This window comes from Xenopus laevis, chromosome 1L, assembly GCF_017654675.1.
Source record: "Xenopus laevis strain J_2021 chromosome 1L, Xenopus_laevis_v10.1, whole genome shotgun sequence".
Taxonomy (NCBI): Eukaryota; Metazoa; Chordata; class Amphibia; order Anura; family Pipidae; genus Xenopus; species Xenopus laevis.
Window position 1 is genome coordinate 21,076,497 of NC_054371.1, and position 72,089 is coordinate 21,148,585.

General features: G+C 41.4%; 2 protein-coding genes across 5 annotated transcripts; one reads left to right on the top strand and one right to left on the bottom strand.

Annotated features, from left to right (window-relative positions):
• Positions 1–2,111: 2,111 nt before the first annotated feature.
• On the bottom strand, positions 2,112–8,299 carry tmem129.L (transmembrane protein 129 L homeolog). The gene is made up of 4 exons (XM_041587543.1): positions 7,981–8,299; positions 5,467–5,941; positions 4,573–4,732; positions 2,112–3,067 (listed from the first exon to the last, which is right to left on the bottom strand). The coding sequence occupies exons 1-4, from the start codon at positions 8,183–8,185 to the stop codon at positions 2,819–2,821; spliced, it is 1,089 nt and encodes a 362-aa protein (XP_041443477.1). The 5' UTR covers positions 8,186–8,299; the 3' UTR covers positions 2,112–2,818.
• Positions 8,300–13,651: 5,352 nt separating this feature from the next.
• On the top strand, positions 13,652–42,176 carry tacc3.L (transforming acidic coiled-coil containing protein 3 L homeolog). 4 transcript variants are annotated; one of them, XM_018251007.2, is made up of 16 exons: positions 13,652–13,808; positions 18,565–18,724; positions 18,831–18,976; positions 21,616–22,650; positions 24,104–24,191; positions 25,871–26,075; positions 28,411–28,475; positions 29,227–29,348; positions 29,677–29,785; positions 30,377–30,517; positions 32,869–32,945; positions 35,067–35,110; positions 35,287–35,447; positions 38,835–38,941; positions 41,222–41,342; positions 41,902–42,176. In XM_018251007.2, the coding sequence occupies exons 2-16, from the start codon at positions 18,566–18,568 to the stop codon at positions 41,965–41,967; spliced, it is 2,646 nt and encodes an 881-aa protein (XP_018106496.1). In that variant the 5' UTR covers positions 13,652–13,808; position 18,565; the 3' UTR covers positions 41,968–42,176.
• The last annotated feature ends 29,913 nt before the right edge of the window (positions 42,177–72,089 follow it).

The window sequence follows — 72,089 nt, forward strand, 5'->3', positions numbered from 1 at the left end:
ATTGGAACATATTTTGGTCAATTAACTTTATTACACGCTAGAATTAATTAAGGGGATACCTTTTTTATCTTGATTAACACGGTCACTTTCTCTGACATAAGTCCGTTCCCTTTGGTTAATTAATTCAACTACACCAGGTGATAGATCTATTTGCTACTTGAATTGAAATAAAAAATACAATGCTCTTTTGAGAAATGGATTTCAGTGTAGAATTCTGCTGGAGCAGCACTATTAACTGATGCATTTTGGAAAAAAGCATTTTTTCACATAACAGTATCCCTTTAAATGTTATGTATAGATCATGTATAGGCAGAGTGCTGCTGGACACATAAGGCCATTAAAGATATTTATAGCCCACAGCCTGACTCCTAAAGCATGCAGTAATTGTCCAAATCTGAAGATTTTTTCCGTAAATTATTCTGTTTCCATCTCAATTCGGTGGATGCCTAAAGGTTATCCTTAAAAATTAGATAAAACTGACACAACAGACGTTAGCAACATAAATAAGCGTTTGTTTTTGGTGGTGAATCTGTTGCCTAGTGGGGTTTATGCCGTTAAACAAGTCACAAGACTCTGAAATTACTTCAGTCTCTATTAGTTTTATTTTGAATTTATTATTCTGTATACTGCACTTTAGGTCACAACCCATTCAATGCTGTGACATCATCAGGATCATTTATACCAAAATTAAAACACACCTCCCATAGAATACAATTTGTAGCCCTTTTATGGTTGCGCCATAAAACACAGACATTCTCAAGAAAAACATTTTACTCCTACTGGTGCACTATTACTCTTACCTTACTGTATCATCAGTAAGGGGCATCATAGGGGGCTTTGCAAGGGGTTGTTCATCTGTAAATTCACTCTTAGAGAGAGATATTCTGAGACAATTTGCAATTGGTTTTCATTTTTTATTATTTGTGGTTTTTGAGTTATTTAGCTTTTTATTCAGCAGCTCTCCAGTTTGCAATTTCAGCAGTCTGGTTGCTAGGGTCCAAATTACCTTAGCAACTATGCATTGATTTCCATATTAGATGGAATATGAATAGGAGAGGCCTAAATAGAAAGATGAATAATAAAAAGTACCAATAACAACAAATGTGTAGCCTCGCAGTGCATTTGTTTCTTTAGATGGGGTCAGTGACCCCCATTTGAAATCTGGAAAGTGTCGAAAGAAGAAGGCAAATAATTAAAAAACTATAAGAGGAAAAATGTAAACCAATTGAAAATAGAATGGGCCATTCTATAACATACTAAAAGTTATCTTAAAGGTAACATCCTCCTGATAGGATTTCCAAGTTAAACTCTACAGCCCCAGGGGTAGATATGAACCTAAAATTGACTTATGCTCTATAGCAAATAGATTGAGTCAGTGAGATACATTAGGATTTCTCCTTGGGCTTAAAGTTTTTCCAAATCATTCTTACCCTTTCACCCCATGCACAACCTGCATATATGAATGACTTCAGGTGAAGGGTTCCTCCATGTGGTTCTCATAGACCTAAAGGGGTGGTTCACCTTTAAGTTGACTTTTAGTATGTTATAGAATGGCCCATTCTAAGCAACCTTTCAATTGGTCTTATTTTTTTATTTTTTTTAATTTTTTTAATTATTTGCCTTCTTCTTCTGACTCTTTCCAGATTTCAAATGGGGGTCACTAACCCCAATCTAAAAAACAAATGCTCTGTAAGGCTACAATGTATTGTTATTGTTACTTTTTATTGCTTGTCTTTCAATTCAGGCCTCTCCTATTCATATTCCAGTCTCTTATTCAAATCAGTTCATGGTTGCTAGGGGAATTTGGACCCTAACAAACAGATGGCTGAGACTGGGAACTGGAGAGCTGCAAAATAAATCAAAAACCACAAATAATAAAAAATTAAAAACAATTGCAAATTTTCTCTCTAGGTCATACTAAGGGGGTTATTTACTAAACTCCGAATGTAGAAAATCAGAAAAATTTGTGTTTTTGTACTATAAAATTGGAATTTTAAAAAAAAAAACACAAATTTTATTGGAATTTATTATACCCCGAGGATGGAAAAAGTCAGAATTCAAAAATCTCAGACCTGCCGAGGTCAATGGTCAATGGGAGAAGTCCCAAAGATTGTTTGATCTGCGCTGGGTTTCGTGCAATATTCTGAAGTTTTCAGGGTTTTCGGGAAAAAATCTGAGTTTAGGGTGCAAATTTTTTTCCGCAAACAAAATATTCGGGAAAGTGTATTGATAAATACGGAGAAAAAACCAGTACGGATTTGGTCACAGTTTTTTTCAGATAATATTGAGATAAAATCGAACTTTGATAAATAGGCCTCTAAAATTTAATTGAAAGGTGAACAATCCCCTTTAAGAGAGCTCCTGACAGTACATACTAAGGTTTTTATTCAAACAGTTCTTTACTATAACTCCCCATTGTTGAGGTGCAGCAACATTTACTGGTGCCAGTAGTTCGCAACTGCCCTTTGTTTGGTGATAAAAAAAAAAAAAAAAAAAAAAGATGCACTTGGATACCAGGGCGCTGTATTTACTTTTTGGGACTACATTTAGCCATAAAAATCATCCTCTGATAATATCTATCACCCAAGCACCAAATGTTGGCACATATTCACACCCTGTCATTCTCACAATCACAGCAAGCAATACTTGTGCCGAAATCAACTCGATCCAGAAGAACCTGTTTAAGGAAAACCAGTAAGTAGAAAATGGCATCAAACATTTAGCTGCCCCCCCCCTCGTGTTCTTTTCAGGAAGAGACAAAGTCACTCTGGTAAGATGCCACGTTCTGCCGAAACACTGAAGAAGCGGAAGCGCTCATTCACCGCACTATGCACACGTCGACAATGCAGAATTTTGCGCGGCAAGTGGGGCAAGGCACTTGGCTAGACAACCAGGTCTCTGGGTGCTGCTGGTCCTGGCGGCTGGCAAACCATTTTCCCATACACGTGAGACACCACATGGGCCGACAGTAACACTGCTGGCACTCTCCTTCATTGGCTTCCTGGCAGTACTTCACAAGCTTGATGTTGGCATTGGTCTGCATGCAGCCTATACACGGCTCCAATTCCTGTAGCAAAAAAAAAATTATTAAGCAATTTCCACAATTAAAGGAAAAAGGCCAAGCTTAAAGGAAAACTATACCCTCAAACAACGTAGGTCTCTAGAAAAAGATATTGCATAAAACAGCTCATATGTAAAACCCTGCTTCATGTAAATAAACCATTTGCATAATAATATACTTTCTTAGAAGTATGTGTCATTGGGTAATAATACATTTTAAAATATAAGGGCTGCCCCCTGGGATCCTTGAATTAATGGTGCAGACAAACAAACCATACAAGTTAGGTCACATGAGCCACAGAGTTCTGTCTTTTGCTTTAACACTTCTTCCTGTTACAGTTAGAGCTGCAGTATTTCTGGTCAGGTGATCTCTGAGGCAGCACACAGACCATCACAAAATGGTGGTTCAAGGCAAGAGATGTAAAAGGGCGATATTTACTTAAATATATATTCCAGTTTGGTAAGATTCTTTAATATGCCGCTTAGTTTATATCAAATTATCTATTGCTCAAGTATTCATTTTGGGTGTATAGTTTTCCTTTAAAGGGGTTGTTCACCTTTAAATGAACATTTAGTATGATGTGGAGAGGGATATTCTGAGACAATTTGCAATTGGTTTTCATTTTTTATCAATTGTGGTTATTTAGCTTTTTATTCAGCAACTCTGGGGTCCAAATTCCCCTAGCAACCATGCACTGATTTGAATAAGAGACTGGAATATGAATAGGAGAGGCCTGAATAGAAAGACGAATAATAAAAAAGTAGCAACAGTAAATGTGTGGCCTTACAGAGCATTTGTTTTTAGATGGGGTCAGTGACCCCCATTTGAAAGCTGGAAAGAGTTAGAAGAAAAAAGGCAAAGAATTAAAAAAACTATAAAAAAAAAGAAATAATGAAGACCAATTAAAAAGTTGCTTAGAATTGGCCATTCTATAACAGGCTAAAAATGAACTTAAAGGGGTTGTTCACCCTTGAAAAGACTGGAATATGAATAGGAGAGGCCTGAATAGAAAGATGAGTAATAAAAAGTAGCAATAACAATAAATTTGTGGCCTTACAGAGCATTTGTTTTTAGATTGAGTCAATTGAAAGCTGGACCCATGTGCCCCCCTCAAGTCACTGATTGGTTACTGCCTGATAACCAGTCAGTGAAAACTAAGAGAGCTGCAAAGCTATTATGTTACACATCCAGTCACTCCAGCCTTTATACATTACATTTTTGGCTAACTAACTGTATTAGAAACATTTTTTATTTTGCACAGCCTATTTTTTACAGTTTTAATTTATACACTGAACTGTTCATTTAAATTTACTCATTCATTAGGGTCTCATAGGACCCCTATACCTCCTGGGGGCCACTGAAGCTGCAGGGTCTGCTTTCTCTGTAGTTACGCCCCTGGGGTGGGCTCAGCACTGACACAACTGCATATAAAGGCATTCTGAAAAGTTCCTATAGTACTGTAATAAGTAAAAGCGATAACAATCTCTCCATCCCAGTTCGGTTTGCAGTACCTGATTGCTGGAAATCTCATACGTGTGGTTGGCTTCCACCAGAGATCTGAACGTGTCAAGGAACATGTCGCCAAGGGTCTGGTGAATGACAATGTTCGCAGCGTTGCGTATAGGAGCGTGAAGTTTCTCTCGCAGTTCCCCGTATTCTGTGGAATTCAGCCTGCAATATACAAGCAACTGCTAAAAACAGGGGAGTCGATTCAATAAGAGCTATCTGAATGCCACTTGAGGTATCAAAAAAAAAAGGATTTAAAGGAGAACTAAAGCCTAATTAAAGAAGTAGCTAGAAATGTTGTACATTATGTTTTGTGCTTCTGTATCAGCCCAAGGCAACCACAGCCTTTTAGCAGTAAAGATCTGTGTCTCCAAAGATGCCCCAGTAGCTCCCCATCTTCTTTTCTGCTGTTTCACTGCACATTCTCTGTGCTGCTGTCACTTACTGAGCTTAGGGAGCCACTCACAATATACAGTACACATAGAATAGAAATGTCACAATATAAGGCTGATTAGTAATTAATACAGATAATTACTACATGGCAGCACAGAAACCAGTGCAATTAGCATCAGAATTTAATAATCAGCCCTGTAGCATCAGCTTATATTACAGACCAACCTGATTTTCTGCTGGATAATTAGTGACGAGCCCTAAGCTTAGCTTCTCAACAGCCAATCAGAGCCCACTGAGCATGTGAGTGTCACAGACACTTTCCAAGATGGTGACCCCCTGTGACAAGTTTGAAGTCCTGGATCATTGCTGCTATTGACAAGCTGAAACTTTAGGCTGGTGCAATAAGTTCAGTATATAAAATATGGCATTTTTAGTCGTATTCATTTTTAGGGTACTCGTGTCAGCGGGAAGCAATCCAAGAGGATAGGACTTCCAATTTAATTTACCTGATGTCAAAAGGTTTCACCCTAGGGTTGATGCTGGCTACCCGTATTGTGATGAACTGCACAGGAGTGTTGGAGTCTGGAGACAGTTCGTGTTGCCTGGAGTCGGTTACAGTCAAGTGAATGTCCTGCTGCTGAGCCACGTCCACTTTGTAGGTTGTCACTTTCATAACCCAAGTGTCTGTCACAATCACCCTGGCGCTGGGGGCCCCCGTCGCAAACTTGTCAATTCTCCTGAACTCGGTGTTGATTGAAGAGGCAACGGCCCTCCAGCTGGACTGAGGAAGAGCATGGTGAGCCAATGTCTTGGCTAGGGGGTGGTTACTCCACCTCTTCTGTGACCAATAGAAGGCAAGAATGCTGGTGGCTATTGGCAGGAGGACAGCCATCAACACAAACACCTTCCAGCCATCCGCTGCTTTATGGACATTGTACAGCTCTTTTTCCGGAGCAGCAAAGCACAACCCTATAAAGTATCCTGTTAAGAGATAATGTCAATATCAACAGGGCAAACAAGCCTTCTCCTTATAATATTATTACTGTACATACACCTATGGGAGCAGGGTGTGGTTTTCTGTCTCACATAGAGGCTGCTGCCCTTAAAGGGGTTGTTCACCTTTAAATTAACTTTTACTATGGTGTAGACAATGATCTTCTGAGACAATTTCCAATTGGTCTGCAGTTTATATTAATTGTGTTTTTATACATTATTTAGCTTTTATTCAGCAGCTCTACGGTTAGCGAAACAACATAGCAGAAAACAGCTGGAGAACTGACTGACATCTATCAAGAGCCAGAACCAGAGAAGAGAAAGCGATAACCCAGTTTTCCATTTGCAATAATTGTATTGTATATTGGAAATGTATAGTTTCTGTCATTATAACCACAAAAAAAAAGTTCAGAGTGGAGCGTCCCTTTAATGAAGAAGGAAAGCTACAAAGGCATTTTATTGCCAATAGATTAGCTGCAATAGCGCAAGCTAGAACACCATTTTTATTCCTTAGAATGCTTTACTATACCTGACTAAACAGTTCTAGATACAGACTCTGTTTGTTTAGGATAGCAGCTGCCATATTAGCTTGGTGTGACATAATTTCCTGACTGAGTCTCTCCCTGCTCACTCATAGCTCTGGGCTCAGATTACAGAAGGGAGGGAGGGAGGGTGAGAGGAGCAAACTGAGCATGCTCAAGCCCTAGCCCTGGAGGTTTAAGCTGAAAACAGGAAGTCTGATACAGAAGCCCATGAGTACACAATAGAAGGAAAGAAATGCAGTGTTTCTTTTAACAGAGGACCCAGAGCAGCATTACTTTGAGAGTTTACTGGTGTATTTATATAGACCTTTCTGATAAAGGTTACTTAGTGTTAACCTTTCCTTCTCCTTTAAATCTGAAACCCTCCAGCTGTTGACATTAAACTGGTCTAATGTTGAGGGATGAAGTTGAACAAGTGCTGGGGGATGAAGTTGAACAAGTGCTGAGGAATGAAGTTGAACAAGTGCTGGGGGATGAAGTTGAACAAGTGCTGGGGGATGAAGTTGAACAAGTGCTGGGGGATGAAGTTGAACAAGTGCTGGGGGATGAAGTTGAACAAGTGCTGGGGGATGAAGTTGAACAAGTGCTGGGGGATGAAGTTGAACAAGTGCTGGGGGATGAAGCTGAACAAGTGCTGGGGGACGAAGCTGAACAAGTGCTGGGGGACGAAGCTGAACAAGTGCTGGGGGACGAAGCTGAACAAGTGCTGGGGGACGAAGCTGAACAAGTGCTGGGGGACGAAGTTGAGCAAGTGCTGGGGGACGAAGTTGAGCAAGTGCTGGGGGACGAAGTTGAGCAAGTGCTGGGGGACGAAGTTGAGCAAGTGCTGGGGGACGAAGTTGAACAAGTGCTGGGGGACGAAGTTGAACAAGTGCTGGGGGATGAAGTTGAACAAGTGCTGGGGGATGAAGTTGAACAAGTGCTGGGGGATGAAGTTGAACAAGTGCTGGGGGATGAAGTTGAACAAGTGCTGGGGGATGAAGTTGAGCAAGTGCTGGGGGACGAAGTTGAGCAAGTGCTGGGGGACGAAGTTGAGCAAGTGCTGGGGGACGAAGTTGAACAAGTGCTGGGGACGAAGTTGAACAAGTGCTGGGGGACGAAGTTGAACAAGTGCTGGGGGATGAAGTTGAACAAGTGCTGGGGGATGAAGTTGAACAAGTGCTGGGGGATGAAGTTGAACAAGTGCTGGGGGATGAAGTTGAACAAGTGCTGGGGGATGAAGTTGAACAAGTGCTGGGGGATGAAGTTGAACAAGTGCTGGGGGATGAAGTTGAACAAGTGCTGGGGGATGAAGTTGAACAAGTGCTGGGGGATGAAGTTGAACAAGTGCTGAGGGATGAAGTTGAACAAGTGCTGGGGGATGAAGTTGAACAAGTGCTGGGGGATGAAGTTGAACAAGTGCTGGGGGATGAAGTTGAACAAGTGCTGGGGGATGAAGTTGAACAAGTGCTGGGGGATGAAGTTGAACTGGGGACTGGTACTTACCCATGGGCAGAAGGGAGTGAGCCAATAGGGTGGCAGTGCTCCTCCTGATGTGATAATGAACGAAGGCCACATCCTCACTTCCCAGCCAGCCGGACAGCAGGTTCTGCACAGTGATCCCGGCCGAATGGAACTCATTGGGGGTGAACACGAAGCACACGGAGAACACCACGTAGGCAAGTGTAAAAGTCACCGCCGGACTCTCCATGCCAGCTAAGCGCAGGGCGCCCACTTCCGCTCAGCTGATAGCTGCGCGCTTGGAATGCCGGGACACGTAGTTTTCCCGTAACCTCTGGGCGCTCACGCAGTGAATGAGCGCACTTCCGCTCAACTAATGGCAGCGCGCATGGCATTTTGGTACATGTAATTTTATTTGCGCACATAGGGAAACGCTGCATGCATCAGTTTTGTCGAAGCTTTCGCTGTATTTTTGGAGACACCACCAGCTGCCTATGACTAGTGGAAATGGAATCGTAGTTAGTGGCCCAGTTGTCATTGTATTCTGAGGCTGAAGCACACTTAAAGGGGTAGTTCACCTTTCAGTTAACTCTTAGTATGTTGTAGAATGGTCAATTCTACACAACTTTTGAATCGGACTTCATTATTTTTTTAATAGTCTTTTTTTATTATTTGACTTTTTATTGGACTCTGTACAGCTTTCAAATGGGGGTCACTGACCCCATTTAAAAAGCAAATGCTCTGTAAGGCTACAAATGTATTGTTATTGCTACTTTTTATTACTCATCTTTCTATTCAGACCTCTTCTATTCTTATTCCAATCTCTTATTCAAATCAGTGCATGGTCGCTAGGGTAATTTGGACCCTAGTAACCAGATTGCTGAAATTACAAACTGGAGAGCTGCTGAATAAAAAGTTAAATAACTCAAAAACCTCAAATAATAAAAAATGAAAACCAATTGCAAATTGTCTGAGAATATAACTCTCTACATCATACTAATAGTTAATTTTACAACCCGTTTAAGAATTAGTTCTTTGGACATTGTAGGCAATTGTTGTTGCCATTTGATGTAGTGCACATGCTAGGATGGCCAACTACCACACGAGAAGGTAGTCTGTGGCCAGCTGTTCTGCACAGACCCCGAGTGTAATCTTATGATAGGGCCAAAGCCACAGCGCTCAAGTGATGCTTGATGCCAATATAAAAATATTGAAAGGCCGGTAATTTTTTCCAGAAAATTGCAAATTGTTGGTGGCCAGAATAACCCATGAAATGTGGGGCCCGTAGTCTTTGCTCCTGATGCTGCCATATTAGCCACATGTGTTTTAAAGAAGAACTAAACCCTAAAAATGAATATGCTAAAACGCCATATTTTATATAGTGAATTTATTGCACCAGCCTAAAGTTTGAGCTTGTCAAAAGCAGCAATGATCCAGGACTCCAAACTTGTCACAGGGGGTCACCATCTTGGAAAGTGTCTGTGACACTCACATGCTCAGTGGGCTCTGAGCAGCTGTTGAGAAGCTAAGCTTAGGGCTCGTCACTAATTATCCAGCAGAAAATGAGCTTCCCCTGTAATATAAGCTGATGCTACAGGTTTGCTGATTATTAAATTCTGATGCTAATTGCACTGGTTTCTGTGCTGCCATGTAGTAATTATCTGTATTAATTACTAATCAGCCTTATATTGTGACATTTCTATTCTATGTGTACTGTATATTGTGAGTGGGTCCCTAAGCTCAGTAAGTGACAGAAGCACAGAGCATGTGCAGTGAATCAGCAGAAAAGAAGATGGGGAGCTACTGGGGCATCTTTGGAGACACAGAACTTTACTGCTAAAGGGCTGTGGTTGCCTTGGGCTGGTACAGAAGCACAAAACATAATGTACAACATTTCTAGCTACTTCTTTAATTACGTTTTTCTTCTCCTTTAAGTAAATTCTGTGGTGTATTTTGGGGTGTGGTTAGAAAGTGGGGGTGCTCATAATATTTGCCACCACTCTGCACATGGCAGTCAGTTGTTCCCCCATTTACCAGGGCTATATTATGAGGCACCACTGACTGGCTGTTCGCCCCCTTTCCTTCCAATTGAGAGCCGGAGGTCCTGCCTCAGCTGTTGGGAGGTATGTAAAAGACTTGCAAAATAATTTTGTGAAAACACTAGTACTGTTGTTTTATTTGCAACGCCCCAGTGTTGACAATATCACTCTGATTTCATCTCAAGCGGTGCCTGGTTTTAAAAAGATTTCAGGAATTTGGACTATGTTTTTTTCCTGGGGGGACAGAAATGCAACAAATATACACTAGAAATATATATAATAGCTATAACTGAAATCCAGAACCCTTTGAGCAAAAGTAGTTATTTAGGATCCTGACAGCAGGACAAGGATGCAATAATGAAAGGGGGAACAATCTTTGGAAAAGATGGATCCCCTTGAAAGTAAAGCGTTTAAAAGGTTGGTTCACTTTTAGTATGTTATAGAATGGCCAATTCTAAGCATCTTTTTCATTGGTTTTCATTATTATTTTTTTTTATAGTTTTTGAACTATTTGCCTTGTGGCTCTTTCCAGCTTTCAAAGGGGGGTCACTGACCCCATCGTAAAAACAAATGCCCTGTAAGGCTTCACATTTATTGCTATTGCTACTTTTTATTACTCAACTTTTTATTCAGACCGTCTTCTATTCATATTCCAGTCTCTTATTCAAATCAGTGCATGGTTGCTAGTTCACTATATAAAATATGGCATTTTTAGCCATATTACTTTTTTATGGTTTAGTTCTCCTTTAAAATATTCTTAGACCACTGTGCGGAAAGGGTTTGCAAAAGAAAAGTGCCAGGGTTTCACAGTGTCTGTGATTCACCTTGAACATCTGGCACCCCAGGTTTGCAAGGTCTGAGGCATAACTACAGAGGAAGCCGACCCTGTGACTAGGGTTGTCACCTTTTCTTGAAAAAAATATATTTATCTCTTTCCCTTATTAAAGGAGTTATTCACATTTGAGATAACTTTTAGTATGATTTAGAGAGTGATATTCGGAGGCAATTTGTAATTGGTTTTCATGTTTTATTATTTGTGGTTTTTGAGTTATTTAGCTTTTTATTCAGCAGCTCTTCAATTTGCATTTTAAGCAATCTGGTAACTAGGGTCCAAATTACCCTAGCAACCATGCATTGATTGGAACAAGAGACTGGAATATGAATAGGAGGGGGGCCTGAAAGATGAGTAATAAAAAGTAACAATAACAATACATTTGTAGCCTTACAGAGCATTTGTTTTTTTAGAAGGGAGTCAGCGACGCCCATTTGAAAGCTGCAAAGAGCCAGAAGAAAAAGGCAAATAACTATAAAACTATAAAAAATAAATAATGAAAACCAATTGAAAAGTTGCTTAGAATTGGCAGTTCTATAACATATTAAACATTACCCTCAAGGTAAACCACCCCTTCAATAAAATGGGGGTCAACCATAATTTTTACCGGCCAGGCCGGTAAACCTGCCAAGGCAGGGGTTACAAATTTACCGGCAATTTAGCTGCCAGTAAATTTGTAATACCCGTAACAAAACTTCTTGGCCCGCCCCAATCTGCTGGAAACATAACTTTTCTCCTCCATTTGGCCATCTCCACAAAGTGGCTCTGCCCCCTTTTCCATCACGATCCACCCCTTTTTCATCACTGTCTGCCCCTTTTGATCCCGCCTCCCCCCATCTATTCCTTCAACTCCCAGTGGAGTATAGGGCATCCGTGAAGACTCTCATTCAGATCTATTTGTTGCTATTCTCTTGATCTCATTCCATGTTTTTCCCATCTTTATAATTTCTTTTTCCACTTTTTCCTTCTCTTCTCCCCCCAATTTTATGAAAAGGTTGCAACTCTATTTGTGACTGCATGGGGGCCCAGGAGGTATAGGGGGACCCATGAACAGGGGCGGATTTACATAGTGGGCGCCCCTAGGCCCACTGCTGTTTGTCTCCCCTGTCCCCTCCAGGGGGACAGGAACAATGGGGATTGGTGCATGGGAAATGTAAAAAAATGATTGTATCTCCAGCGCATCCCCAGTGTTTTTGAACCAATGTGGGTGTGGATGGGAAGCATGCCTCCCCCCTTAAATCCTGCTGCCCTAGGCCCAGGCCTAGGTGGCCTTTCCACAAATCCGGGGCTGCCCATGAAGCCCTAATAATTAAGAGTCATTTTTAGTGAGGCAGAATCCATTTTGGATTTGGCCGAATCCTTTGTGAAAGATTCGGCTGAATACCAAACTGAATTTGCATATGCAAATTAGGGATGGGAAAGGGACAACATTTTTTACTTCCTTGTTTTGTGACAAAAAGTCACTCAGTTTCCCTCCCCCTAATTTGCATATGCAAATTAGGATTTGGTTGGCCTGGCGGCAGGATCCTGCTGAAAAATGTGTATCCTGGCCAAATCGCAAACGGAATCCTGGATTCGGTGCATGCCATAACTCCCAACTGTCCCGTTTTTAGAGGGACAGTCCCTCTTTTGACAGCTCAACCCGCAGTCCCTCTTTTGTACTGGAAAGTCCCGATTTTCTCTGCACTGAACAGCCAGAAAAAGAAACATTGTTATTAACTCAAGCTGGTCATAGATGTATATATTTTTAAAGGATCCAATCGTTATCGTGAGACCACGCTTATCTCGATATGATCATTTAAATGTACGATGTGTCCATCAACTAAAAAGACCATTTCAGGCAATATTGCCAGCAAAACTGAAGAGTAGCTGCCTGCTTGGCCCTCCAGACATAGATAGATTGCATTGGGACCGATAAAGATTTTTAAACCTGGCCGATCAATTTTCTGGCAGATGTCGGACGAAAAATCGTAAGATTGTTCGAATTCCACTAACCGCACGATAATTTGACGGATTGGTCGGACTGCGCTGAAATCGTCGTTCACCAAAGAATAATCGTCGCGTCTATGGGGACCTTTGATTGGCTTTTGGGAGACAGCCCAGAACAGCCAGAGCAGCAGATAAGATACTTTTGTAACGATTTCGAGATAAGCAAATAAGTAATTGTAACAATATAAGATAACCGGTCTCTTGGGAGAAGTTAGACTCACAGCTTAAAGGGCAATTCACCTTCAATAACAAAACTGTAATAACTGGAAAAAAAACACAGAAATGTGTTCAAACTTTCATAACCAAATTTTGTAAAATGAACATGGTAATTAGGGTGTGTGTCCACAACAATGGGCGTGGTCAAAAAAATCAGCAACTTTTTTGTCCCTCTTTTAATTTCCAAAATGTTGGGACTTGGGAGGTAAGGGTGCATCCCTGGTCTTTTTAATATATAAAATCGTTACAACTGCACAACCTCTGGATATTTTGGGGGCCCTAAAATTATTTTGCTGTGGGGCCCAGTAACATGCAGTGCCTATAGCTGCTCATTGGCTGAGACCCATTTATACAGCAGCCAAACTAACTACTTCCACCATGTCTGACTGCTGCTACATAATGACAAGCGTCTCCTTCTCTGATAAACGGCTCTTAAGTTTATTACAGGAATGAGTAAATGTAAAGGGTGAAACAGGATGAAAGCATGGACAACTATCAGTCACAGGCGCGCTCCCGCTACAACTAGGACGTCACACACAGGCAATCTGTCACGCCGTTCTCCGCCCACGGGGGCGCGCGATCACGTGTCACCTTCCGCTCGCTGTCATTGGCTTATTCGTAACAGTGGGGAGTTATCGGCAGCGGTGATTGGACGGCTTCTTCCAGACTGCAGAAATTCAAAAAAACACTCAATGTTGGTCAAAAGCGTCTGAGGCACCGTAGAGGTTGCACAGATACCCGGGGCGCATAAAGGTTTAAATAGTGCAGTGTCGGGCGCTCGCGCCTTCTTCTCACAGGTTAGTAGGGTGTTACTAATAAGTGTAAGTCTTATAGCCGGGCTCGGACTCGCTTTTCTCTTATATCCCGGGCTTCTGTATGGGGCACGTTTATCCTGGGCTTGTGATTGTCTCCCGTTCCCTTGTCTCCTGGATAGTCTTTATATTGATTGTTATTGCTCCTATTTATACTTATTATCTGTCAAGCAGACGCTTTAAATAATGCATGGGAAAGTGACAACATGGCAGCCCTTTTAATGCCTCTGCTTTCACCATTTTTTTTTTTCAATTCATTTTTGGAATGAAAACAATCAGGAATAATGATCCGAAGCCCAGTGGTTCACCTTTTAACTTATAAATATAAATATATTATAGAATAGCTCATTCTTAGCAGATTTGCAATTGCCCTTTATTTTTTTATTCTTTAAAGTTTTTAAATTATTTGCTTTCAACTTTTGGCTCTCCAGCTTTCAAAAGGGGGTCACTTACCCCATCTTGGGGCAGAGACAGACGCTGTTATTGCTGGCGTTTAGTCGCCCAGCGACAAATCACTTCTTCGGGCGACTAATCTCCCTGAACTGCCTCCAACCAGCTAAAATGTAAATCGCCGGCGGGATGGTACTCGGATTGCTTCGGCTTTCCGAAGTCGCCCGAAGTTTCCTCATGAGGTAGCTTCGGAAAATGAAGCGTTCCAAGTGCCATCCCGCCGGTGATTTACATTCTAGCCGCCGGGAAGGCAGTTCTGGGAGATTAGTCGCCCGAAGAAGTGATTTGTTGCTAAACGACTAAGCTCCCGAAATAGCAGCGTGTGTCTGTCCTAAATATAATAAATGCTCTGTAAGGGTTTAAGCACACTGGCAGATCCCGGGATAATTTAGTCGCCCGGCGACTAATCGCCTTTTTTGTGGGGCGACAATCTCCCCCGAATTGCTTTCTGCTTGCTTAAATTAAAAATCTCCTGCAGCAATGCACAAATGGCGCTTCGATTTCCGAAGTTGCCAGAAGTTTCCTTGTGAGGTAACTTTGGGCAACTTCGGAAATCGAAGCGCCGCGAGTGCATTGGCGCTGGCTTTGTTTTTAAATTATAGCAGGCAGGGGGGAGGCAGTTCGGGGAGAGACGAGTAGTCGCCAGGCGACTAAATCTCCCCGGATCTGCCCGTGTGCTTAAGCCTTAAGGCTACAAATGTATTATTGCAACTTTTTATCACTCCTCTTTCTATTGAGGGTCTCTGCTATTTATTCATATTCCAGTCTCTTATTGTAACCTCTGCATGGTTGCTAGGGTAACTTGCACCCTAACAACTAGATCGCTGCAATTGCAAACTGGAGAGCTGCTGAATAAAAATCTAAATAACCCAAAAACTAAAAATAATAAATGAAAGCCAACTGCAAATTGTCTCAGAATATCCCTCTAAAAGTATATTTAAAGGAACAGTAACATGAAATTTTGTCTGTAAAAAATTTGTTTACCCTTAACGAAAAAAAACCCACCAGCACACATTTAACTTTACATTCGCAAAGACTTTATTAAGAAATATCTTACCGAAACTCCGCTTGTGGTCCTCTTCTGAAAAGGCGACATGGCGACGATCCGTCTGGTGGTGCTCAATTTCTCCTCCCTGGCCATCTATAGAAGGTAGGGAGGAGAAATAGAGCGCCGCCTGATGGAACGTCGCCTTTTCAGAAGAGGAGCGCAAAGGGAGTATCGGTAAGAAATTTCTTAATAAAGTCTTTGCGAATGTAAAGTTAAATGTGGGCTGGTGTTTTTTTTCCGTTAAGGGCAAACACATTTTTTATAGAAAAAATTTCATGTTACTGTTCCTTTGAAAGAGCCCAATTTAACTGAATGTAAGGGCTAAACCGCTCCATTAGGGCTATTCCACACGGGGAGATAGCGACGCGTTTGCGGTCGCGGCGACAAAGCGCCGCGACAGTCGCCGCGACCGGCGCAGGCGACAGTTTTGTATGGGCGCCTATGTAAAAACGCCTGTGCTAACCACACGAGGCGATGCGCTTTTCAACAGTCGCCTGAAAAAGCCTGGCGAGGCATTTTCAGGCGACTGTTGAAAAGCGCATCGCCTCGTGTGGTTAGCACAGGCGTTTTTACATAGGTGCCCATACAAAACTGTCGCCTGCGCCGGTCGCGGCGCTTTGTCGCCGCGACCGCAAACGCGTCGCTATCTCCCCGTGTGGACTAGCCCTTAACGCTGCTTACATTGGCAATGAATCTTAGACTTCTGCCCCATAAAATAAGTTGCTTTATTTTGGATTAGAAAAATGCATAAAGTCAGCTAATTGACCTTAAAGTGAAAATGTATAAAATGATGATCCCTATGTACGCAAAGCTGTCTCCTGGCCATGTAGCAGCCAAACTGTAACATTTAATTGCCGTCAGCTGGAATGTCCTTCATGTTATCCCTAAACGTTAAAGGGATAGTTTACCTTTCAGTTAACATTTGTTTTAGTGTAATATAGAATATCATATTCTAGGTAACTTTTCAAACCTTTTTTTATTTTAAATATCTAAGTTTTTATGCCCATTCCGCAAAAAAATTCAATTTATGAATCTAGAGTTTTACTGTTACTTTTTAGTACAAGTATAGTACCGGTTATCCAGAATGCTCGGGACCTGGGGTTTTCCGGATAACAGATCTTTCTTTAATTTGGATCTAATTACCTTAAGTCTACTAGAAAATCCTGTAAACACTAAACACCCAATACGGATTAATTATATTTGAGTTTGGATCAAATACAAGTCATTGTTTCATTATTACAGAGAAAAAGGAAATCCTTTTTCAAAATATGGATTATTTGATTATAATGGAGTCTAGGTGACATCCATTCTGTAATTCGAAACTTTCTGGACAGCGTGTTTCTGAATAATGGATCCCATACCTGTACTACAGGCATTTGTTTTATCATTCTCCCATTCATCTTCCAGTTTCTCATGCCAGCCACTGCAAGGGTTCACTGGATTATAGCAACCAGATACAGATATCTTGTAAAATCTGAAATGCAGAGCGGCTGAACAAAAAGATATATAATTAAAAAATTGAACTTTAAGACCAATTGCAAATTGTCTACTTCTTGCCAAAAGTTAATTTAAAGGGTGGTTCACTAACTTTTATGTTAGTACAGGTATGGGATCTTTTATCCAGAATGCTTGTGTTTTCCGGATAACAGATCGTTCACCTAAATTACATCTTCACACCTTAAGGGTAGGACTCCACGAATGATTTCGGACTGATTTGAAGCACTGCGACAAAATGCATTCGACTTATCGCATGCGACAAAAATAAGGTAAGAGAGGGAATAGTCCCATGGTTGATCTGACACGACTGTCGGATGCAGACGCAGCATGCATCGTCTGCATCCGACAGTCGTGTTGCGTTGGATCAACGCTGCGACAATTGTGTATCTTACCTTATTTTTGTTGCGTCGCATCACTCCGAAATCGTTTGTGGAGTCCTACCCAAAGTCTACTTGAAAATCATGTAAACATTAAATAAACCCAATAGGCTGGTTTTGCTTCCAATAAGGATTAATTATATCTTAGTTGGGACCAAGTACAAGCTACTGTTTTATTATTACAGAGGAAAAGAAAACAATTTTAAAAAATGTGGATAAAATGGAGTCTATGGGAGATGGCCATTCCGTAGTTTGGAGCTTCCTGGATAATGGGTTTCTGGATAACTGATCCCATACCTGTATAGCAATTTTTCAATTAATCGTTATTTTTTTATTTTATTTTTTTTGCCTTGTTCTGTTTCTTTACAACTTTCAAATGGGGGTCACTGACCCCATATTAAAATAAATGCTCCGTAAAGATACATTTATTGTTATTGCCCTTTTTGATTACTCCTCTTTCTAGTCAGATCTTTTCCAATTCGTATTCCAGTCTTAGCAATCAGTTTACTGAATGTGCAAACTGGGGAGCTGCTGAATAAATAGTTAAATAACCCAAAACCCCCAAATAATAATAAATAATAATAATCTACATCAGGGGTCCCCAACCTTTTTCAACCATGAGCCACATTCAGATGTAAAGAAAGTTTGGGAGCAACACAAGCACGAAAAATGTTTCTGGGTGGTGCCAAATAAGGGCTGTGATTGGCTATTGGTAGTCACTATGTGGACTGGAAGCCTACAGGAGTCTCTGTTTGGCAGTACATCTGGTTTTTATACAACCAAAACTTGTCTCCAAGACTGGAATTCAAAAATAAGCACCTGCTTTGAGGCCACTGGCAGCAACATCCAAGGGGTTGGTGAGTAACATGTTACTCACGAGATTCTGGTTGGGGATGACTCTCTACATCAGTGGTCCCCAACCAGTACCTCGTTAGTAACATGTTGCTCCCCAACCCCTTGGATGTTGCTCCCAGTGGCCTCAAAGCAGGAGCTTATTTTTGAATTCCAGGCCTGGAGGCAAGTTTTGGTTGTATAAAAACCAGGTGTACTGCCAAACAGAGCCTCCTGTAGGCGGCCAGTCCATATAGGAGCTACCAAACAGCCAGTTACAGTCCTTATTTGACATCCCCATGGACTTTTTCATGCTTGAGCTTGTTGCTCTCCAACTCTTTTTTTTACATTTAAATGTGTCTCACGAGTAAAAAAAGGTTGGGGACTCCTGCTCTACATCATACTTGGTTAACTAAAAGGTGTCTGAACAGGGATTGGGCAGCAGAGCTGTGGCTGTGGTTTCTATCTCGAGCTCTTACACCAGTCTGTGGTCGCAGGATGTTGATGCATTTGCTTTCATTTTTGCTTTCCTGTTTAGAATGAGCCTACAACTCATAAACGATGAAAATGCAGGAAATGATATAACTGCAGAGAAGTGCGACTTGTTGTTTAGTCCTCCGACTACCGGAAGACCTTCTATTCTACGGCCCTCGCAGAAAGTTAATCTGCCACCAAAACCCACTCTTAAAAGCATCAAGGTATTTAATTTTTTTTTAAATCTGCATTATTTTATTAAATCCCCATTCTTGCTTGACTCTTTATTCCAGTTGGGTTTCTGAGGATTTTGATTGAATTTTGTTTTAGGTGACGTTTCAGACACCGATGCGAGACCCGCAGACGCAAAGAATTATGACACCCAGTGTTGCAAACAAGCCAGCGAATGCATTTTTATTGGAGGATTGTACACAAGCACTGGAGCAGCTGCACTTGTCTGTCCCCAGTAACTGCGGGTGAGTCCTTATGTAACACAGTAACTGGGATTGAAAATGTCTGTCAAGGTGATACCTGCCTCACTGCTAGTGTTTTATAAACTCTCCAGTAAGTGCAATACAGGGTGGTTATGACTAGGGATGCACCGAATCCACTATTTTGGATTCGGCTGAATACCAATCCGAATCCTAATTTGCATATGCAAATTAGCGGTGAGAAGGGGGAAAAAATGTATTTCCTTGTTTTGTGACAAAGTAACGCGATTTCATTCTACACCGAGCATTTGGTCTCTACTATGTAACCTGTGCTTTGAATGGTTGCTCCTATGGCTATACAGCAGCTTGTTTATTATATAAACTATAGTAGTACTTATCTGTTATCTACTGTTACATAGTTAAATTGGGTTGAAAAAAGACAAAGTTCATCAAGTTAAACCCCTCCAAATGAAAACCCAGCATCCATACACCCACCCCTTCCTACTCTCACATAAATTCTATATACCCATATCTATACTAACTATAGAGTTTTGTATCACAATAGCCTTTGATATTATGTCTGTCCAAAAAATCATCCAAGTCCCTCTTATAGTCATTAACTGAATCAGCATCACAACATCACCCGGCAGTGCTTTCCACAACGTCACTGTCCTGACTGTGAAGAACGTAGGGGACGTTGCTTCAAATGAAAGTTCTTTCTTCTAGTCTAAAGGGGAGGCCTCTGGTACGTGATCCACTTTATGGGTAAAAAGGTCCCCTGCTATTTGTCTATAATGTCCTCTAATGTACTTGTAAAGTGTAATCATGTCCCCTCGCAAGCGCCTTTTTTCCAGAGAAAACAACCCCAATCTGACAGTCTACCCTCATAATTTAAGCCTTCCATCCCTCTAACTAATTTATCTGCCAGCTTGCTTTGATTGTGAATTCCAAGACTGAGGAAAACAAACTTTAAATAATAAATATAGCGTAAGTAAAGTTTATTTTGCTCAACCAACATGATAGAAAATGATTTGGGATTATTTATTAGTGACAGGTCCCCTTTACCTGACAGGCTCAGAGGTTTAGAAACTTCAACTAACAATAACTTGGATAACCAAACCTCTCAGCAAAAAATTAACATGACCTATTGGTAACTTTTAATGTACATTCATATTTTAAAAAGTAGTTTTTTAGTGTCAGTGTCACTTTAATGGTCCTTCGAAGTGTTTGCACAAAACTTGTTGTAGGCATAACTACACACAAAAGGGAGAATTATTATATCACGTGTGTTTTGTTCATCACCAAAGACCTGTGAGTGCGGTGGATGATGATGATGATAATAGATAGGTGTGTGTGTATAGATAGAATATAGTATAAATAAAATAGCTTCTGATATTCATAGCCTTAAAGGAAAACTATACCCCCAAAATGAATACTTGAGCAACATATAGTTTATATCAAATTAAGTGGCATATTAAAGAATCTAACCAAACTGGAATATATATATTTAGGTAAAAATTTCCTTTTACATCTCTTGCCTTGAACCACCATTTTGTGATGGTCTGTGTGTTGCCTTAGAGATCACCTGACCAGAAATACTGCAGCTCTAACTGTAACAGGAAGAAGTGTTGAAGCAAAAGACAGAAAATCACCGACACAACCGGATATTTCTAGCAGGGAAACGTTGCATCCTCTAATAAACGAGCAAGGGTTTCCCTGCTAGAAATATCCTGTCGTGCTGGTGATTTTCTACTTCGCTGTCTTTCTTGGAGGCTGCCAATACCTTCTTCATTGAGCACCAGGTTTCACAAGCTTTGGACGGCCAGGGTGTGCGAGGGAACCCCCCTTTCCAGCAAAAGACAGAACTCTGTCTGTTAATTGGCTCATGTGACCTAAAAAGTATGGTTTGTTTGTGTGCACCGTGAATTCTACCCAATGGCACATACTACTAAAAATGTATTTTATGAAAATGGTTTTACATATGAGCTGTTTTGTGTATTATCTTTTTATAGAGACCTACATTGTTTGAGGGGTATAGTTTTCCTTTAAAATCCGCTACTGTTTCCTTTACCTGTCTGACCTTCTGTTTGGTTGAGGAACACTAGAATATACCCAATAAGCATCAACGGCAGCCCAGAGTACACTGCGTTTGAAACATATAGGGGCGTATTTATCATGCTTTGTGTAATAAATAAATAAATAAATAAAAAAAAATAAAAAAAAAGTGAAGCATTGCCGGTGACTTTGCCGAGGGAAACCAATCCGCAACTAGATTAGACGAGTTAGAAGACAAAAGCAATTATCTGGTTGCTATTGCAACATCACCGGTAATGTTTCATTCCACTTTTTACACAGCATGATAAACAGGCCCCTTAGAGTTAGAGGAAGACGTGTTGGAGGTATTGATGAAGCCCATCATTAGTCTACTGTATCTCTAGTCTGGTACAGAAAGCCCTGTACATTAGCTGCCTAAAACTAAATTAATTTTGATGTGCTTTGGTGGGGATGATGGGGATGATGCCAGTTGTACCACCTGAAAGGCTTCAGCTTGGGCACCTGTACTTTAAAGTCGAAGGGTGTCCATCTTACAAGGTCCAGTGGAGGCGATAAATTGGACTATATAGCTACATGCTAACCTTGTCAGATTGCAGATTAAATTTATATTTTACTTTAATTTTCTTTAGGCCAAATCCAGTAGAAACGAATAAATTGGTTTCCGCTAACCAACCGGATTCAGATGAATTGCCTATGAGCAGCACAGGGGCATATAGCATTGATTTTGACAACCTCAACCCATTTAAGAGTAAAACTCAAATGCTGAATTCCCCAATAAAAGCTGATCTTCCAAGCCATATGGAGAATATGGAAGCCACCACTCCTGTAATTCCAGCAGGTGAAGCCTCTAAACACATGGAGTCTTCAAATACGTCTGCAGCAAATCTAGATTCCCCTGTTACAGTTCAGTTCTCTTCTGAAAGCAACAACGTAGGTGTATCCGATAAATATGCACTGGATGACACCCTTCCCCTCTCAGAGTCGGGCATTAAAGATTTACAGGGGTCCAATAAATCATCCAATAGCATAGAAGAGCCTGTATCATTGGATAAGGACATGTGTTCAAGTAATGAAAAGAACGTTGAAGCTGTAACAGATGAAGCCAATTCTGATGCACAAAGCCCCCCTCCTGTTCCAAAATCCTCATACAGTTTTGACCTAGATCACATTGACATGATCAATCCTTTTAAAACCGGAGGTTCCAAGCTTCAGAACTCACCAGCAGGAGTAAAGCAAACTCCTCCTCCAGAAGATGTAAATGTGGCTAAAACTGAACCAGTAAAGCTTGAGTTTAATTTTAGTGATGGCGATGCCCCTGCGAGAAAACCTCCCCCCAAAAAACTCGGAAAGAGACCGCCCGTTAAAACTGCTACCAAGAAACCAGTTCCGAAACAGGAAACCACGGCAGAAAAACAGGAAACGCAAACTGCAAAGCCAGTAGAAGATGAAGTCGTTGTTCCAAAGGCATCATACGAGTTTGACTGGGAGAAGTTTGATGATCCAAATTTTAATCCATTTGGATGTGGTGGGTCAAAGGTCTCCAGCTCTCCCAAGGGCCAGAAGGTCGCAAATGAAGTGCAAGCTGCTTGCAAACCAAAAGCAGAAGACACTGACTTGACACCAGCTGAGAATGCTGATGGGAAGAAGGACCTTGGAGAAATAGAGTAAGTCTCCTTTAAAGGGATTGTTCACCTTTGAGTTAACTTTTAGTATGATGTAGACGGTGATATTCTGAGACAATTTGCAATTTGGTTTTTTTTTTTTTTTTTTAGTTATTTAGCTTTTTATTCAGCAGCTCTCCAGCTTTTAGTTTCAATTCTCTGCTCACTAGGGTCCAAATTCCCCTAGCAACCATGCATTGATTTCAATAAGGGTATGGAATATAAATAGGGGAGGGGTTGAATAGAAAGAAGAGTAATAAAAAGTAGCAATAACAATACATTTATAGCCTTACAGAGCATTAGATGGGGTCAGTGACCCCCTTTTTGAAAGCTGGAAGAAGTCAGAAGGCAAATTCAGAAACTATAAAAAATAAACAGACCAATTGAAAATTTACTTATAATGAACTTTTCTGTAACATACCAAACGTTAACTTAAAGGTGAACCACCTCTTTAAACTCTGCACTGTTTGTAGCAAACGTACATGTACAACATGATTATGCAAGCTCTTTGGGCTTTTCTTATAGTGTGCATAAGTTTATTTCTCCAGTCATTGAATAGGAGAGAATTTTGGCGCTGCATCAGCAATAATAAACAAGCTGAATCCTTTACTGCTTGCTGTGAGACTGAGCTGGTCTAAGCAATCAAGATCTAAAGGCCCCCATACACGGGCCAATAAAAGCTGCCGACAGCCCAAGTGTGTGGGGCCATCCGACGGGCTTCTGCGATTGATGACTTGGCGAAAGTCGCCAATCCCGTTGGATCGCAGCCGCGTCTATACGGCCCCGTGATCCGACCGCCCGTATAGGATCCATTATGTGGGCATATCGGGAATAGATCCGCTCGTTTGGCGACATCATCAAACGAGCGGATCTCTATGGATCTTTCTTTTTCTGATTGTTTTGCCCCCACACAATGGGGTGTATTTATTAAAAAGTGAAATTAACTAGAGTGAAATTCCGCCACTCTCCATTCATTTCTATGGGATTTTTAAAAGAGTATTTATCAATGGGTAAAAGTTCACCATTTGATAAACACTCCTTTAAAGGAGAATTCAACCTGTAGTTTAAAAAAAAAACTCCTCCCCCCCCTAACCTGGGTAGACTGCCCCTAATTTTTTACTCGCCCCTCCATGCAGATTCTGGCCACGGGAGTTCATGCTAGCTATCTTCTTTGTCTGGTCTTTTTCTGAAGTTTTGGCGCAGTTGGAGTAAATGACCGGTCCCGAACCACTGTGCATGCGCCTAAAGTCCCGAAATTTTTTTTGGGAAATTTTCGTTACTTTCGCCACATGCGCAGTTGTTCAGGACCGGAAATTTGTTTGGGCATTTTATTTTACAGTGACTCTTCCCTATAAGTTAATTAAGTGTTCACCAATACATACAGGATGTGAGAAACGCCCAGTCTTTATGTTAGCACTGTACATACTGAATAGCAATATATATATAATCTATGCAGGCCTGCCCAGGATTCTGGTGTTGCTGAAGATAAATCACACACGGAAGATCAACCAGTGGTTTTAAGTAATGCTGACCTGCCACATGAGGTAAGACTTGTTTATTTTTCAGATACCACACAATGTGGGAAAACTATGAACACCACACCTCTCTAACCAGATTCTGACAAATACGAAGCAGCAATAACAAATCTAGACCATTCTCTGGTGGAAGGGTGCTTTCAAATGTTGCATGAAAAGTAAACCCGTTTGGCAAAATTAGGTGCAGAGAGAAACTTGTCTGCTGGTAGCACATGGAAATTTGTGTTTTTTTTTTTTTGGAGTTAAAAAGCACTTTAAAGGGGTTGTTCACCTACCCAACACTTTTCAGGTGAGTTTCAGATGAGTTTTCAGATTGTTCTCCAGACTTTTTTCAATTACTTTCCTTTTTTTAACGGTTTTCCAAAATATAAGTTTAAAGGAGACATATAGGATAAATGAAAAAAAAACCCTAATTTTGTAGGCAATTATAAGTAATATATGGTGTTGCTTTCACATTGTGCTATAAATTGTCTTTAAAAATAGCCCCTTTGTTAGAGCTCCTTATAGATGTTCACTGGTCCCTGTCTGTTTCAAATGAGGGGTGGGTGTGTCCTAACAGTCCCTGCCAGAAGCACAGTAGGAGGGGGACAGCCAATCACAGCCCTGCAGTCCTACAAGCACAGACAGGCTTCAGTTCCCTATCAGGTCTTGCTAGCTGCTGATTGGTTCCTGTCCTACAGTGCAGTGAGCTGGGAGCCGCCGGCTCCCCTGCACAGCCTGGGAATTCAGTAAGTGGAAGAGAAGGGAGGGATTATTAGGGTTTTTTCAGAAATATTCAATAAATCAGCCTGAAACACTACATTTTAAAGCACAATTCTTCTATATCTAAATGAGTACAATGCACTGGCGCATTCTTATTTTTTACACTGTCTACTTTAAAGGTGAATGTTCTTGTCTGGCAGCTCAGTAATTCAGGTGCAGATTCTGTTACAATTTTACAACATTTAGTTGATACATTTCTCAGCAGCATCTCTGGAGTATTGGCAACTATTGTATTAATTCTAACAGCTGCCTGTAATGAAACTCAGGGATTTTGCTCGGCAGGGACAAATAAGAAATGAAGGTGAAAAATTAAAGTTTTACACTTCAATATTAGAAAAACGGTTACATATAGAAAGTAGTTGGAAAAAGTCTTTATTTCTGGTGAACTATCTGAAACCAACTGAACTGAAAAAGGTGGAAGGTGAACAACCCCTTTAAATCAAAATGTATATCCCTTTAACATTAGCCAAATTATCTAAGATTGATCTTCTGCATCTGTCTAACCACCAACCTTTCAATATACAACCAAGAGCTAAATGATCTCCCTTCGGGCCCAGCTTTCCAAACATCCCTTTTTAACTCGTATTCATGATCTATGATTGTCCCCATACTAAGGAAAAGCCACCCCAAAGTGTTCCCTTTAATGTCCGTTTTTGTTGTCCTGCTTGTCCCATTTAGGGGAGCGTCTGCCTTTTGCCTGGATGATATTTAGTCAATAACTAACATAGTGGTGTGATATGTCATATGACTACCTTCAGGCTGGTTTTCCTTCATTACATCAATCTGGTTGGCATTGAGAATGAAGCATTACACTGGAATGTGAACTTTACTTGGCTACTTTGTGCTCAGCTGTGGGAACAATGGCCTTGTCTATGGATACTAAAGGATTTTTTTTAATAGCAATTTTATTTTGTTTTAAATTATAGCAAACTACTGAGAGTTCTCCGGTGGAAAATGAGACCCAACCAGAAATTTGTACAGTCAGAGATGAACCTTTCCAAAAGGAAGTGGACCATAGAAGTCCAGACATTACCCCTCCAGAAATAAATGGAACAGATTCGGAGTTTAAATTAGCCACAGAAGCAGACTTTTTACCAGCTGCAGATATGGACTTTAAACCAGCTTCAGAAAGTAAGATTCTTGTTCTGGGAGGTGATTTATTTTCCATTATAAACAGTTAGGCCCATAAATCTTTGGACAGAGACAGTTGTTTTTCTAATTCTGTACATTACCACAATGAATTTTAAATGAAATAACTCTGATGCAGTTGGAACTGCAGACTTTCAGCTTTAATTCAGTGGGTTGAACAAAAAGATTGCATACAAATGTGAGGAACTAAAGCCTTTTTTTAACATAATCACTTCATTTCAGGGGCTCAAAAGTAATTGGACAAAATAAAAAACTGAAAATAAAATGTTAATTTCTAATACTTTGTTGAAAACCCTTTGCTGGCAATGACAGGCTGAAGTCTTGAACTCATGGACATCACCAGATTCTGGGTTTCCTCCTGTTTAATGCTCTGCCAGGCCTTTACTGCAGTGGCTTTCACTTGCTGTTTGTTTGTGGGCCTTTCTGTCCCAAGTTTAGTCTTCAACAAGTGAAATGCAGCTCAATTGGGTTCAGATCAGGTGACTGACTTGTCCATTCAAGAATATTCCACTTCTTTGCTTTAATAAACTTCTAGGTTACTTTGGCTGTATGTTTTGGGTCATTATGAAACGCCTCCCAATCAATGTGACTGCATTTAGCTGGATTTGAGCAGAGAGTTTCTCTGAACAGCTCAGAATTCGTTCTTGTGCTTCTGTCCTGTGTCACATGATGGATAAACACTAGTGTCCCAGTGCCACTGGCAGCCATGCACGCCCAAGTCATCACACTGCCTCCCAAATGTTTTATACATCATGTGGTATGCTTTGGATCATGAGCTGTTCCACGCCTTCTCCATACTTTTTTCTTGCCATCATTCTGGTAGAAGTTGATCTTGGGTTTTACCTGTCCAAAGAATGTTCTTCCAGAACTGTGCTGGATTTTTTTTTGAGCAAACTCCAATCTAGCCTTTCTATTCTTGATGCTTATGAGTGGCTTGCACCTTGCAGTGCACCCTCTGTATTTACTTTCATGTAGTCTTCTCTTTATGGTAGACTTCTGCTTCATTGATAATGACATAACAAAGGTATTACCCACACCTGCCCATGAAATAGCCTTTGAGTCCATTGTCAGGTGCAGTTACTTTTTCCAATTACTTTTGAGCCCCTGAAATGATTGTGTTAAAAAAGGCTTTGGTTCCTCACATGTTTGTGCAATCTTTTTGTTGAACCCGCTGAATTAAAGCTGAAAGTCTGCAGTTCAACTGCATCTGAGTTGTTTAATTTAAAATTCATTGTGGTAATTTTATAGAACCAAAATTAGAAAAAAAAAGTTGTCTGTCTTAATATTTATGGGCCTAACTGTAGATGACGGCTTTCTTAAGAACCAATCATTTTCTTTTCTTTATTGCTGTAAGATTACATCAAGTACTTCTGCTGTTGCCTTTGTAAGGCATTAGGCAGTAAGCTACTCTTCCGTATGCTATGTATGCCTTCATAAAGTCAAATGGTAAAGGGCATAGAATTTTGTGACATAAGTTACCCTTGCTGTTGAACGTAGCCTTCAAGTGAATAGTTAGAATTGCCTTTGAAGGGGTGGTTCACCTTTAAGTTAATTTTTAGTATGTTATAGAATGGCCAATTTTAAGCACTTTTTATAGATTTTGAATGATTTGGTTTCTCCTGACTCTTTCCAGCTTTCAAATGGGGGTCACTGACCCCATCTAAAAACAAATACTCTGTAAGGCTACAAACGTATTGTTGTTGCTACTTTTTATTACTCCTCTTTCTATTCAGGCCTCTGCTATTCATATTCCAGTCTCTTATTCAAATCAGTGCATGGTTGCTGGGGTAATTTGGAGCCTAGCAACCAGATTGCTGAAACTGCAAACTGGAGAGCTGCTAAATAAAAAGCTAAATAACTCAAAAACCACAAAAAAAATTAACGGGTTCCAGCTCTGTAATAGGAAGCTTATTTGAGCCAGCTTCAGATAAAGGTGGGGAAACAACAATGTTTTTTCAAAAGCTCTTAGGATTTATATTCCCAGTGTGCTCTGATACAATCATCGGATGGTATTTATAGCTGTATTGTGAATCAACTGGTAGCAGATCAAACATGATTTGTACATCAGAGAGACGGCTGCATCTTCAGCATCTTTGCTTAGTGTCTGACCCGTGCTAAAAACTCAACATTTGCGTCTTTTTTTAATATATAGCTTCCTCTGACAGTCTAGCTGATCCCTAAAGGTAACCTTGGCTACCAAAATAATCCTAATAAACAGACAATCTTGCAAACCTATTGTTTTTATGTCTGTCCATACTTGATTTAATCCGTTGCCCCTCTGCTTGCATGCTTTCACCATTTCTTTTTTGTTTTTTAGTTTTCTCTGAAGGATTTGGTCATCCCATTGAAATTGACTATCTAGAGAATTTTGGCTCTAATTCAGTAAGTTTCCATGCAAACAGGTCTATATACCCTTCAAATGTAGGCATGTCTGTATTCTGAAAGGGATTCTGTCATGATTTTTATGATGTAGTTTATTTCTAAATTACACTGTTTACACTGCATATAATTCACTCTACAATATAAGATTTAATTCCTGAACCAGCAAGTATATATATATATATATATATTTTTGTGTTAGTTGTAATATTGGTGTGTAGGTGCATCTCAGGTCATTTTGCCTGGGCAGGTGCTTTCAGAAAGAGCCAGCAATTCTGGCAGGCTGTTGTTTCTCCTACTCAATGTAACTGAATGTGTCTCAGTGGGACCTGACTTTTACTATTGAGTGTTGTTCTTATATCTACCAGGCAGCTGTTATCTTGTGTTACGGAGCTGCGATCTGGTTACCTTCCCATTGTTCTGTTGTTAGGCTGCCGGGGGGGGGGATATCACTCCAACTTGCTGTACAGCAGTAAATTCTGACTGAAGTATAGCAGAGCACAAGTCACATGACTGGGGGCACCTGGGAAACTGACAATATGTCTAGCCCCATGTCAGATTTCAAAATTAAATATAAAAAGATCTGTTTGCTCTTTTAAGAAACACATTTCAGCGCAGAATGAAAAAAGATGTTTTCCCATGACAGTATCCCTTTAACTTCTGTTGTCTCTGCACCGATTTGAATAATTTAACTCTGTCTGATCTGCAAGGGCAGCCCCTGCCATATGGATAATGCACTCTTTCTCTTGTGCAGTTTAAGGAGTCGGCACTCAGGAAGCAGTCTCTGTATCTGAAATTCGATCCCTTGTTAAGGGAGTCTCCAAAGAAAAATGCTGCAGGCAACAGCTTGCTTCCCAGTGTTCCCCTGAAGAGCAGGTAGAAAACCATCACTAGCTTTTATTCTACCAACTGCATATTCTGTGGCTGCATAATACATACTTGTGTACATGTTTGTGAAGATTCTTGTGCATCCAGGTCATGGTATATCTCTACAAATGTGTCCAATCAACTGGACTTGCCATGTCTTTTTCCTAGAAGATGTTTCACCAGTCATCCAAATGGCTTTGTCAGTTCAGAACAAGTCCTTCTAAACTCAGAAAGCCAGTTGAATGACTGGTGAAACGTCTCCAAGGACAAAAAACCCAGCAAGTCCAGTTGATTGGGCTTATTTCTACAGATAACTTGTGTCCACTTTTTGTTGCAGTTTCGAGCTCTTTGGAGGAATATCAGAGGTTAATTTCCCACTTATCCCATCTTTTGAAAATGAGGAAAAACCGAAAGGACTGGATCTTTTGGGGACTTTCACAGTTGCGGTGAGTTGCTGCAGGCATTCTTGCCTAAAGATCATGAATATAAGGGTAGAGCCATGCTCTGATTCGGGAGATTTAGTCGCCCTATGATAAAATGCCTCTTCTTCGGAGCGACTAATCTGGCTGAACTACCTCCTGCCGGCTAGAATCTAAATCGCTGGTGGGATGGCACTTGGAGCGCTTCGTTTTCCGAAGTCGGGCAAAGTTTCCTCATGAGGCGACTTCGGAAAACAAAGCACACTGATTGCCATCCCGCCGGCGATTTTCATTATAGCTGGTGGGAGGTAGTTCAGGGAGACTTTGCCCAACGAAGAGATTTGTCGCTTGGCGACTAATCTCCCCGAATCTGAGCGTGTCTCATTGTAAAAACTGATTGTGTTATAGGATACTTTGAGTTAAAACTTTTTTTTTTTGAGCATGTAATTAAGCCTGTAAATAGCTCACACTTCCCATTGTCAGGATTGGAATGTCATTTTCTGCATGTTACCATGGTAGATTTTTTTTTTTTTTTTATTGTATATACAAACTGCTTCTTTGTTACATGCACAAACAATGGCAGGTTTTAGGGCTTGATGCCTTGTTGTTGTTCCACAGGACGCTGCTCCTTTAATTGTTGATGCTCCCAGCAGTGTGGCTGTTCCAGATCCTTTCCTTTTAACTTCTGATGCCATCGTTGAGGTGCTGAAGTACAGCCAGAAAGATATGGATGCAGCAATAGAAGCAGTTCGGTTAGAGGTAAGTAATGCTTTTTGGGAGCGTGCTATTGACAATATTGCAAAGACCCCCTGCAGCTAGATTCCCCTCTTAGTATTGCTCAGTGCAGGATCTTTTCTGGTCAATGGCAAAAGATTGTGATTTCTTTTTCCTAGCTCTTCCTCAATGTTGTGCACGGTGAGTGATTCCTGTGAAATCAGGATTTTGCTGAAAGGGCTTGTACATTTTTTTTTTTTCCTTTCCATTGTTTTCCGATTGCTCACCAGAAATAGACTTTTTTTTTCCCAAATGCTTTCCATTTTTTTTAAATTTTTGTTTAGTTGTCTCTGGGGTTTTGAGTCTGGCAGCTCAGTTCAGGCAAACTCTAAACTGTTAAAATTCTCCAACATTTAGTTTCGCAACTATTGTATCTATTCTAACAGCTGCCTTTACTGAAACTCAGGGATTCTGCTCAGCAGGGACAAAGATAAGAAATGTATCAATTTAGAACAGTTTACAGGGTCAGTGACCCCCCCCCCGAGCTGCTTTAGAAGGTGAAACATTACACTTTGCATTTCAATTAGGGATGCACTGAATCCACTATTTTGGATTGGCCGAACCCCAGATTCCTTTGCGAATGATTTGTCGTGTAATTTCCCTCCCTGCTCCTAATTTGTATACGCAAATTAAGATTTGGTTTAGCTGGGCAGAAGGATTGGGACAAATCCTGCTGAAAAAGGCCGAATCCCGAACTGAATCCTGGATTCGGTGCATCCCTTATTTCAATATTACAAAAACAGTCACACATAGAAAAAGAAAGTAATTGGAAAATGTATTTTTATGGTGAACTGTCTGAAACCAACTGAAGTGAAAAAAGTGTTGGAAGGTTTTAAAGAAAGTCCTTTATTCTGTCAAACTGAGAGCTACACCGGAAATTAAACCTTCTGTATATATATCATAACATTTTCTTTGTATATAATTAAAAATTTTGCCCAATGCTTTTACACTACCTCCATGTTTCTCTGTGAGGGGGCAGCCATGTTTGTGCAGCAGAAATCCGTTTAGCATTAAATGCCAACTGACAAGTTGAGAAAGGGACAGTCTGGGTTAGAAACTATAAATAACAATTACTTACAAAAGCAAACTTGTTGGCAAAAAATTAACATGACCTATAGGTAACTTTTCATTTACATTTAATATTTTAAGAGTAGCTTTTTCATATCTTTATAAAGTCTAATGTGGCGCACCACCCAAATAATTGGATCATGGAACAATGTAATTCTGATCAACTTTCCATTATACACATTTACATTTCCATATACAATTGCAACTACAAGCAGTATCTGTTTATCCCATTCTTTTCTCAGTCTGTTTTTTTTTTATTTATTTTTTTAACAACATAACTGGAGTAGTCGCTCCTCCAGGGCTGTTAATCAGCTGGCTTCTGCTACATTGTTTAAGAGTCTGAGCCAGGATCATTCAAACAGGACAGTGCTTATTATAGCAACTACATTTAAAATAATTGAATATGTTAAATTGAAAAGTTGAGCATACCAAAAAAAATTTTTTTTGGTTTTCCTACTTGCTATTTACCATTGAAATGTACAGCGTTTTAACAGATCAATATTGTTTTTTACTTAAAGGAGAATTCAATCCGTAATAAAAAAAAAACCCTCCTCAGGTAGATCCCCCCTAGCAAATGCCCCTAATTCTTTACTCACCCCTCTGTGCAGATTCTGGCTTCAGTTCACGGCAGCCATCTTCTTCTGCTCCGGTAATCTTCTTGTCTTTACGACATTTTGGCCACATGCACAGTTGGAGTAAATTTCCGGTCCAACAACTGCGTATGCGCCGAAAAGTCACGGAAATTTCCGATACAGTTTTTTAGTTTTTGTGACTTTCGGTGCTAGAAATTTACTCCAACTGCGCATGCACCGAAAAAGACAGAAGAAAGAAGATGGCTGCCGTGAAGTCCGAGGTCATAATCTGCACGCAGGGGTGAGTAAAAATAATTAGGGGCATTTACCCGGGGGGGGGCAGGTATGCTTGGAGGGAGGGGGTTCTACCCAGGGGAGGTGGATTTTTTTATTATGGGTTGAATTCTCCTTTAAAGGGGTTACTTTTAGTCTTTACAAATTAAATTCTGATTAAATCCAGTACTAGGTTCTGTACACTAGGATTTGGTTTACAACTGCTGTTTCTGTTGTACGGGGTATTTTCACATTATGGAAGGGAGCCCCAACAGAATAACCCCCCATACTTTAGGCTCCTATTCCGTTGTTCTATTTTTACTTGTACCTGTTAATACAGGTGCGTCCAAAAAATACTGCATTTGCTAAACATGTTGTCATTTTATTTGTATTAATTTGTACATTAATCTACTACCCCACTAGGTTCAAGAAAAGGATTTAGAAGTACTGGAGTGGAAAAACAGACATGAAAAGCTTTATCTTGAATATGTCGAAATGGGGTAAGCATCTTTTCATTAAGGTTAAATCATATACACTTTGTAGCACTTGCCAAATGCAAGCACCTGTTGCAAAGGTTTAAGTAGTGAATTGGCTGGAGCCTATAGTAGCAGGGTGACTGACTGGTTGCAGACCCTTGAAAACCTTGTTCTGTGAACTAAGTTTAGGCCCAAAAAAATGTTGGACCCTCAAAGAAGCATTTGGGGACCATGGGCGTCATTTATAAACACTGGGCAAATTTGCACCTGGGCAGTTACCCGTGGCAACCAATCAGACATTTGCTTTCATTGTTCTACTTGCTGGCTGGCTGAAAAAAATCTAATCACTGATTGGTTGCTATGGGTTACTGCCCTGTTGAAAATGTGTCCAGTGTTTATAAATGCGCCCTAGTACTTACTCCAGCATTCGGTTCGGGATAAGGCCAGGATTGTGCCTTTTTTCAGCAGGATTCAGATTCAGCCAAATCCTTCTGCCCGGCCGAACCGAATCCCAATGCTTCTGCCCGACTGAACCGAATCCCAATGCTTCTGCCCTGCCGAACCAAATCCTAATTTGCATAGGGGCAGGGAGGGCAATTGTGTGGCTTTTTTCACAAAACAAGGAAGTAAAAAGTGTTTTCCCTTCCCACCCCTAATTTGCATAAGCAAATTAGAACTCAGTTCGGTATTCTGACGAATCTTTCGCAAAGGGGTTCGGGGGCTCTGCTGAATCCAAAATAGTGGTTCGGTGCATCCCTAATAAATACATTATTTGCATATAACCCTTACAGCCCTGTCCTGGTTCTCTTCTTACATCACCAATTGTTCCTTCAGTGTCTCCTACAATGGAGTAGCATCTTCTCCCCTACCTCTTTCTGTTGGAGTTCCTCAAGGCTCTGTCATGGGACCATTACTATTCTCCCTCTATACTTCCTCCCTCGGCAAATTAATCAACTCGTATGGTTTCCACTACCACCTCTATGCTGACAATACTCAGATCTATCTCTCATCTCCTGATCTCAACCCAGAACTCCTAACTCACGTCTCCTCCTGCCTGTCCGCTAACTCTACCTGGATGTCACAACGCTACCTTAAATTAAACCTCTCTAAAACTGAAATGGTTCTCTTTCCTCCAACTAACACCAGTAGCATCCCCGAAGTATCCATCATAGTTAACAATTCCACTATCACCCCCTCTCCCCAGGCCCGGTGCCTTGGGGTTATCCTAGATTCTGCCCTGTCATTCACTCCTCATATCCAGTCACTTATTAAATCATGTCACTTCCACCTAAGGAACATATCCAAAATACGATCATTTCTCACCCAAGATGCTGCCAAAATTCTTATTCATTCTCTCGTCATATCACGTCTAGACTACTGTAACTCTTTTAATTGGCCTCCCCCTCCAGAGACTGTCACCTCTCCAGTCCATAATGAACACTGCTGCGAGGCTCATACACCTCAGCAACCGCTCCTCCTCTGCCATTCTGTCAATCCCTGCACTGGCTTCCGTTACCTTTCAGAATCTAATTCAAATTAATGACACTGACATTCAGAGTACTTCATAACTCTGCCCCACCCTACATCTCTGAACTCATCTCTATATACTCACCCACTCGCTTACTACACTCCTCTACTGACCTGCTACTCAACTCTTCTCTCATTACCACCTCACCTGCTCGCATTCAAGACTTTGCAAGGGCTGCACCCCTCCTCTGGAACTCTCTCCCACAGTCTGTCCGACTTTCTCCCAACCTTTCTGCTTTCAAGAAATCTCTGAAAACGCACTTCTTTCGAGAAGCCTCCCCTCCCTCTGCTTAACTACCAAACGCACACCACATACAGTACCACATTTCTCACCCACTTAATTCAATCTTGCCCACTCCCACACCTTGTGTATTACTCCCTTCCCTTTAGAGTGTAAGCTCTTTTGCATAGGGCCTTCCTCACCTTTTGTACCGGTATTGCTTGTGATGTATGTAATTCCATATGTTCTATGTATATAATTCATGTGATTAAGTTGTATAATCACATTTACTTTACAGTGCTACGCAATATGTTGGCGCTATATAAATACATGTTAATAAATAATAATAGCTTGCTGAGTATAAAAAAATTCATAAATATATCCTTGTTTGTTTTCAGGAAAATAATTGCAGAGTTTGAAGGCACCATCACACAAATGCTAGGTAAAGTTACACGCTGGAGAGCTGCTGAACAAAAACCTAAATTGAAAACCCACAAATGACCATTTATAAAATCTCTCAGAAGGTCATTCTACTTCATACTAAAAGTTATAGTGAACCATCCCTAGCTTTTTGCCTCACGCATTAAAAATGTGTGTTATATATATTTTTATTCACAGAGGACTCGCAAAGGCAGAAAGAAATGTCCAAACTAGAAATCAATAAAGTGTTGCAAGAAAAGCAGCAAGTGCAGGTGGATCTCAACTCCATGGAAAAGTCCTTCTCTGAGCTCTTTAAGCGACTCGAGAAACAGAAGGAGGTGCTGGAAGGATACAGAAAGGTAACTCTAAGCTACAAGTGCTGCATTTATTGCTCATCTTTCTAAACCTCCTCAGATCCACACTACTATGAAAGGTGATGCATGACCAGAAATGTTGTTCCAGAATGCTGTTTTAAGCTCTGCTCTGCTCTGGTGTGCGGTTTTATTCTGTTCCTATTCATAATTTTCCTAGAGGGGAACTATTGTGAAAATGAACATTTAATATAAGCTTCATACGGAAATAAGAAACTTTCTAAATAAAATCAGTTAAAAATTACCATTTCTGAAATAATCAAGTTTATGTTCACTATCCCCCTCTCAGTATCTGTTTCTCTTCATTCTCTCTTCATGCAGCAGTTGGGTGTCAGATATTCATTGACAGTTAGATCCAATATATCTTATAGGGGGCTACTTTTGCCTAGAAGATGTATTGGAGCTCACTCTATTAAAATCACCAGACATCATGTCCCTCTAAATGCTGAATTTGTGCGAAAGGCAGTTATTTTATTAGTACTGGAATCCGTTATTTGAATAAGTTCTAATACATCTGCTAGGAAAGGGAGCTCCCCCTATAAGATATATTGGGTCATTCATCCGACAACCAACTGCTTGATTATTTCAGAAGCAATGCAGAATTTTTAATTGTATTTAGAAAGTTTCTTATTTCAGTATGATGAAGCTCATATTAAATTTTCACTATTATTCTCCTTTAAACTTAATATATTGACACTACAGCCAAATGAAGTATTTTCTAGGATCTAGGTCTCACCAAGCAGTAAGTCTGTGGGATAGGTGCACTCTTTAAAGGTTCCAATACAAAGGCTATTATGTGGCTAGTGACTCTGTGGGTAGAACAGTTGCCATCGTTTCATTTGTTTAAGCCGATTGTCTGAAATGGCACTTGCAGGAATAATCTTTGTTCTTGATTCCCAGCTTGGCATTTTTACTGGATGAGTTTAGTTCTTGGATAAGGCATGGCGAGGAGCACAGTAAATCACAGCCTGCTCATAAAGCTGCAACTTTTGTTTGGAGGGAGGGGGCTGATGCATTGTATATTCTCTGAAAAGGGAGGCTGGATCACATAAATAACATTCCTGTTGATCAGTACCATGACTAGTTGACCAGTCCAAGGCCTTCTCAAATCATATTAATGCTAAGGCATAAAATTTACTTTTTTTTCTCTCCCTCCCCTTCCGAATACTGACAAGCACCAGCTAAAACACTAACCTATGCCCTTATCCTATCCTGCTTGTACTACTGCAACCTCCTTTTAACTGCTCTCCCAGATACTCCCCTCCCTCCCGTGCAATCCCCTGCTAAAATCTCCTTCATGGCTGCCTGTTAAAGGATATCCCACAAATTCCTTCGGCTAACGCTCAGACTTAAAAATGGGATCAGTTAAACGTTAAAGTCCTTGTCTCTGGTGTTTGAGTCTGGCAGCTCAGTGATTCAGGCGCAGACTAAACTGTTTAAATTTTGCAACATTTAGTTGATACATTTCTGCAGTCACAATGTTCCTCACATGTCCAGGAATAACCTGTTTTAAACAAAATAATGAATTTTTGGTAAGTGACAAGGGTCGGCTCTATTTTAAAGGGGAACTTTCGCAAAAATGAAAATTTGATATAAGCTTCATCATACTGAAATAAGAAACTGAGTACAATCCATTAAATATTCTGTAGTGTTTCTGAAATAATCAAGTTTATCTTCACTATTCCTCTGTCAGGATCTGTTTCTCTTCATTCTCTCTTCATGCAGCAGTTGGGTGTCAGATATTCATTGACAGTTAGATCCAATATATCTTATAGGGGGGCTCCTTTTGCCTAGAAGATGTATTGGAGATCACTCTATTAAAATCACAAGGAATCCTGTCTCTACATGCAGTGCAAAAGGCAGTTATTTTGTTAGATTTTGTTTGTACTGGAATCAGTTATTTGAGTGAGCTTTAATAGTCATATGAAAATGTTTGGGAACCCCTCTTTATTCCAGCAGTATTTCAGCAGTGACATAAAGTTTATTGTATTGGCAGAAAAGGTGAGCCTCCTTTTTGCAAATGTAACAGCCTCTAGACGCCTCCTGTAGCCTTTGATGAGTGTCTCGATGGCGGTATTTTTGACCATTCCTCCATACAAAATCTTTCCAGTTCTGTTAATTTTTGATGGCTGCTGAGCATGGACAGTCTGCTTCAAATCATCCCATGATATTCAAGTCAGGGGACTCTGAAGGCCATTCCAGAATATTGTACTTCTCCCTCTGCATAAATGTCTTTGTAGATTTCCAAGTGTGTTTAGGGTCATTTTGTGTGAGTGCAGAAAGGGCTTCTTTCTCATCCCCCTGCCATACAAATGTTCTTTGTGCAAATTGTGCTGAATTGTACAACGATGTACAGATCTGCAGCAAGATGTTCTTGCAGGTCTTTGGAAGTGATCTTTGGGTTGTCTGTAACCATTCTCACAATCCTCTGCATATGCAGCTCCTGTATTTTTCTTGACCTGCCAGACCTGGGTTTTACAGCAACTGTGCCTGTGGCCTTCCATTTCCTGATTACATTCCTTACAGTTGAAACTGACAGTTTAAACCTCTGAGATAGCTTTTTGTAGCCGACCCCTAAACCATGATACTGAACAATCTTTGTTTTCAGATCTTTTGAGAGTTGCTTTGAGGATCCCATGCTGTCACTCTTCAGAGGAGAGTCAAACAGAAGCACAACTTGCAATTGGTCACCTTAAATACATTTCTCATGATTGGACACAGCTGCCTATGACATTTAAGGCTTAACAAGCTAATCCAACTTATTTGGTGTTGCCAGTAATCAGTATTGAGCAGTTACATGCATTCAAATTAGCAAAATTACAAGGGTACCCACATTTTTGCACAGCCAGTTTTTCACATTTGATTTAATTCCATACAACTGAATACTGTTTCACTAAAAATCTTTGTTCAGAAAACACCCCAGTACTCAGATGTTCCTGGGAAATGAAAGACGTACCACTGTTATCTTTTTTGTTGAAAGTGGAGTAAACTATTATGCAGGCTGAGAGGGGTTCCCAAACTTTCATATGACTGTACATCTGCTAGGAAAGGGAGCCCCCCTATAAGATATATTGGATCTAACTGTCAATGAATGTCTGACACCCAACTGCTGCATGAAGAGAGAATGAAGAGAAACAGATGCTGAGAGAGGAATAGTGACCATAAACTTGATTATTTCAGAAACGATGCAGAGTATTTAATTTATATTTACGTTTCTTATTTCAGTATAATAAAGGTTATATTACATTTTTTCTTTTTTGCGATCGTTTCCCTTTAAGTTTATATTGCAGATCAGATCTATCTGGAAAACTTACAAATAGAACACACTGTTCCAAAATCAGATTTTTAAGCTGCCCTTTCAATTTTTTTCTGCAGAATGAGGAGGCGCTGAAAAAATGTGTAGAGGACTATCTGGCAAGGATTAAAAAGGAAGAGCAGCGCTACCAAGCCCTGAAGGCACACGCAGAGGAGAAACTCAACAGGTAACTCTGCTGTGCACTGGAACAAGGCCACAGAGAGAGGTTATAACTCTGCTGGGCACCGTCCTCAAACACTACCACTTCCTTATTAAAGGTTATAGGGAAGCTTAGTTCCCAGCCAGCTTCTCTGAACATTCTCCCACAGGGTTTGCTCAGTGCAGAGCAAGTCTCTGATCTCCTAGTACTTATAGCCTTATGCCACATCAAAGGATTTCTGTAGAGACTATCTTAAAGGAACAGTTCAGTGTAAAAATAAAAACTGGGTTAATATGCTGTGCACAATAAAAAAAAATTCTAATATATTAGTTAGCCAAAAATGTAATGTATAAAGGCTGGAGTGGCTGGATGTCCAACATAATAGCCAGAACTCTACTTCCTGCTTTTCAGCTCTCTAACTCTGAGTTAGTCAGCGACTATAAGGGGGGCCACATGGGACATAACTATTCAGTGAGTTTGCAATTGATCCTCTGCATTCAGCTCAGATTCAAAAGCAACAGTTATGACACTCGTGTTCCCCCCTCAAGTCACTGATTGGTTACTGCCTGGTAACCAATCCGTGTAAACCAAGAGAACTGCAAAGCAGGAAGTAGTGTTCTGGCTATTATGTTAGACATCCAGTCACTCCAGCCTTTATACATTACATTTTTGGCTAACTATATTAGAAACACTTTTTATTTTGCACAGCCTATCTATTTACCCAGTTTTTATTTTTACGCTGAACTGTTCCTTTAAAGAAACACTTAACCCCCTATTTTTCCCCTCGCTGTCGATAAGTTGGGCACATCACCCTACCCTTTGGGCAATTTTGTACAGCACATATACCCTCTGTTTGCCAGCAGAGTCACATTTTCATAAAATTAATGGCAGCTTTCACCCGGCAGCCATTTTTCCTCTGACCCTACTGAGCATGCTCGGTAGCCAAATCAAATTCCCAAGAGAGCGGTCTGAGTGAGTTACAGGAGGAGAAGTAAGTGGTTGCTGCAACTTTACTGTTAACCTATGAACAACCGGAATGGCTACTTTTTAAAGGACGACGAAAGTTAAGCTAAAGAGGTAGCTAGAAATGTTGTACATTATATTGTGTGCTTCTATGCCAGCCCAAGGCAACCACAGCCCTTTAGTGGCTTCTTGAGATACTGCTCTAGTCCCACCACAGGGGCTCGGCCTCATAATTCAGGAAACCGTCCTTCCAACCTTCTCCTTTAAAGGAGAAGCAAACCTTAAAGTTTAAAAATCCTTACCCCCCCCCCCCCTTCCCTACATAGACCCCCCTTCCGCCTCCCCCAGCCTAAATGTTACCCTGGGCAAATGCCCCAAAGTCTTTACTTACCCCTCCGTGTAGAGTCTGTCCAGCCAAGTTCACGGGCACCATCTTCAGCCGCTTTGATAATTTTCGGAATAAGACAGGCTTTGGGCAATTTCCGTGAGTTTCGGTGCATGCGCAGTTGTTGTGAAACAGAAAATTGCTCCAACTGCGCATGCACTGCTACGCCGGTCTCATTCCAAAGATTACCGAAGAGAAGTAGATGGCGCCTGTGAACTCCGATACCTGAATCTGCACAAGGGGTAAGTAAAGACTTTGCTCCGGGGTAGCAGCTAGGCTTGGGGGAGGAGGGAGGGGGTCTATGTAGGGTGGGGATTTTTTAACTTTAGGGTTTTCTTCTTCTTTAAAGGAGAACTAAAGCTTCACTAAAGAAGTAGCTGCTGTCACTTACTGAGCTTAGGGACCCACTCACAATATACAGTACACATAGAATAGAAATGTCACAATATAAGGCTGATTAGTAATTAATACAGATAATTACTACATGGCAGCACAGAAACCAGTGCAATTAGCATCAGAATTTAATAATCAGCAAACCTGTAGCATCGGCTTATATTACAGGGGAAGCTCATTTTCTGCTGGATAATTAGTGACGAGCCCTAAGCTTAGCTTCTCAACAGCCAATCAGAGCCCACTGAGCATGTGAGTGTCACAGACACTTTCCAAGATGGTGACCCCCTGTGACAAGTTTGAAGTCCTGGATCATTGCTGCTATTGACAAGCTGAAACTTTAGCCTCGTGCAATAAGTTCAGTATATAAAATATGGCATTTTTAGCCCTAAAAGGAGTCTTGTATGGAACCTTCAGATGTGATACACTGGCATGCTATGTCCCACTATTTATAACTGATTTGCTTCAGATATCTCTTAGACATGCCCCAGAGTTCAGTGCTGCTTTATAATGTGCTGCCAAATCGTATGATCCCTGGGTTCCTTTAATCCAGGATTTTCTGTTCACAGAGCAAATGAGGAGATTGCTCACGTCAGGAGTAAAGCAAAAGCCGAATCGACTGCTCTGCAGGCAACGCTGCGCAAAGAGCAAATGAAGACTCAGTCACTGGAGCGTTCCCTTGAGCAAAAGGTAATCATGGCTTGTCCAATAGCACACTTAAAGTTAACTTTTAGTATGTTATAGAAAGGCCAATTCTAAGCAACTTTTCTGTTGGTCTTCTTTATTTTTGATAGTTTTTAAATTATTTGTCTTCTGATTCTTTCCAGCTTTCAAATGGGGGTCACTGACCACATCTAAAAACAAATGCTCTGTAAGGCTACACATGTATTGTTATTGCTACTTTTTATTACTCCTCTTTCTATTCAGTCCCTCTCCTATTCATATTCCAGTCTCTTATTCAAATCAGTGCATGGTAGCTAAGCTAAAATGTACCCTAGCAACCCGATTGCTGAAATTGCAAACTGGAGAGCTGCTGAATAAAAAGCTAAATAACTCAAAAACCACAAATAATAAAAAATTAAGATTGGAAGTTGTCTCAGAATATCACTCTAGATCATACTAACAGTTAATTTAAAGGTGAACAACCCCTTTAAGGTCTAGAGCTGATTGGTCTAGGGTGGGTGGTTAATGCTCTGGGGTAGGTTACCCCTGCTAAGGAGCTAACAACAAGGTTTTATCTGTCTTCCAGAGTAAAGAAAATGATGAACTGACCAAGATATGCGATGATCTCATTTTAAAGATGGAGAAGATCTGACCCACCCACCAAGGCCGAACTTTCTATTTGTTTGTTTGTTTGTCTGTCTGTCCAATTATGTATGTTCAGCACTAAATAAATAAGGTTTAACTTATGGGAACATGTTTGTTTTAACAAATGACATTCCAATGTTAAATGTTTTCTGATTTCTATAAACCGTACAATAACTAAGGCTCAAGCAAAAAAATAAATGACTTTATGGGTCCCTAGTCATAGGGTGCAGGGAGTTCTTCTGTGTGAGTTGTGCGGCCTGTAGTGGTGAGTGGGCTGGCCCCAGGGCCGCCATCAGGGGGGTACAGGGGGTACACCTGTACCGGGCCTTAAGGGGGGCCCGGCTGACCACCAATGCTTTTTTAAAAAACATTTATGGGGCCCCTGGTGCCAATAGTTTTTTTTTTTTATTTAACTTATAGGGGGGGCCTGACCACCAATGCTTTTTTAAAAAACACTTATGGGGCCCCTGGTGCCAGTAGTTTTGTTTTTTTTTAAACTTATGGGGGGGGGCCCTGACCACTAATGTTTTTTAAAAAACTTTTATGTGGGACCCCTGATGCCAATTTTTTTGTTTTTTAAATTATAAGGGGGCCCTGACCACCAATGGCTTTTTTTTTTGTGAGTGGGGGGTTTACCATTTTAAGCGGTTGTGTCTTTGTGGACATTTTACTGGTGTGGGCGGGATCTGGGGTGGGCGGGGACCGGGGGGCCCAGAAAATTTTGCTGTACGGCGCCCCGTGATTTCTGATGGCGGCCCTGGCTGGCCCCGCTGCTCCTCTTGCAGGTAGGGTTGCCACCTGGCTGGTATTTTACCGGCCTGGCCTGTAAAAATTATGGTTGATCCCTATGGTATTAAAAGGGAAAAAAGATAAACATATAGGAAGGCCGGTATTTTTTTCCAGAAAAGGTGGCAACCCTACTTGCAGGTAATGGGCAGTTTCAGGTTGAGCTCTTTGCCTGCCCGTGACCTTAGACCGACGGCTTCCTGTTTTATAGACTCGTGCCTGCCCCGCCCCTTTTGTGACATCACTGGTGGCACGGGACCACCACGAGGGGGGGGGCCAGGTCAAGTTCTGGGTGTAAAAGTTATTCCAACAATGCGAGTTCCATATGCATCTTGCTTGGATGCTCTCATAGTGCTGTGAGCCTCTGCTCCATCTCCTGGAGTGAAATAATTTACAGCTTGTGCAGCTTCTGGGTCTGCTTACCTGGACGGCCCCCGAGGATGCCTTAAATGGTTAAAGGAAAACTATACCCCCCAAACAATGTAGGTCTCTATTAAAAGATACTGAGTAAAACAGCTCATGTGTAAAACCCTGCTTCATGTAAATGAACCATTATCATTCCTGTTACAGTTAGTGTTGTAGTATTTCTGGTCAGGTGATCTCTGAGGCAGCACAGATAGAGTCACGAAATGGTGGTTCAAGGCAAGAGATGTAAAAGGCCAATATTTATGTAAATATATATTCCAGTTTGGTAAGATTCTTTAATATGTCATTCAATTTGATATAAACTATCTGTTGCTTAAGTATTCATTTTGGGGGTATAGTTTTCCTTTAATACAGGACACCTGCACTGGGCTTTCAGTATCTAGGGTTTCCAATACAGGTATGGAATCAATTATCCTGAATTATGGGAAGGTTGTCTCCCATCTTGACTCAAAGTAATTACATATTTTTAAAAAAAATCCTTTATCTCTGTAATAATAAAACTACAACTTGTCCTTTATCCCAAAATATAATTAATTCTTATTGGAGTCAAAACAATCCTATGGGGTTTAAATTATTCATTTAAGAAGATTAAAGGTATGAAGATTAGTGATATACGGGGTGGGCTTTTCCCGACCCGCGCCCATCCGAACCCGACTTCCGGATTTCTTTTATAGACCCGCCTGTCAATTTCACAAAAGGGGTGGGGAGAAAGGTGCGCGTCTGTAAAAGCTCAAGCCGGCATTTGGAAGGACGCCGGAGGGGACGGGTCAGAAGAGCTCAACCCGCGGCCCAGAAAGGATTGTGCGAGGTCGGCCCGAACCCGCCCGACCTGTGGGTAAAACCGTGGATATCGTGTCGGCCCGCACAACACTAATGAAGATCCAGGTTACAGAAAGCCCTGTACCTCACTCCCTCAATATAAAGCCTCAGCCTATAGCCAGTCCAGTAGCAGTAATTTCCATAGTGTCCATATTGCCTGTCTGTGCTACTGTCACCGCTTGCCCAGTCAGAGCATAATGTTAAAGGGATACTGTCACAGGGATTTTTTTTTCCAAAACACATCAGTTAATAGTGTTCCAGCAGAATTCTGCACTGAAATCCGTTTCTCAAAAGAGCAAACAGAATTTTTTTATATTCAATTTTGAAATCAGACATGGGGCTAGACATATTGTCAGTTTCCCAGCTGCCTCCAGTTATGTGACTTGTGCTCTGATAAACTTCAGCCACACTTTACTGCTGTACAGCAAGTTGGAGTGATATCACCCCTTCCCCCCCCAGCAGCCAAACAACAGAACACTGGGAAGGTAACCAGATAGCAGCTCCTTAACACAAGATAACAGCTGCCTGGTAGATCTAAGAACAACACTTAATAGTAAAAACCCATGTCCCACTGCGACACATTCAGTTACATTGAGTAGGAGAAACAACAGCCTGCCAGAAAGCAGTTCCATCCTAAAGTGCTGGCTCTTTCTGAAAGCACATGACCAGGCAAATGGCCTGAGATGCACCTACACACCAATATTACAACTAAAAATACACTTGCTGGTTCAAGAATGAAATGTTATATTGTAGACTGAATTATTTGCAGTGTAAACAGTGTCATTTAAAAATAAAAACTACACCATAAAAATCAAGACAGAATCCCTTTAAATAAAGCCTAGTGTGTGTGCTAGGTGGGACTTTACACTCATTCCTGGATACAGAGTTAAGTCTCCTGTCCAATCCCTCCAGCCTAGACTTGGGCTCTACCTTAATATTAATGATTTCCCATTGATTCCAAGAGCCACACTGGGGAGTTCATAGGAACTGGTTTTTCAGTTGCAAGTGCATTAGAATCATGACCCAAAAAAACAGTAGTTTCAAGTAGGGATGCACCGAATCACTATTTCGTATTCGGCCGAACCCCCAAATACTTCGGCCTTATACCGAATCCTAATTTGCATATGTAAATTAGGTGTGGGAAGGGGAAAACATGCTTTACTTCCTTGTTTTGTGACAAAAAGGCACGTGATTTCCCTCGCCATCCTAATTTGCATATGCAAATTAGGATTCAGATTCAGTTCGGCAGGGTAGAAGGCTGAATCCTGAACCAAATCCTGTATTCGGTGCATCCCTAGTTTGAACATACAAATCCCTGAACAGCACAATCATTTGTCATTTCTGCAAAAACATTTTTTTTTTTAAATATCTAACTTTTGCTATTTTTCCACTAGATGGCAGTGTGATGTTGCGTTAAAAATGTTTCTGAATATCTTTCTAGTCTGTAGTTAAACGGCAGCTCAGGGCAGGGGAGCCAAAGGCAGAAGCATAAACAGAATTTGCAGCGGCCGAAACAAATGGAAACCCAATAGCCATGAAATGAAACATCATGAAGAGACAACACAAACACATGGTTTTTTACTCCTACAGATGAGCCTCATTACTGTACGTTAACCAAACTTTTGTATTTGTGGCTGATTCTGTAAAAATTGCGCAGATCCGAAGTGCGGAATTTATCCGCAAATCCATGCAGTCCTTTCTACTTGCTATCAGTGTTCATTTAAAGGGCATGTAAAGTCAAAAAAATAAAATCCCATTTTTACTTTCTTTAATGAAAAAGAAACCTATCTCCAATATACTTAAATTAAAAAATGTCTACTGTTTTATAAGAAACCTGACTGTATGCAGTGAAATTCTCCCTTCATTTACTGCTGTGGATAGGAATTGTCAGATGGTCCCTAACTGCTGAGCAGGGAAACAATCATACTTATGAACAGCAGGGGGAGCCCCCGCCTTACTTCCCAGCCATGCAGAACTCAAGCAGCTTTGTTTATGACGATCCATAAGCAGCCCAGACCACACTGAGCATGTGCACAGTCTTAGTCTTGCAAAGATGTATAACAAAGTGACAAGATGGTGACCCCCTGTAGCCAACTTTGAAAGCATAAATCATTTGTTTGATTAGGCTTGTGGTGCAGTAAGTTCATGTTTATATTTAGTATACAAAATACAGCATTTCTAGCCTTATTCTACTTTAGACTTTACATGCCCTTTAAGAGTGTTTGCTTGTTAACATGGCATTGTATTATTCACAGGTTTGTGATAGCAGCCATCTTGCTGTAGTGCTCAGTAAATTCTAGTTACCCTATTGTTAGACATTTAAAGGGAATGCTATGATTTTTCCAACAAGTATCATGCTACAATATGATTGGCAGAAAAATATTGGCAAATGCTGAGGAACCCCTCAGCCAATGTAGTTTCTTTATTACTTTATTACTAAAATGAACATGAACAAAGCTAAAGGGTTGGATGGAATACACCCAGATTTGGCCAGGTCAATTGTTTTAGTCATCACACTCTTGTCTGGCGCCAATAGACTTGATGTAATTCTAGCATTCAGGAATGAGGTGTCAGGAACAACAAGTTCCCCATATGTAGTGGGGATGTTACCTGTATGTATATGATTAGATATTACAGTGTTACTATGCAGATTTGCTGTGCTGCTTTAAAGGAGAACTAAACTCTAAAAATGAATATGGCTAAAACTGCCACATTTTATGTACAGATCTTATTGCACCAGCCTAAAGTTTCAGCTTGTCAATAGCAGCAATGATCCAGGACTTCAAACTTGTCACAGGGGGTCACCATCTTGGAAAGTGTCTGTGACACTCACATGCTCAGTGGGCTCTGATTGGCTGTTGAGAAGCTAAGCTTAGGGCTCGTCACTAATTATCCAGCAGAAAATGAGCTTCCCCTGTAATATAAGCTGATGCTACAGGTTTGCTGATTATTAAATTCTGATGCTAATTGCACTGGTGTCTGTGCTGCCATGTAGTAATTATGTGTATTAATTACTAATCAGCCTTATATTGTGACATTTCTATTCTATGTGTACTGTATATTGTGAGTGGGTCCCTAAGCTCAGTAAGTGACAGCAGCACAGAGCATGTGCAGTGAATCAGCAGAAAAGAAGAGGTGGAGCTACTGGGGCATCTTTGGAAACACAGATCTTTACTGCTAAAGGGCTGTGGTTGCCTTGGGCTGGTACAGAAACACAAAACATAACGTACAACATTTCTAGCTACTTCTTTAGTGAAGCTTTAGTTTTCCTTTAAAGAAGAAGCAATCCCTAAAGTTATGTACCCTACATAGACCCCCTCCCTCCTCCCCCAAGCCTAGCTGCTACCCCGGAGCAAAGTCTTTACTTAACCCTTGTACAGATTCAGGCATCGGAGTTCACAGGCGCCATCTTCTTCTCTTCGGTAATCTTTGGAATGAGACCGGCGTAGCAGCGCATGCGCAGTTGGAGCAATTTTCTGTTTCACAACAACTGCGCATGCACCGAAACTCGCGAAAATTGCAGAAGAGCCGGTCTTATTCCGAAAATGATCGAAGTGACTGAAGATCGTGCCCGTGAACTCGGCTGGACAGACTCTACACGGAGGGGTGAGTAAAGACTTAGGGGCATTTGCGCCGGGTAACATTTAGGCTGGGGGAGGAGGGAGGGGGGTCTATGTAGGGTTGGGGGGGTAAGGATTTTTAAACTTTAAGGTTTGCTTCTCCTTTAAAGGAGAAGGTTGGAAGGACGGTTTAAAGAAAATGGTTCCTGAATTAAGAGGCTGAGCCCCTGGTGGTGGGACTTGAGCAGTATCTCAAGAAGCCCAGTCTGTAGGTTAAGTAGAATGGGATTTGGGGTTCCCAGTATGTGTAACCTTGCCATGAACTAAGGGAGGCATCAACAAAGAGTTCCAGGGGGGTGGCATGAACCGAAAAAGCCTGACAGCCAGGGTCTAAGGACTGGTTTACATTATTAGTCTTGTTAGATATAAATCTAGGGTGGGTGTTTTTTCTGCTGACTGGTGCAACCAACACCGTATTCACCACCGATCAACGGGAGCTGTTTGATGCTGCACTCAAGTCATTGTGAGGCTTCAGGGTGGGCTTGTGTTCTTCCCTCCTGACTGAAATACAGAGAAAATAGTCCCTGTGCCACCAGCCTCAGTTGCTTTACTCATATGGAGAAGAGCTATTCCGATTGCTGTCTCTGATATAAACCAATGGAATCACTGTATAATAGAAGAGTGGCCTCCTATAATGCCAATGAGACGGCGCAGCTGCTACAGTCTTGATGAGTTTATGCTTAAAATCACCGCTCTCCACAAACCGCCAATTTGCCGTTAAAAACTGCAGCTTTTTGTTTAGTCGCCGCAACTACATCTCACAAAAATCCCTGGGGTTAATGAGCCTGGGTAATGCGCCAGCTGAGAAGCGCAGACGTTGTATCTCTTTAATACGAGGGATTTAACATGTCCTGACATTATTGCTGCTGTGTGAGACTCCCATTCATTATCTCTCACACACTCCCAGTAATCCTGAGCTCAGCACTTTCCTGTAGAAAAGCACCCGCGTGACTAATGACACAATGTACGGGCGCAGAAATATCGGGGGCACACACAGATGCCCGGCACTGATTTTCACAGAAACAAATGTCGCTGGTGATGTGACTGCGTTTATCATCTAATAAAGCCAGACTTCTTTCAGGATTTCTTTATGGACCTGGGGCCTTCCGGATAATGGGTCTTTCCATAATTCGGATCTCCATTCCTTAAGGGGCAGATTTATCAAGGTTTCCATTTGAAAATTTAAATTTGAAGTTCGAATTTTCGAGTTCTTTTAAGGTCAAAACAGTCAAGTTCGACTAGAGAGTTATTTAAATTCGATTCGAGTTTTTTCAAAAAATTCTAATTCAATTTTTGAGATTTATCATGCTCTGGCCCTTTAAAGGGCATATAAAGGCAAAAAAATAAAACTCCATTTTTACTTTCTATAATAAAAAAGAAACCTATCTCCAATATACTTTAATTAAAAAATGTGTACAGTTTTTATAAGAAACCTGACTGTATGCAGTGAAATTCTCCCTTCATTTACTGCTGTGGATAGGAATTGTCAGACGGTCCCTAACTGCTGAGCAGGGAAACAATCATACTTATGAACAGCAGGGGGAGCCCCCGCCTTACTTCCCAGCCATGCAGAACTCAAGCAGCTTTGTTTATGACGATCCCTAAGCAGCCCAGACCACACTGAGCATGTGCACAGTCTTAGTCTGGCAAAGATGTTTAACAAAGTTACAAGCCAACTTTCTACTGTGGTTGCCTTGGGCTGGTACAGAAGCACAAAACATAATGTACAACATTTCTAGCTACTCCTGTAGTTAGGCTTTGGTTCTCAAGGTGCAGCGTGCAGCAGTGAGGTTCTCAGTGGATGGGTTCTAAGGGGTGCAATTTTGTGGCCGTTATTGCTCCTGTACTTTGGGATTAGTAAATGAGCTCTCAAGAGCTTTACTCATATAATAAGATACTACTTGACCTTTATTTATAGCTGTAAAAGTTCTGACCCATTCCTGAGCTGTCTGTCCATTTGTTACAATAATACCATGCAGGGTCCAAAGCAAGGTTCTGATACCATGTGCTTAACCTCAGGATTTCATCTTGCTCCACTACTGTACATCTTTCACAGCATGTTACTTAGTGGCAGCCATTCTATTTTCCTTGGAACAAAACGCCCATTTATGCTTCTGTGAAACGACCCGCTATTTATAGAAGAAATCTATCATTTTACTCGAACGCTATGAAAATAGTCGGCCAGGCTGCTCAGCTAATTGCTCTCGGCAAATACACCCCTGAATTGCTAATTGTTTTTATGGAGCTAAGCTGTTTACCGAGACTGGATTTTTTTTTTTTAATGTCGATATTTGACGACACTGGAAATATGTCTGACTGTGCTGGAACCGCCAATTATCAAAGCGGGCAGCTAACAAACAAACAAGCGACTGTTGATCGGATATTCCCATTTGCTTGTCATGTTCATGAAATGTTAATGTTGTTTACATAGAATAAATTGCTTAAATGCTCCCAGTGCCCTGGTTTTAATATATTAACCCCTCTACCATGATGTGATATGGTGGGTCAGGACTGGGCAGGCCCTAGCCCTGTGGATTCTGGCAAATGCCAGAGGGGCTTCTATATGATGCCGCAGACAGTTACCATCTGTCACTTCTGTTCTGGGTATGTAGTCAGGACCAGCAGTGCAGTGAATATAAAAGGAGAAACAGCCACCTTTTACATTTGGGATCAGAGCCGGGCCAACCCGGGCAGGTGCCCTAGGCAACTCAGTGCGTGCGAAACTGCGCATGCGCGAAACTGCGCTCCAGCGCGCATGCGCGAAACGACGGGCGCGCATGCACAGAAGTACATTTACGCGAAAGCGACAGTCTAGGAGAGACGGGACCGGACACGGGGTAGGCGACAGAGCAGGTACATGCCTGGCGCCCCCCCAGCTTTGCGCCCTAGGCACGTGCCTACTCTGCCTACCCCTAGTTCCGGCCCTGTTTGGGATTACTTGCCCTTTAAGATGAAGGCTTCAGGGCTTTGGAGCAACTTTCCTGTATGGGCAGAAACTCACCGCAAAAAAATGTAAATCTGTTTCCCAAAAAAAGCGATCATATTTTATCATAAAATCAGTTTGTAGTGAAGCATGGGTACAGTTAGTAATAAAATGTAATGAAAAGGGATGCCACAATGGTCTCATTTTCCAACTGTAATGGGATGTAAAATGAAATGTAATTTGGCGCGTCTCTCCCCGAGGAGCGCTTAGCACTTCTGTACAAAACCATTTACTCCATAAACACTGTTTGTAACTAATTACCTCTGGAGCCAAGGACCCTGGAACACCAGCGTTAAATGCAATAATGTCAATTTCATATCTATGAATTTTATACAAGTAAAAGTTTCCCCTGCAAATCTTCATTTTTAAATTACCAGTGGTGGAAAAAGACAGTGTGTTACCCTGATACCGATCATACCACTAAATCAGGGGTGATGCAATAGTTCAGGATACCTCGACTTCATAGCAAGGTTACCTTTTCCTGAATTCTGCATTCCTTGCAAAAACGTAAAAGCAGGGTTCCACTGTGGAACCATTGTTGTATCGCTTATCCTACTCTAATTAAAGAATGTAGCACAGTATATAGGTGGCCTTCAAACTGCCTCTTTCTCACAGATGGCCAGGCAGTATGGTGAGACCCAAAAGGTGGACCTAACCCACCCCTTCATGATCCGCACCCAACTCTAACCCGGCAAGCCTGGTATTTATAAGCCCGTACCTACCCCGGGCGGGGCATGCAGACGTAACAGCGAGCCTAAATAAAGCACAAAAGGGAGGCCAAAGAGGGGTATTGTAAGGTTGCAGGCGGGGTAGGTGCATAGTAAAGTTCAGTCCTGAATCAACCTGCGACTAGGGTTGTCACATTTTCCGGAAATAAATACTGGCCTTCCTATATATTTATCATTTTTCCCTATTAATAACATTGGGATCAACCATCATTTTTACCGGCCAGGCCTGTATAATACCGGCCAGATGGCAACCCTACCTGCGGCCCACCAAGATTGTGCAGAAGTCAGCCCGAACCCGACCCACCCACGGGTAAAGCTGTTGTTCCTGTTGGTTTTGCCGTCTCACTTATCACTAAGGGCTCTTACACACGGGCAGTTTTTCTTGCGCTCCCCTGCGTTGCGCTTTCTTCCGTTCAGCCGCAGGGGAGCGCAGGAGTAGATGCACTTAATTATTGTGAAGGGGGCTGTACTCACACAGACACATGTAAGCGGCAAACGCAGGTGGGACGCAGCATGTTGCATTTCATCTGCGTTCGGAGAATACATGCGTCTTTGTGAGTACAGCCTCCTTCACAATAATTGATTGCGTCTTCTCCTGTGCTCCCCTGCGGCTGAACGGAAGAAAGCGAAACGCAGGGGAGCGTAGGAAAAGCCTGCCTGTGTGTAAGAGCTCTAATTCTGACATTAAGCAACCAATTAGTAGGTAGTGTTTACCGGATACCTGTTTAAGGGCCCTTACACACGGGTGTTTTGAGCTGCACTCCCCTGAGTTCCGGTTTCATGCGTTCAGCCTCAGGGGAGTGCAGGAGTAAACGCACGCCATTACTGTTAAGGGGGCTGTACTCACACATACGCATGTAAGCCCGAACGCAGGTAAAATGCAACTTGCTGCGTTTCAACCTTCGTTCAGCGCTTACATGTGTCTGTGTGAGTACAGCCCCCTTGACAGTAATGGCGTGCATTTAATCCTGCGCTCCCCTGTGTATGAACGCATTAAACCGGAACGCAGGGGAGTGCAGCTCAAAACACCCGTGTGTAAGGGCCCTAAAAGCAAATGTCTGATTGATTTCTGAGGGTTACTGCATTTAGGCAAACCATGTGCCTTTAATTACATATAATGGTAAAGATCTAAAAAGAAATGTTTGTGTTGAACTAAATATAAGAACAACTGCAGAGGCCTTCCAATCCACCATACATGACTCCCAATATGTCCCCTCTCCTTTGTATCTAATTCTAATAGGCCAAGCAGTGCAGGGAGTTTGGAGGCCATAATGTCTGCCTCTCCCTGGCTTGCCGAAAAGACTCATGAGTCTTGGCTTCAACTGTACATGCCAGACATGGTTGCCACCAATTGCTATTCACTACTTAGACTTTACCAGATGTTATGGGGGAGTGGGGCTGTATTTGGGGCTACGTAAGGTGCAGTTCAGGACTGGGGGAGGGAGACCTCTGCTACAGGCCTGAGTTATATAAATGGGTTCGTTCTCCTTCAAAAATTGTTTTTTTTTTCACCTTTAAAGAAAGTTTATTCCTCGAGCAGTTAAACATAAACACCTCCTGCCCACTGTGTACAGTCCTTGTCTCTCCGGTACAACTGCTGATTGGTGTCCTTGGCAGGGGAGGCAATAAGGTACATTTATACATATTCTGGCCGTGGCTTTATAGAATCAAATTCGGGAGTAGATGTAAGAACATTGCCTTCATTGTTTACATGTCACAAATTCTAAGTAAATACGCAGGGGCAGATAAAAAGTGTGCGAATGGAAACACTTGAGCGTTTAACACCTAATCACGGATGCGTCGCAGCTGCCCAGACCTATAACATTACTTTACAGCCATATACATTTGGGAGCAGGATTCTGCTAATCCTAATAAGTGTCACCAACAGGCTCATTTATATACGGACAAGTTGGAGGGGCTGGGGTTAATCAAATGCGTTGCAGCCACAGGATCGCACGTTGTATAAAGTGTTTCTGATTTGCTAAGTAAACAATTGGCCATATATATATATATATATACACACACACAGATCTCACATGGCCATTTCATGAGCCGTCTGACACCAGATTTTTGTTGGACCCTTAATTAACTGTGAGTGGGTTGTGAGGATTTGCTTGAACTGATTTATACAAGTGACACTGAATGCTGTATTTATGTTCTAATGAAGCTATAAAGCTCAGCTGTCAGGCAATGCTGCTGCAGGAGGCCATACTGAGAATCAACCATCACAGCCTTGTGTAGAACCAAAAGAGTCACTAACAACTTACCTCCTTGCAAAGTAACATCGTTATCTTAGGCTGAGAAAATACACGGTTAAAGGAGAAGGAAAGGCATATTTAATTGGGGGTGCCAAAAGTTATGCACTCCCACAAGTGATTATAAATATTTTCCCCTTCCCACCCTGCATATGCAAATTCGGAATAGGTATGGCATTCGGCCGAATCTTTCGTGAAGAATTCAGGGGTTTGGCTGAATCCAAAATAGTGTATTTGGTGCATCCCTACTTATCTCACACCCGGGCCAGTGCTCCGATCAGCAGAAAACTGAACTGGAGGTATACCAGTGAGTACCACGGAACAATTCTTTTCCTTCTTCTTCTTTCTCAAATTTCCCCGGGCAGACCCATGCGCAGTAGAACGAAAAGTCGACTTCTTTGTTAAAGTTCAGTTTTTTGCTCTACTGTGCATGTGCAGAAAGAAGAAGTAAGAAGCCGATCATTCTGTGGTGCTCACTGGTATAACCCCGGGCCGGATAGGAGCACTGGCCTGGGGTTTCAGGTAAGAATATACAATCACCTAACTTTTGGTATCCCCAAGTAAACAGAGCCTTTCCTTCTCCTTTAAAGGGCATGTAAAGTCTAAAATAGAATAAGGCTAGAAATGCTGTATTTTGTATACTAAATATAAACATGAACTTACTGCACCACAAGCCTAATCAAACAAATAATTTATGCTTTCAAAGTTGGCCACAGGGGGTCACCATCTTGTAACTTTGTTATACATCTTTGCAAGACTAAGACTGTGCACATGCTCAGTGTGGTCTGGGCTGCTTAGGGATCGTCATAAACAAAGCTGCTTGAGTTGTGCATGGCTGGGAAGTAAGGCGGGGGCTCCCCCTGCTGTTCATAAGTATGATTGTTTCCCTGCTCAGCAGTTAGGGACCATCTGACAATTCCTATCCACAGCAGTAAATTAAGGGAGAATTTCACTGCATACAGTCAGGTTTCTTATAAAAACGGTACACATTGAAGTATATTGGAGATAGGTTTCTTTTTCATTCAAGAAAGTAAAAATGGGATTTTATGTTTTTGCCTTTACATGCCCTTTAAAGGGAAACTATACAGACCTCTATCGTAATATATACCATAAAGCAATACATATTTAAAACTCTGTTTCCTATAAATAAAGCTTTTTTGTGAAAAATATATTTTTCCCAATAGTATGTGACATTGGATAATCCCTCAATGAACTACTCCATAGTTAGAGACCACCCTGTATAAAAGCGGATATTCTGTATAATATGTACTTCTCTGTATTTTACATGTAGCACACCCTTGAGTGTACTTTTGCTGTGGATTAGAGCTATGTGTGACCAGGCTAACACTGCTATTAATGTGCCCCCGACCCCCAGTGTACCCAGGCAACTCCCTGCAACTCCCGGTACCTGGTGTGGATAAATGCAGCAGTAGATTCAGCCAGACAAGTCCTTTGCAGTAAATTATAACTGGTTTATTAACAGAGCACCGGCAAGATCATGGGTTACAGTACTTTGATGTTCACTGGCAGTTATAGAGTAGCTTCCAACAACAATATTCCCTCCAGGGGGGTAGAAAATGCAACAGACGGAGTAGAAATCAATATAGATCAGTAACAATAGACTTTGGAAATAGTTACCACTCTCACTGGCACTATCCTTATGGTTGAACACTAAGGCATGGGTTTCTCAGCCTGGGGTCTTGTATCTTGGCACCGGACTTGATCCTCACCTCACCCACTGTATTCAGCCTGGGATCTTGGGTCTTGGTATCCTATCTGGTCCTCAACTCACCCACTGTAGTCCCTGCACTAGTGGTTCAAATACCACGGGGTCCTAACCCCACTATTTCTCCTCGTTGGAGCCACATCTGCTCACTAGCTACCCTGTGCTGACTTTCACTCCTAGAGCGACTATTACTGTATTACTATCACTATCTTACACTTAACTAACTTTCCCGGCAGGCCTGGACCTGTAGTACCTCTCAGTGAGGCAAAGTCCCAGGACAGACCCAGACCTCATGGTGCTAAACCCTTTTATATTATCAAACAGTGCCATCTAGTGGACAATCCCCAGGTACTAGTGTGGACCCCACCAGGGACATAGCTGCCTAACTTAACTAAAGAACCCTTAGGTGTCCAAATACTAAAGAGGAATGCCTGAGATAAATACACCCAAATCTCAGGGTCTCTACATACAGAATGCCATAGCAACATCATAAACTCTGTCGCTACATTTTTTTTTTTGTTATCTCTGATGCTTATGCTCTATCCTGTCTTATTTATACTTCACAGGTTTGTTTTTAGTAACTACCCTGTCCTTTCAACTGACTGCTATATTTATATATACTGTATATGTGCAAACCCAAAAGAGGCAAAAAATATAGTCCTTTAGCCCCGGCAGTAGCAACACTGTCAGTTTATTTAGCCCAGGTTCAACGGCAGCAGCAATAGCCTCATTATTGCAGATATTTATATACAAGTACCCTGTCCATCCTGCTTTATAAAACAATGCCCCTCTGTAGTTGTGTACAGTTTAAACGAAGTGAACAAATTAAACAGGAAAACTCTTATTCAGTTTTTTTTTTTTAAACAGAAACCAGAAGGCTGAACGGAACCGTCCTACTCTGGTTTTATATGGATTCCTGTAAGTAGATAAACTCGTTACATAAATATTTACTGCTTCGGTCTGTTTAAACCATCATTTGGCCTTTTTCAGTGTTTATAGGAAAATAATATATATTTTAACTAGTGACTTACCCCAAGGGCATCACATCACTTCAGCGGTCCAAAACATTTTCCATCAAACTCGTGTAACTGTTCAGGTTTTCCTATTTATCATGAAGAGTGATAAATAACTTACATCTTTTTTTGTGACCTGAAGATTTTGTGCAGGAGCTGGCCTGAACCTGCCCAACCCGTGGGTTTTGGGCCGGCCTGCACATAACTAGTAGAGACCCTGAAGGTTAGGCATCTCCACAGGCATTTTCCCCCTGTAGTATTGACACCTAAAGTAATCTTTAGTTAGCCCTGGGTGACAGACTATTTCCTGATTGGTATTGGTAATCTGATCTGGTTCATTGCTTGCCCAGTAGGCATAGCAAACCTCCCAACTGTCCCGTTTTCTGAGAGACAGTTCTGATTTTGACAGCTCAGCCCACAGTCCCGGACTATTACTGAAATGTCCTGACTTTCTACTTGATCTCATTCACCGACGCCAGAAAAAGATACAACATTTCTGAAACTTAATTAAAATAAGAGGCTGTTTGGCAGAGAGCCCCGAACTCTCAGCAGCTGCACTTCGATACACGTGCAACAATTTAAGATAAGCAAAGATACAATTGTAACTATTTAAGAGAAGCAAAGAAACAACTGCAACCATTTAAGATAAGCAGGTCTCTTGGGAGAACTGAGACAGACCATTTCTAGATTGTTATCGTTAATCTGATCTGGTTCGCTTGCCCAGTAGATGGCAGAGTTTAAAAGTTTAAGTTTAAAAGGGAGAGCAGACTTGTGCTCAGGGCTCTCTTCCTAGATCCCACCATGGGAGGCCCTGGTTAAGGACAGTCCTATTTAGTGAAAGGATTTTGTTGCTCTAGGAGTGACAGTAAGTGGCAGTGTATTTAGAGAGCAGCTTTCTGGCTCCAACAGGGACATGAGTTGGTGAGTTGGTGAGCTCAGGAGCAGGGAAAGTGCAAAAGAACAAGATACCCCTGGGATCCCTAGTGCTGGGGCAAGATTGCACTACCTACTTGCAATATTTCAGTTTGTAAACATTGTCCACAGGTTTCCCTTAAATGTACCTGAAGATCTATACTGCCTGAATGCTGTGAGCAAGCTTTATTGCCATTGTTCAATAAATAAGTTATTGTTTGAAGCAACCCACTGGACTGCTGTTACTTCCATCCTAATTGCTTTGTGCACCAGGAGACACACAGGATTCACCTGACGATAAGATGCTTAAAGGGGTCAACATACACTGCCGGGAGTTGCAGGGAGTTGCCCAAGGGTATCCAAGATACAGTGGCAGCACTATAATCACACTCTCTACACACTTCTCATCCCACCCACGGGTGTGCTACACCTGCATCATCCTTTGTAAGTGTTATATCTGTTGAAGTATTGTTTCATTTGAACCCACTAGTGCAGTGGGGGTTTTTGGATTGAAAACTTGAAGGTTGGGGGGTTATCTGCCATAGTTTCAAGTCAGATTGGGACAATAATTAAAGGTTTACTCTTCATCTGACACTAGCCTTCCAGATGGGTTTTCAGGTGTATCTAGAAGAGCAAATGGTCATTTTCTCCAAATCTCAACCTATGTGACCTTAGTACTGGGGCCCCCAAAACTGTTCTGAGATGAGCCAAACTGTGTATGGGCTACTCCTTATCTGATCTTGCCAGTAAGTATTTCAATTAGACGAGAACATGTTCCTGATGAAATTGACCGTAGTGAAAATGATGGGACTTGAAACTGCAAGCTCCACTGGGACAGGCAATGATGTATAATCAAAATTACAGAAGGACCACTTATCCAGAAAACGCTAGGTCCCAAGCATTCTGGATAACAGATCCTAAACCTGTACTACAAACAGTTAGCCACTACATGAATACAGGTGGCCATAGACGCAACAATTACGATCTTTCTCGGAAAAAATCTTTTCCAAGAAAGATCCTTGTTTTCAATACACACGTGTAGAGCTGAATCATCAGATATACAGATAGAAACAATAGAATTCTACCTGTATCTGATGATTCAGCACTAACAATGGCCGATGTTTGGGTTCCTTCAAAGGCGCCTGATCAACATTTTCCGTCCAGCCCGATTGACAAGCCAACTGATATCCAAGTCTTCTGTGGATATCGGTCAGCTATTTTCCCACCATACGCGTACTGAATATTGTACGAAAATTAGTTTTGTCCGATATTATGTGTGTGTCTATGGCCACCTTAAGTTGCACAACCCTATCTTATTCTGTCCATGACCCCACAAGCCCCGAGGCAAAGATGGAGGCCAAGCCATTTCGGTGTTAATGCTGGACACTCTGATTTTCCAGTTCCAGTGCAGACGCAATATTAAATATTTCTCCACAGAGACCATTTTTAAAGACTTTCAGCTGTGTAAATCTGCCACGAACACCAAGAAGTTATAAATATTATTTTTGAATACTCCGGTGCCATTTTGTTGCCTGTTTGTTATTCCGGGGGTTGAGGGAAAGTGATAAATTCTTGTTTTTCCAGGAGAATTCCAGTCCATAGAATTCATTCTATTTAAGCATGCTTATAAAACTACCTGATATAATCTCACGGAAAATGAAACGCCGCATGTAGGACGAGGAAAGGGAGGCTGGCACACACTGGCAATAGCAGCACCACGTCATTTACTGCTAGCCTATAAATGACATTTTAAGACCTGTCTAATTCCAGCCTCCAGTAAATACATCTCCAGAATGCAACAGCTGGGCTAAAGTTACAACACCTGCCTTCAATTTCTCGGCTCTCTCTGAAATCCGTCTGCCGCACATTAGGCCTCTGTAAACCAGCGCCTTTGTTTTGGTCTTGTGAGACGTTTCAAGCTTTCTCCAAGATTCTCTCTTTTAGCTGATGGGAGACTTGGATTTATAGATTAGCGACTGTGCGACGTCACAATATCTCTCATAAAATTGTTTTTTTTAAAGGGCATGTAAAGTCTAAAATAGAATAAGGCTAGAAATGCTGTATTTTGTATACTAAATATAAACTTGAACTTACTGCACCACAAGCCTAATCAAACAAATAATTTATGCTTTCAAAGTTGGCTACAGGGGGTCACCATCTTGTCACTTTGTTAAACATCTTTGCAAGACTAAGACTGTGCACATGCTCAGTGTGGTCTGGGCTGCTTAGGGATCGTCATAAACAAAGCTGCTTGAGTTCTGTATGGCTGGGAAGTAAGGCGGGAGCTCCCCCTGCTGTACATAAGTATGATTGTTTCCCTGCTCAGCAGTTAGGGACCATCTGACAATTCCTATCCACAGCAGTAAATGAAGGGAGAATTTCACTGCATACAGTCAGGTTTCTTATAAAAACAGTACACATTTTTTGATTGAAGTATATTGGAGATAGGTTTCTTTTTCATTAAAGAAAGTAAAAATGGGATTTTATTTTTTTGCCTTTACATGCCCTTTAAATTGGAATTTCAAGTTGATATTCAATATTGACATCCTGCACAGCCAATTAGCGATACATTTTGTGGACTGAACTTGCTGTTATATAGCCATGCAGTATAAATATATATATATATAGCTGAATGAACTGCACAGGCAAACTGTAATTGAAAGCATAAGGAAGCACCTCCATGGGGGCATTTACAGCTCCAATTTTGGAGGAACTAAAGCTCCGAGCATTCCTGCCATTAAAGAAAAACTAAAGCCTAACTAAAGAAGTAGCTACAAATGTTGTACATGTTTTGGGCTTCTGCATAGTATAGTAACAAATGGACAGACGGCTCAGGAATCTCTTTCAGAAATGGATTAGAACTGTTACGGCTATAAATAAAGGTGAAGTAGTGTCTTATTATATGAGTAAAGCTCTTGAGATCTCATTTACTAATCCCAAAGTGCAGGAGCAATAACGGCCACAAAACTGCACCCCTTTGAACCCATCCACTGAGAACCTCACTGCTGCACGCTGCACCTTGTAGTTGATTAAAGGAGAACTAAAGCCTAACTATAGAAGTAGCTAGAAATGTTGTACATTATGTTTTGTGCTTCTGTACCAGCCCAAGGCAACCACAGCCCTTTAGCAGTAAAGATCTGTGTCTCCAAAGATGCCCCAGTAGCTCCCCATCTTCTTTTCTGCTGATTCACATGCTCTGTGCTGCTGTCACTTACTGAGCTTAGGGACCCACTCACAATATACAGTACACATAGAATAGAAATGTCACAATATAAGGCTGATTAGTAATTAATACAGATAATTACTACATGGCAGCACAGAAACCAGTGCAATTAGCATCAGAATTTAATAATCAGCAAACCTGTAGCATCAGCTTATATTACAGCCAGGGAAGCTCATTTTCTGCTGGATAATTAGTGACGAGCCCTAAGCTTAGCTTCTCAACAGCCAATCAGAGCCCACTGAGCATGTGAGTGTCACAGACACTTTCCAAGATGGTGACCCCCTGTGACAAGTTTGAAGTCCTGGATCATTGCTGCTATTGACAAGCTCAAACTTTAGGCTGGTGCAATAAGTTCAGTATATAAAATATGCCATTTTTAGCCAAATGAATTGTTAGGGTTTAGTTATCCTTTTACACTGGAAGCTATTAGTTTAAGGCTGACAATATATAGAACTCTGTCTCTTTATAGGGGACATTTGTTTTACGTTTAGGGTCATAGTTATAAAGAAGTGGAAAATGTTTACACCAAGGGAAGGAGTAGAAGTTGGTGTAAATGATTTACATATTTACATACTATTTATAAAGCCCCATGCCATCAATATGTGTAAAATAATGCAGCATGGACAAAGAGCTAATTTAATTAATTTCTAAAGGAGTGCTAATCATTATGGAATGAAATGTCAGTATTTAGCATATTGGCACCTGTATGGTAAATACAAATTTTCCTAAACAAAAAGAAAACTCCCATAATGGATCATTTTCAACAAAATTCTGTGGTGGAGGGGTAGACGGTTGATTTGCGGCAGGTAGAAATAAACTAATAACATAATAACATACCTCCCAACATTTTGGAAATAGAAAGAGGGACAGAAAGATTTGCAGCGCGTATCGCAGTGAACATTTTTGGACCACGCCCATTGTTGTGACCACACCCCTAATTACCATGTTCATTTTATAAAGTTTTCAGCTTATGAACACATTTCTGTTTTTTTTTATGTGTTATTGCAGTTTTGCTAATGGAGGTGAATTGCCCTTTAAGCTGTGAGTCACAGTTCCCCCAAGAGACCTGCTTATGGTAAACAATGGTTTCTTTGCTTGGCTTAAATTGTTACAAATGTATCAAAGTGCACCTGCCACGTATTCTGGACTCTCTGCCAATTAAGTTAGAAACTTTGTATGTTTTTTCTGGCTGTTCAGTGCAGGAGATCAAAGAGAAAGTAGGGACATTGCAATAACAATCCGGGACTGCGGACGGAGCTGTCAAAATCGGGACTGTCCCGCAATAAATGGGACAGTTGGGAGGTATGTAATATGGGTGACAATGACGTCACTTCCTCACATGCGTAGTGCTTCATTTTTATTAGGGATGCACTGAATCCACTATTTTAGATTCGGCCGAACCCCGAAACCTTCCCGAAAGATTCGGCTGAATATCGAACCCACTCGAGTGGGAAGGGGGAAACATTTTTTACTTCCTAGTTTTGTGACAAAAGGTCACCTGATTTCCCTCCCGCCCATAATTTGCAAATTAGGATTCGGTTCGGCCGGGCAGAAGGATTCGGCCGAATCCGAATCCTGCTGAAAAAGGCAGAATCCTGGCCGAATCCTGGATTCGGTGCATCTCATAATTTTTATATTGCTCTATCTGGATACATATAACAAACTGGGCAGAACCCATGAAGTACAAGTAAAAGTCTAATATAAAAAAGATCCCAGGGTAACAAAAATCTAACTGTTCTTTTCTACAGGATGTTATTATCTTATGCCATTGATATAATTCAAGCTCTTAATTCTTTATACAGGCACAGATAACATAGTCTAATCAGTATGGCCATTATTCATTCATTATTCACTAAATCTGATTATTCTAAAGAATGTTTATTAAGACCATTGAGAGCCGGAACCTATTATACGAGAAGAACAGAGATTTATTATAATGGCTTCATTTGCTCTTTATGTAATAATTAGCCCTTGGAAGGAATTTATCATATTCACCATTCTGGATCTGTTATGGGCAAGAGCTTGGCACCTATTTTACGCTTTATACTTTGTCCGCACTACATCAACTGTGTTCATTCTTCTTTATCTAAAATTGTGATTTATTTTTTTCATATTAAGTATTTTTAGGATTTTTTACATTCGCCTGCACAGAAAAAATACAGCAAAAATAAGATTATTTCGAGACACGTTACGAACTGGTGGTGTAAATTACTTGTGGTCCATTACTTGATTTTAACTGCAGTGAAATAGGGAAATGATCCCCATCTTTTAGATTACTGTATAATTGGTGCTTAATGGTGTCATCTGTTATAATTGGTGCTTATTGATGTAATTGGTGTCACATGACTCACCGAACATGGGTATTGCAAATAATGTACGTTCTTGTGTCTTTATATGGTCACAGAACAACCCCTCAGTGACTTCTAATATCCTTATCATTTACAGTAGGGGGTACATTATCCCTTATAATACATGAGTGATACTCAGAGTTCCCTGTATAACTGAGCCGGCAGCCTTGTGCCTTTATATGGTCACAGAACCCCTCAGTGACTTCTAATATCCTTATCATTTACAATAGGGGGTACATTATCCCTTATAATACATGAGTGATACTCAGAGTTCCCTGTATAACTGAGCCGGCAGCCTTGTGCCTTTATATGGTCACAGAACCCCTCAGTGACTTCTAATATCCTTATCATTTACAGTAGGGGGTACATTATCCCTTATAATACATGAGTGATACTCAGAGTTCCCTGTATAACTCAGCCTGTAGCCTTGTGCCTTTATATGGTCACAGAACAACCCCTCAGTGACTTCTAATATCCTTATCATTTACAGTAGGGGGTACATTATCCCTTATAATACATGAGTGATACTCAGAGTTCCCTGTATAACTGAGCCGGCAGCCTTGTGCCTTTATATGGTCACAGAACCCCTCAGTGACTTCTAATATCCTTATCATTTACAATAGGGGGTACATTATCCCTTATATACATGAGTGATACTCAGAGTTCCCTGTATAACTCAGCTGCAGCCTTGTGCCTTTATATGGTCACAGAACAACCCCTCAGTGACTTCTAATATCCTTATCATTTACACTAGGGGGTACATTATCCCTTATAATACATGAGTGATACTCAGAGTTCCCTGTATAACTGAGCCGGCAGCCTTGTGCCTTTATATGGTCACAGAACCCCTCAGTGACTTCTAATATCCTTATCATTTACAATAGGGGGTACATTATCCTTATAATACATGAGTGATACTCAGAGTTCCCTGTATAACTGAGCCGGCAGCCTTGTGCCTTTATATGGTCACAGAACCCCTCAGTGACTTCTAATATCCTTATCATTTACAGTAGGGGGTACATTATCCTTATAATACATGAGTGATACTCAGAGTTCCCTGTATAACTCAGCCTGCAGCCTTGTGCCTTATATGGTCACAGAACAACCCTCAGTGACTTCTAATATCCTTATCATTTACAGTAGGGGGTACATTATCCCTTATAATACATGAGTGATACTCAGAAGTTCCTGTATAACTGAGGCCGCAGCCTTGTGCCTTTATATGTCACAGAACCCCTCAGTGACTTCTAATATCCTTATCATTTACAATAGGGGGTACATTATCCCTTATAATACATGAGTGATACTCAGAGTTCCCTGTATAACTCAGCCTGCAGCCTTGTGCCTTTATATGGTCACAGAACAACCCCTCAGTGACTTCTAATATCCTTATCATTTACACTAGGGGGTACATTATCCCTTATAATACATGAGTGATACTCAGAGTTCCCTGTATAACTGAGCCGGCAGCCTTGTGCCTTTATATGGTCACAGAACCCCTCAGTGACTTCTAATATCCTTATCATTTACAATAGGGGGTACATTATCCCTTATAATACATGAGTGATACTCAGAGTTCCCTGTATAACTCAGCCTGCAGCCTTGTGCCTTTATATGGTCACAGAACCCCTCAGTGACTTCTAATATCCTTATCATTTACAGTAGGGGGTACATTATCCCTTATAATACGAGTGATACTCAGAGTTCCCTGTATAACTCAGCCTGCAGCCTTGTGCCTTTATATGGTCACAGAACAACCCCTCAGTGACTTCTAATATCCTTATCATTTACACTAGGGGGTACATTATCCCTTATAATACATGAGCGATGCGTTTCCTGTATAATTTACAGTAGTTTGTGATCACTGCAGCCCAGCAGTTTGCATTAAATAGAAGGCTTTAGTAACCTTTAAAGGAAACTTTTATAATATCCTAACCTGTGCAACTGTTCTTCTCAGAGGGTATTGGCCTATCAGTGCTAAGTAAATGGAAGGCTTTTTCTGCTTATTTATTTAATAAACTTGAGAGTGCAGTATGAGGTTGTTACTGTACCTGTAGTTTAATCTCATATTGTGTATCACATGGTGCAAAGAGTTACTTTCCGCACAGTGTTGGCAAGTTGGAACGTGAAGACAAATCAAGTCTTTCAGCTTTTGAATCCCAATGTCTCCATTTATCATAGAAATAGTGACGCCGCTCCTCAGCCGCTCCTGTGATACTGCTTCAGGCCTGAACTCAGTGATAATTAATAATACTTAATAGACAGTTTAAGCCCCGTATTTACAGACATGACATTATAGTGTCACAGTCACTGTACATATTGAGTAATATTGACACTATACATAGTGACTATGTTGATTCAGCTAAAAGAAACATATAGTCCTGGATTTGTGAGAAGGTGACAAAGGCCCAGATCTAGGATGGCAAAAATTGGGGGCGATATAAATGGTAAATATTGCTGCTCACTGGCCATTTCAGGAGACAATAAAGCCAACAGGAGAAGAGTGTGCAGAGAAGTGTGCTAATGCCAATGGGGCAAGTAGGTCGGTGTGGGGGAAGGGTCAAGATGTGGAGGGTTAGGTTGGAGAGGGTGCGAGCTTGAGGGAGTCTGGTGGGATGTGAGCAGGGGAAGCGTAAGGTAGAAAAAGGGTAGGAGCAGCAGGAGGAGGTTCGAGTTGTGGGGGGAGGTTGGGGAGGGTGCAAGCTCGGGGGAGTACAGTGCAAGGGGGGATGGGGTGCAAGCGGTGGGGGGAGGTTGGGTCTTGGGGAGGGTGTGAGCTTGGGGGAGTATGGTGCGAGAGGCGAATGGGGTGCTAGCAGTGTTGGTGGGGGAAACTTGAAATTCGGCCCTGGAAACATGTCTATTCTGTATAACCCCTTCTCTCATACAATTGCCATTTCGTTTTTAGTTAATCGAGAAGCAAGGCAAAAACCCATGCAGACGTCCAATATCTCAAATATTTCAGGAGTCTCACTGTTCTGCCTGAAAAACCCCCCAGGTCCCGAGCATTCTGGATAAAAGGTACCTTACTAATAAAAATGAAAAAGGTTACAGGCAAGCCAGAAATATCATGCAGAATGTGCTAGAGACCTGTAGGGGGAGCTCTTGATTCAGGGACAAACTGAGTCTTCCTTGGGTGTAAATCATAGTGGGATTTGCAATGGTAGCTGAAAGCAGGGGGCTGCCTCGCAGAAAGGAAACATCTCGTGTAACTTACAGAGTAAATCCTCTAACTCGTCACAGTTCATTTCTTATCAGGCCATTTGGCTTGTTACACACAGGGAAATGTATCTTCTGGACATTTTCAGCGTTATCTGGTATCTTCAGAGACAGCTGTTTCTCTTGTAGCCACTGAAAATCCCTATTGCAGCCAAGTAGGATACTCAACAGAATCATACTTTTCCCCCATTAGCTCCTCCGCCTGCTTGGCTTTCACTTACCTGGAGATAGGGCTTAGCAAAATCATATGTATGCTTTACCAGGCAATGGAAAAAATTGTACATAACATCTATTGAAGGTTTTGGGGCCAGTTGTGGCCTTCCAAATGTTTTTCTATTACCCTCAGCCAAAGCAAGAGCTCCTGCTTTGCAGGGCTGGTGTTTTAAGTTCAGTTTCAAATCTGGGTACTAAGTGGGGTCATCTGTGAACTAGACAAGCTGTGCCAAACATTTACTCCATATGGCGATTAGCCAGTAAGAAATAAAATACATACTGCATGGCCGCACTGAAATCAGTGTAGCCTGCAGCATACACCCCTTTAAAATGATTACTTGAATATTCTCAGCTCCTTGTGCCGGAATAAAAATCCAGAGCAATACCCAAGAAGCAGAGACCAGTGCACACCAGTCAGGGAGAGCAATCGGCACAAGGGCAAAGCACAAAGTGCAATCATTTTTGTGCCGGAAAGAATTAGCAAGGGGTTTGATAGGTGAGCGGAGAGCACTTCTGCCTTTTTTCATTGCCATGTTTTGGTCTCATGTCAGCAGCAAGTTGTTCCCCCACTAAAGAAACCCGTGCTGCGTTGTGGAATGATCCAAGCTGCCTGAAAGGCTACACAACATATTATTCTTTCCTCCTGTGTGAAAATTCCACTTCAAACAGTCGTGGGAGTTGGGAGGAATCCACAGTTATGGAGCCAGGGATGGTGCAACACAACGTGGGTGATGATTGTGCAGCACAATGTAGCCCTGAGGCCGTAGATACATTTCTGTTACTAGCACGATGTTTTTGTGTCTTGTACAAAGGTTTTTACAAGGTATTTCTTGCCATCGGTTTTCATTTGTTGACCAGAACCACTGGCGTATTTTTTGTCTGTGTTCCAGCCCAGTCCTAGCAATATCCACACATATAAGCACATGAAATGTGGCTTGTGCTGTAAAGATGGACTCAAGCATTATCTGCTCCCCAAACAATGGGGCTGGTCTGGAGTATTGGCTGGGGGCTTAGCTCAAAGGCCAATTTGGATGATATTTAGAGAAATTGCCTATACCTGAAGCTTGAATGTTAGTAAGGGTGAGATTTGGGTTGTACACTTGCTGTCCTAGTTATTTTGGAACTATGGCTGAATGACTGATATACCAGTGTTTTCCTATATCTGCAACCTTGCTTTGATCTAAGATTGTCCCTGACCTTCATGGATGGAATCTGACCAAAGGTTGTTCCTTTTAAAATGGGCCTAACCAAAGATTGTACCTTCAAGGAGCACCCTGACCAAAGGTTGTACCTTCAAAGATTGCCTTGACTAAAGGTTGTACCTTCAAGGAGGGCCTTGGCCAAAGGTTGTACATTCAATGAGGGCCCCCAACCAAAGGTTAATCCCTTCAAGGATGACCCTGAAGACCAAAGGTGATACGTTCAATGAGAGCTCCCAACCAAAGGTTGGACCTTCAAAGATGACCCTGACTTAAGGTTATACTTTCAATGAAAACCTTGACTAACAGTTCTACCTTCAAGCAGGGCCTTGACCAAAGGTTGGAACTTCAAGGAGGACCTTGACCAAAGGTTGTACCTTCAAGGAGAGCCTTGACCAAAGGTTGACATTCAAGGAGAGCGTTGTACCTTCAAGAGTGTCTTGACCAAAGCTTGGACCATAAACCAGGGCCATGAGCAAAGGTTGTACCTTCAATGAGGGTCTTGACCAAAAGGCTGGGCCATCAAGGAGGGCCTTGAGCAAAGGTTGGGGCTTCAAGAAGGGCCTTGACTTAAGGTTGGACCTTCAAAGAGATGCCTGCCTAAAGGTCTGTCACTTCTTTACTCTACTTCTGATTCCTTAAATTCCTGGATAAGTGTCACAATCTAGTATATTAATCCATTAGAACATGTCTACTATGATCACAATCAGGGCGGAATGCACTATATAATTCCCTATAAAACTTGAGGATTGGTACATAAGGGCAGACACTAAGACGGGAACAAATGTGGTGATCTATCACCAATAGGGATAATGAATTACATGAGGACATGGAATTCCCAGCTGAGGGATGTGTTGTTCTATGGCACTGTACGTGTCTCTAAGAGAAGCTTAGGTATTTCCTTGGAACATAAGGTCACTATTAAGTAAGAATTCCCAAATCAATCATGGACAGATGTTGATCTAAGAATAGTCAGTCATTCCCATATTAAGAAAATAACAGACAATGCCAATTGAAGCTGTATAAAGTGCTCATTGTTTCTTATTTCTTTTCGATCAAACAAGATCAATAGGTAAAAGATATTTTTGTTTTCCTCCCAACTTCCAAAAACATCCAGGCAGGTTCATTGGCTCCTGATCAAACTGACCCTAGTGTGTGTGAATGTGATAGGGACCTTACATTGTAAACGCCACTGTGAATGTTGTATTATCTCTGTATAGTACTGAAGAATGTGTTGGTGCTATATATAAATAAAGGATAATTATGTCCTATCAGTAAATAACTGTCCTCCCGTTTATTGACACTTGCATTGAACACTGGGAGCCGCCTCATTTGTGAAATACAAATTGAAATCAGCTTCAGAACTCCTAATGGATTGATTCTGGTATGTGTGATGGGGCAAAGGTCTCCATGGGAGGTTAGGGCAATAATCCCGGATGAACTGCAGAGGATTCACAGGAACCCATGAAACCAGATGCTGCATTTCCTGACTTCACACTAATCACCGGCAGATAGAGGTGGCAGCACGGACTGTCTCATGGCTTTTATTAGCAGGACATGGCCACAACAGGCCCAGCTTCTCATTTTACTTCTCTTAGTAACTGTATCGAGGATGTTGCATTATACACTATAATAATACTAGTACAGGCATGGACCCCCCTCTGGAGACCAGAGCAGTGGTTTCATATTTATGGGAAGTTGGAGGAACCCAATTACTATGGTCATGTTATAAAGATACCAAGAGTAGAATCTATAAATAAAGTTAACTTTGCTTTGAACATATTGTGAGATTAAGGTGTACCAAGATGGCACCCATTAGCTCATATGGGTGGTGCCTTAATCCTAATAGAGATTAAGTGGAGGTGTATGTATGTTTAAATAGGATGCCTCCAACAGTTTGTATGTAGCCTGTGACTAAGTGTGTGTAACACGAAACGCGTAAGGCTATGCTGATCTGACATAATAAATATTTTACTTATCTAATTGCCTGGTGGAAGATTGCCTTTTTGAGTGCTTGCTCTACACATTTCTGGTTTGGGCTACTCCCCTTGCTGAAGACTCAAGACGGTGCATCTGGGCCTTTTCCACAATCTGGTGAGTTACTTTAAAGGACCAGTAACATCAATTTTTTTTTGAAAAAAATGTGTGAGTATAGAACGGAAAAAAACACAAGAACAAATTAAAATTTGAAATCGCTAAGTGTTTTTTTTTTATTAAGCAATAACTTACCGAAACTCCGCTTGCGCTCCTCTTCAGAAAAGGCGATCCATGGTGCTGTGCTCGATTTCTCCTCCCTGCCTTCCTTATAGGAGATAGCCAGGGACGAGAAATCGAGTGACGCATGATGGATCGTCGCCTTTTCTGAAGAGGAGTGCAAGCGGAGTCTCTGTAAGTTATTTCTTAATAAAGACTTAACGATTTAAAAGTTTAATATGCCTTTGTGTTTTTTTATCGTTCTACACTAACAAATTTTTTTAGAAGAAAATTTATGTTACTGATCCTTTAACTTGGTTGGACTGCTAGCTTTGGTTATTTTAGTATATAGCTAGAATCTGCCATAAAACAGGACAGGAGTGTTGCTTACAGTTAATAAAAAATAAAGTAAAAAAAGCCTAGAATCTAGCTTTTCTAACATGATTCAACTAAACTGAATGTCATTTTGTCCCACTAGGTGATTTTTGAATGAGCTGAAGTGGAAACAATCTGGCACGGTTTAGGTTAATATCGAGTTTGGACGTTTCTGGCCATAGGTTCTAACATCCTTACTGATAAATACGGATGAGCGTTGTGTCCTGATTAGCTTGAATTGGTTGCAGAGCCTTTAGGGGGGAAATGTCTGCTTAATGATAAATAATGACTCCAATTGCCCCGTCTCCACCGCCGCTCAACAAACATTAGAACTCTCTTCCCGACTCTCAGAAATTGAGTCCTTGGCTCCCACCGCCAGTCTGACTGTAAGACTGCGACAGTAAAGGCAAATACAAAATAAAGGTCACAGGGACTTTTTTGATTCCACTTTGCAGTGGGAAGTGGAAAAATGAAAGGGAACTTGGCTTGGAATGGACACGGAGAAAGTGCGAGCTCATTAAAGGCAATCTGATGTTCTTTTGCGCTATTAGTGGGGGCTTTTTTCCACACCAGACAGTCGGTATTAAGTCCAAAATGTAAATTTTATTTTCCCGATTAATGTTTAGCTAAAGAAGTATAAATGACTCCAGTGATGCACTTGGCAGCCATCTTGTCACGGCTGATAGTATCCAAATATGGAACTATTTGAGCTCCGGGTGCAGGATAAATGCTTCGGGCAAAGGATAACCCTAGAGAGAATGAGAGTATGTTAGGGGATGTAAACTGAGGGGCTCTAAAGGGTACCCTGAAAATGTAATGTAAAGGGATTATTCTCCTTTAAATTAACATTTAGGGGCAGATTTATCAAGGGTCGAATTGAAAAATCTAATTTCAAATTCAAGTTTTTTCATGCCAAAACTGTCAAATTTGACTAGGGAATTGTTTAAATTCGATTCGAGTTTTTTTTAAAAAAATTCTAATTTGATTTTCGAGATTTGTCATACTCTGGCCCTTTACCAATTCAAATCCAACTATTTGAACCTGCCTAGTTGCTGTTTAAGTTAATGGGAAACGTCCTGGGATCAATGTGGGGTTGTTTGCACCCTTCCTGACATTCACTGCCATGAAATGGGTGGGATTTCCAGCTTCCATTGAAACAAATCAGAGGTAATGTTTGTGTAGATCGGGAGTGGGACTGGACAGGCTTAGGTTCTGCCCCTAATGCTTCCACAGTGTCTCTCCCACAGGTTGTGGCCTAGAATTGAAGGGAGGGTGAGATACAGCAGAGCAGGGCAACAACAAATATGGTTGGAATATGCTGGGAGATGTACTTCACAACAGCTATAGGTCAGAATCTGTTTTCCCCATGGCGTCACTAAGGGTAGCCCTGTATCTGTGTTGCTATGACTAGGCCTCCTAGCATTACTCTATTGGGCAAGAGCCTAGGAACCTTGGGTATCACCCCCTCATTCCTTCCAGCTGAATTACCCATAGTAATGTGGCCCCGACTCTTGCCCCCACACTGGAGGCCACATTCTGGGCACGCAATATGCTGTCATTGAAAGGAGAAGGAAAGTCGTCTTGCACTTGCCAAATGTTAGGCACCCCAAGTGATTGTATTTACTTACCTGGTCAGTGCTCCTATCAGCAGAAAACTGCACCGGCCCGGGGTTATACCAGTGAGCACCACAGATCGATCCACTTCCATCTCTGCTCTTTCCTCACGCGTCTGCGCATGCGAAGTAGAGCAAAAAGCTGAACTTTTACTAAAACGTTGGCTATTGCGCTCAACTGCGCATGCGGAAATTTGAAGAAAGAGGAATAGGATCACTCCGTGGTGCTCACTCACTGGAAAAACCCCCGGGCCGTTGTAGTTTTCTGCTGATAGGAGCACCAGCCTGGGGTTTCAGGTAAGTCAATACAATCACTTGGATGTGCCTAACATTTGGCAACCACCAAGTTCAAGATGACTTTCCTTCTCCTTGAACAGGAGGAGACAAGCCACTTACTTAACTTAACCCTACTTAACCTAATTCAACCAAAAAATTGCTGGTTCTCAGGCACAAATAGCTGGTGCAGTCATAAAGCATA

Coding starts and splice junctions, on each gene's coding strand:
- tacc3.L (XM_018251007.2), top strand. CDS start 18,566: ATGAGCCTACAACTCATAAACGATGAAAATGCAGGAAATGATATAACT. Junction 24,192..25,870: donor ATGCTGACCTGCCACATGAG/GTAAGACTTGTT, acceptor TTTAAATTATAG/CAAACTACTGAGAGTTCTCC. Junction 38,942..41,221: donor GCAGAGGAGAAACTCAACAG/GTAACTCTGCTG, acceptor TTCTGTTCACAG/AGCAAATGAGGAGATTGCTC.
- tmem129.L (XM_041587543.1), bottom strand. CDS start 8,185: ATGGAGAGTCCGGCGGTGACTTTTACACTTGCCTACGTGGTGTTCTCC. Junction 5,942..7,980: donor TCACTCCCTTCTGCCCATGG/GTAAGTACCAGT, acceptor ATCTCTTAACAG/GATACTTTATAGGGTTGTGC. Junction 4,733..5,466: donor GTGAAACCTTTTGACATCAG/GTAAATTAAATT, acceptor TGTATATTGCAG/GCTGAATTCCACAGAATACG.